This window comes from Nannobrachium achirus (assembly GCF_963921795.1).
Source record: "Nannobrachium achirus genome assembly, chromosome: 15".
In the NCBI taxonomy this organism is placed as follows: domain Eukaryota; kingdom Metazoa; phylum Chordata; class Actinopteri; order Myctophiformes; family Myctophidae; genus Nannobrachium; species Nannobrachium achirus.
In genome coordinates, this window is record NC_137822.1 from 38911904 (window position 1) to 38983992 (window position 72089).

At 42.8% G+C, this 72089-nt stretch overlaps 2 protein-coding genes across 4 annotated transcripts in view; both read right to left on the reverse strand.

The window, feature by feature from the left end:
• Positions 1-2591: 2591 nt before the first annotated feature.
• LOC308298963 (2-oxoglutarate dehydrogenase complex component E1-like) lies at positions 2592-46470 on the reverse strand (the record flags this gene model as incomplete). Its single annotated transcript, XM_080742675.1, has 22 exons — positions 2592-2712; positions 3476-3630; positions 4428-4591; positions 4916-4988; positions 5231-5359; positions 6146-6217; positions 6696-6874; positions 9215-9342; positions 10553-10703; positions 11971-12099; positions 12767-12869; positions 13215-13367; positions 15264-15443; positions 16992-17120; positions 18120-18299; positions 18988-19078; positions 19772-19918; positions 21541-21698; positions 23941-24056; positions 31062-31149; positions 31583-31774; positions 46174-46470. 22 exons carry the CDS (start codon positions 46468-46470, stop codon positions 2592-2594), a joined length of 3135 nt encoding a protein of 1044 aa, XP_080598801.1.
• Positions 46471-59891: 13421 nt separating this feature from the next.
• Positions 59892-72089, reverse strand: part of LOC308299334 (calcium/calmodulin-dependent protein kinase type II subunit beta-like) — a gene marked incomplete at both ends in the record, with an annotated part of 92783 nt that continues 80585 nt past the window's right edge. For 2 of the 3 annotated variants that reach the window (XM_080743095.1, XM_080743094.1), the window contains 5 exons: positions 59892-60127; positions 62570-62664; positions 66172-66247; positions 67257-67305; positions 69897-69935. In XM_080743095.1, coding sequence (XP_080599221.1) covers positions 59892-60127; positions 62570-62664; positions 66172-66247; positions 67257-67305; positions 69897-69935 — 495 coding nt within the window. The remainder of the gene's footprint in view (positions 60128-62569; positions 62665-66171; positions 66248-67256; positions 67306-69896; positions 69936-72089) is intronic. The other variant, XM_080743096.1, reaches the window with a different exon arrangement.

Sequence of the window (72089 nt, forward strand, 5' to 3'; positions counted from 1 at the left end):
TCATTTGTCCCAAAGTCAATATCTCTCCTCAATGAAACCCTTGTAGAGGGCAGACGGAGGCCTAGGAGGTTCTAGTGTTTTTGAGCGGTGCTAACCGCTCCTATAGACCGTTTTTTTACCAAAACTATGATGTCACAAATGATGATGACATGAGTTCGCTAGACCAATGAAACACTTCAATTCTGTTGATCTGTCCATGATGTCATAGTCACAGAGGCACTCGATTGGTTCACCCTGATTTAGAACGCGTTTAGGCCGCGTAAAATACGAGGTCAATAAGGTCACTTATCATTACACTATAACACTCTTAAAAGCTACAATCCGCAGCTTGGTAAACTAACTGATGAGAAATGACAATAAAGACTTATATAGTCTGAGCAGACCTCTAGACTGACATCATACACAACAAAAAGAATATTGCCATGCATGCCTATCAACACTGATTTGCGCAGAAATTAGTTTGCACCGCTCACTTCGCACGGGTGCGATTTATTTATTTATTATTATATGGGATATGGTTGTATAGGTATCTGTCACTGAGCACCTCACTTACTGTTGTTCTGTATGTATTGTACTTTTGTATTCCTTGTATGCTGCTGGATGTCCGTGTGTCCAAGACAAATTTCTCCTTAGGGAGACTGAATAAAATTAACCTTGAACCTTATATTAGTAAAAATCTGCATGCGTTCATGTAATGTTGCAGTCCGCCACCTTACGGTTAGGCCTGGCCTTGTGGTAGGTGGCTACTAATATACCAGGGGTTTTCAATCCTTTTTGACTGAGGTCACCCCTGAATTACACTGTTAATCTTTAGAATCTTACATTACATTACACAACGTATATGCACATCTTTCTACATGAGATACACTAGGCTATGTCACAGAGAAATAACCATTTCCAACTGAACAGACTGAAAATACCTTAAACTGCCACCTACGGTCGCAATGAGCCCACTATGAAACAACACAACTCAACAGTTTCACATGAACAGAGCAGACCACCAGCTACAGACCAGTCAGTCAGACCAGTTTAACTCCAAAAGCAGCAAATACAAACACAAGACAATAAGCCAGCAGTAACCAGCAGTAACCAGTAAGCCCACTAATGCATTAAAACTGCTCTTACCTTAAGATGAACTTAATGACAACAGGCATGATGATTAATCCATCAGTGGATAGAATTATTATTATTATAATTATTATTACCCCAAGTAAAAAACTGTCTGACACACTTTTACACCCTGAAAAAAGGCACCCTGCTACTAATTAACAATAATACATTGCACCTGTGCTGACCTACTGAACCGTGGAATAAACCATTTGTCAAGTCAGGGGGGGGATACAAGTGTGCAGAATATAATACCTTATGAAAGCCATCATTTTGTACCAATATGCATTATAGTTTGTTCACAGTAATTTAATAACAGAATAATCAACACAGATAGTCATAGAGACAATGGTGAATTTATTGTAAGAAGTAGATGTTGTCATCTGCCCATTTGTCAATTTGGTCAAAAGAAATTGGTTGAACAGAACTCATATTTCGGGACCATCGCTCCATTGTTTAATGGTGTGTAATGCAGGCTGCCACCCTATGATTGTGGTCATGTGATCCAAGATGGCCGCGGTGTGAATAAGGTCAATAGACGCCTCTGTTGCAATGAAATAGCATTCAGTTTGGCAGTGTGACTCTGCACTTGTGAAGAACAACAGATTACCTGCGCAAGCATGACACAGAATCTGAGATCACGAACACTCCCAGAGAAGAGCATAAGATACAGACAGATATTACATGAACATAACATTGAACCTTTCAATGCAATGAGTTAAGATACCACATAATCATCAGCATCCACAATCTACAGAATCATCATGCATTAACTCTTTAACCACCAGAGTTAAAACATCGTCCAGTCTCCCCTTGCCAGCGATTTCGAGCGTTTTTTTTACTAACCTTCGAAGATCCACTGATATATTCATTTTTTTCCAATGCGCATGTAAACAGAGGAGGTGAGGTTGGAAATCACACATCGCTCTTCTCTCCACCAGAAAAAGAACATTATATCCGGTCGTACTTCAAGTTTTCAATCGCTAGTTTAAAGTCCTCTTTTCAATTATCATGATATGCGTTTAATAGATTATGGTCCCATAATTATATATATTATATTTTTAAATAATGATAAAGTAGGGTATTTTTCTAGGAGCTTCTATTGGTTCTACCAAGTGAAGACCCGCCCTGGCTGCGGTTGCAGCCAATGGCAGTCGTTTCCGGTTGCTTTTCAGGACCGGAAGTTTCCAAGATGTTGGATTTGAATGCGCCGAAAAAGTGGCTTAAAAAACGGTCTATAGAAACCAATGTGGTCAAGTGACGGTCCCCTTCATTCATATTTCTGGGGTGAGACCCCTAGAGCCACTGAACAAAAACATGGAAGCACAAAAATCACTTATCAGCCCCAGTAGGACAAAGTCATGCTCCATCGCACAACAAGGTTGCACGGCACTAACAAGCTCACAGCGCAACGCGTCCACGACACGCTGTGAGCCGCCTTAGCGAATCGGGCGCCACCTCCGTCGAGGAGGGACGCGGTTGGTTTACGGTTTTCCAGAGAAGGCTTCCAGGTTGAATGCGGTGTCCATGAATCGCTGCAGCTCCAGCAGGTGAGTCTGCTTGTTGCCGGTGGCCGGAGCGGCGGCGGGCTCCCGCCCAGCATACCTGCACAAACACCACATACACACACACACACCAATTAGCCGAAATAGAGTAACGAAGTCATGACATCATTCACTCATCCCCCGGTTCGCGGAAGTAATTTCTCTATGGAGATAACATTGAATCATCTTAAAATCGTCTCATATAAGCATTGTGGTCCAAAAACAGACAAAGGGTCTCCACAATATTTTCGGGGAGGTGGCTCTGTATGGTTTATGATAGTCAGTTACTAATATTTGATACAGACTGTATCTGGTGAAAATATAACTAATTCGGCGACAGTAACATTAGTGGTTTCCCACCATCAGTTGATTCTTCATATCCATATGAGTCAAACCGCTCAGATCATTTGTTTTTGTTTGGAACACAGTTCTTATATGACATATATAGATATGAAATAAGTCTATGGGAATTCAGAATGGGGGGGGGGGGGGGGGAACGGGAACCAGGTAGGATGCGTAAATGACGTCAAACCTCGTAGCTCTATGCAATTCCAATGGTGAAAGCTGTGTTGTTTCACCCGGGGAAGGAATGGCGGAGAATGACGTAACATTGGCTCATACATCCACAATTGGCTCATACTAGGACATGGTTGATTATGGTGAGTCAGATTTATGTTTTTATGGCATATGTTCATTTCATGATCAATACAAATATCAATCAATCAATCAATCAATCAAAGTAAAATAACAAAACGGGGACAAAAAGACTGCTTCTTCCACCAGAGTAGAGGAAACAACACACAGACCAAGGGGGCGGAGCTTACCACACAGGGCGTGTCTGTGCGGTGGTGGTGCGGAGGCGGGGCTTGACGTAGTCATAGTAACCCTGGTTCTTGTGTTCCTCCTGACACCAGAGCAGCTCGGCGCGGGGGAAGCGCTCTGCCTCCACTCTGAGCAGGTCAAAGGGGAACGGAGAGAGCTGCATGGCGGGACAGACATTCAGTGGTGTAAAGCAGAGGTTCTCTACCTGTGGGTCGGGACCCCCAATGGGGGGTCCCCAAATTATTTTGGGCGGTCCCCAGATGGTTAACTTCATGTGCAAAATTGTTTTCTCACTCAACAGTAAACAAATCAACATAAGGTTTAAGTGTATAGAGAGTATGTGCACATTTCTAAAGTGACAATTTAAGGACTTTTTGATACCTCTAAAGTGTCAACTTAAACATTTTGAATTCCGGACTTTTACTTTTAACAGATTCCTATATTGCAGTATTGATACTTTAACTTAAGTCAAATAGAGTGAGTGAGTACTTTTTCCACCACTGGAGACATTTACACAATATATCATTAAGACCGCCCCCCCCCCCCCGTCTGAAAGGCAGTTTATTTCACTGCTTCCGTGTCTCGCTAGAACAGTAGATTTATCAATAGACAATAACTATTGATTGCATGGATTATTTCCTTCACAGAAACACACAATCATAGACACGGACACGTCATGTCTGTGAACGGTCGGGATATGGATAAAAAAATAGAAAAATGTTCAGTGACAACTTGAAAAGGTAAGGAAAATACGAAAGATAGCTGGCAGCGGTTAGTGGTGTATCAGCTGTAGATTCTGAACAGTACTTATAATGAAGATTCCCTGCCACGTAAGGGGGAAATGAATACATGAATATATAAACAAATACCCCGATGAAGAGCCTCGGCTCGATACGTCGTCAATAAGTTACACTGGAGCAAATGAGTGTGCAGGTTTATTGTTATGAATTTTACCTGTTCGATGCGAATGATAGCCACGCTGTCCTCCATGCCTCTGTTCTTGCGTTCGCGTGCCAGTTCATAGTAGACTTTGCCGGTGCAGAAGATCACTCTCTTCACCTGGTCTGCGTTGGTAGATGCAGACCCCATGTCTGGTATGATACGCTGGAAGTGGGTGCCTGAAGAACACCAATTATAACAAACTCATGTCGTCGGTATGAAGTGGTAACACTTTACACTAGTTGCGTCTTTTAGGCTTGTTTACATAGACCTGGCCGCTAGTTTCTCTGGCAAAATCTCAAAAGCTCGACGTCCCATTAGTCTGACAGTGGTTAGGTAACCCTAACCACCGTCAGACGTGGGACATTGGAAAACGCTGCGCTCCCGTTTCTCTTGCAAAAGAAAATGAAGAAAATGAAGCAGCAGAAAAGGGCAATGGCGCTGCCCTGCAGAAGGGCCAAGAATAAGGTGAATAGAGGGTTTAAAAAAGAAGAAATAATCACCTGGTAGCATGTCATCAAAGCTGGACTTGGCCTCTGGGTGACGCAAAAGAGACTTTGGAGTGAATACAATCAGCTGGGGAGAGAGAGAGTCTACTCAGTGAAGAAAGGTAATCAACGAACATTCTTCATCATAGTTTTAGTCAACGAAATCAACACTGGTTTGAATGAATTTAGGTGTGTGTGTGTGTGTGTGTGTGTGTGTGTGTGTGTGTGTGTGTGTGTGTGTGTGCGTGTGCGTGTGTGTGTGTGTGTGTGCGAGTGTGTGTGTGTGTGTGTGTGTGTGTGTGTGTGTGTGTGTGTGTGTGTGAGACCCACTGGCTTCCTGAAGGGCTTGAGGATCTGCCTGCGGAGCACATGGAAGAGGTTTGCGGGTGTGGAGCAGTTGACCACGATCCAGTTACAGTCGTACAGCTGGCGCATGGCGAACTCCTCGTTCGGCACTTTCTGGTGGCACAGTTAAAGGGTTGAAAGTGATTTGCTAAATGTTAAAGGAGCATTCCGAACGAGTGCTTTTCTCGTGTTATATCCCAGAACAATCGGTACAATTAAATGTATTTGTTTTTTAATCTCAAGTCCACGGCAGGTCCGACCACGAATGGTATTTTACGCAAAATTGTTTATTTGTATCGCTCAACAATTCCTTTTTCTTGTATACTGTACATCTATCCTTCATAATGGTGGTGATGTATCCCCAGAGTGATGTCAATAATGGGCTGCTGTAAAAAGGCTAACGGCCGCTAGATCCCACCCCCTCCGGTCTGAACTAACTCGCTAGAAATGGATTATTCTTTTTTCCGCCTCTACGACATGGTTAATGGATAGAATAACATCAGATATGGGAAGAAAAGCACTGTTCTAGAATTCTCCTTTAATTAACAGTTTGTTCAGTAAACAGTAACCCTTCAGTAACCCTTTCTGCCCAGCTCTTTTACTGAACAGAAAATACTACATTTTCAAGTTGAGATACCGATTTTATCCATTCGGGAAAGAGAACTCATACAGGATACAGGATGAAACAAGTGACAGGAAACAAAAAACAAGCAGAATGAGCAGAACATTGGAATTAAATTAAATTAAAACACTTGTGTAAGCTGGTAAATGGATTCTCTGTCCTGACTGGACAAAATTGTTGACCCACCAACAAATATATTATTTTAAAATGTGCTAAAGAGCTGGAGAGAAATAACAACTGAACAATAACAATGTGTTTGTATTTAACCAGGGACTCACAGGGAAAACATCTGGGTCGTCGTTGCACATCTGCAGAAACCTCTCCGGACGCGCCGATGAGTGCTCCGGACCCTGAGAGCGAGGTGAAGAGTTACAACCATAGTTCGGTGGTCGGAGACAGTATGGACAGGCCTTTAAGTTAAGGCATAAGAGCTGGTACTTAAGACAATCAAAAGACAGTCCTCAGACTCCTTGCTAAATAAAAAGTTCAAGACTGGTAAAACAGGACTGGCGGAAGTTAGGAAGTGTGAAAGCCACTCTGCCACTCAAAGTGAGTACTGACCAATTACAGCATGTCTTTTCCGGGACATACATTCAATTAAAAGGAGCTTTATTGGAATGAGGAGACAAACGTTTACATTGCCAAAGCAAGTGCCTCTGGGAAAGAGGGAGTCCTGCATCTGATTGGCCTACCGAACGTCCCCTTCTGTGACACACAAGGAAGCGTCCTTCAGAATTCAGGAAGCTTGCCTTAACAAATGCCAGTCCTCTTTTTACCAACGCCCCAGAGCCAGAGAAGGTGTCTACCTTTCTATGTCTATGTTCCTACCATTCCCTCCATGCCGTGGGGCAGCAGCAGCACGATGCCGTTCTGCCGGACCCACTTGGCCTGTCCCGGGCTGATGAACTGGTCTATGATGCACTGGGCCGTGTTGTGGAAGTCCCCGAACTGGGCCTCCCACAGCACCAGAGCGTTGGGGCTGGCCATGGCGAAGCCCAGCTCAAAACCTACAGTACGCACGCACGCACGCACACACACACGCACACACACACACACACACACACACACACACACACACACACACACACACACACACACACACACACACACACACACACACACACACACACACACACACACACGCACACACGCGCGCACACACACACACACACACACACACACACACACACACACACACACACACACACACAGACAGTATGGGTCAGGATAGAGAGGGTTAAACCAGTGGTTCTCAATCTTTTTAGCTCGAGACCCAAAAGAGAAATTGTACGTTTGCCCGGGATCCAAACTAGTGAAAAAAGCAGATATACTGTACAAGCTCACAACGTGGCACAGCTATTTTCACAACTTCTTAAACATTTGTTTTCTAATTTATGTAATTTCTTAAGATTTATATTTTATTTATTCATGACATGACTTAAAAATAATTTAATTCGTTTTTATTTATGAAACATTATGCTTTTTTGGGGGGGAATGTTTTTGCCCGGGACACAAACTAGTGAAAACAGCAGATCTACAATCTTGTAGATCGGCTATTTTCACAACTTCTAACATTTGTTTTCTAATTTATGGAATGTCTTAAGATTTGAATTGTATTTATTCATGAAATGACTTAGACAAATCATTTAATTCATTTTTTTTTTCATGAAAAATGTTGCTTTTTTGGGAATGTTTTTGGGAAATGTTTGGAAAATATCAAAATGTTGACCTGAAAAACGTTGAGAACCACTGGTGCTCAAACTCGCATGGGAAAACATCCAGGTCAAATTCATCAGAGTGAGGTTGTTGTGTGCAGCATGGTTTCTCAAAGTGTGTGCTGTATGTGGCACCCTAGGATACCATGACGCAAGTCCAGGTATGCCTCAGAATACTTTACTTATACTATTTGCCATTTATCAATATCACTTCAGTTTAACCACTTATACCAGGGGTGGGCAACTTTGATGAAGGAGAGGGCCACTATATTTTCACACTCACTGCAGAGGGCCACAATGCATAATACAAAAATAGCCGATCTACAAGCTCTACAAGATCTGCTATTTTTTTAATTGGAATCCTGAATTATTTTTATCTATTTCTTTAATTGGAATCCTGTACATTTTATTTAATTTCAAATGCAGTATGTAGGCCTACTTATGTTAACTTTATGAACTTAACTACAAATGTATTGGACATAAAAAAGACATGACTAGCAGGTCATGTTTGCATGTTTGGAACTGTAACAACTGAAATCAATATCTCAGTATTCAGATATGAACCTGCGGGCCGCATTAAGTGAAGGTGAGGGCCGCATGTGGCCCCCGGGCCGCCAGTTGCCCATGTATGACTTATACTTAGTAAAACGTATCTGAGTTGCACTGTACTTGGTGCGATCTTTTTCAGCCTACAGCACACCAAGTCTCTTCACCAAAAAATAGCAGATCTACAAGCTCACATGTCAAGTTGTGACCCGTTGTGAGCTTGTAGATCAGCTATTGTTGGTGAGTGTTCCCCCCAGAATAGGGATGCAAGAGGTTAAACGCCAAGTATAAAAGTTTTCTACGATCTGTCCTGATGTAAACAGATATTCTCTCAAGTTTCCCTGATGACATATCTGACTGTATCTTAGGCAGAAACCTGGGAAAAATGTACATATTTGACATAAATGTAAGGTTACTGTAAAGACAATGTAATTCAGGGGTGCCATGGTTGAAAAGGTTATTTACAGTGGTGACCTGAGGCCCAAAGTGTTTGAGAACCACTGCTGTGCAGCTATACTTACCCAGGACTCCGTACTCAGACAGAGAGCTGTTGGTACTGACCCAGTACTCTGTACTCAGACAGAGAGATGTTGGTACTACTGACCCAGTACTCTGTACTCAGACAGAGAGATGTTGGTACTACTGACCCAGTACTCTGTACTCAGACAGAGAGATGTTGGTACTACTGACCCAGGACTCTGTACTCAGACAGAGAGCTGTTGGTACTGACCCAGTACTCTGTACTCAGACAGAGAGCTGTTGGTACTGACCCAGTACTCTGTACTCAGACAGAGAGATGTTGTACTGACCCAGGACTCTGTACTCAGACAGAGAGATGTTGTACTGACCCAGGACTCTGTACTCAGACAGAGAGATGTTGGTACTGACCCAGTACTCCGTACTCAGACAGAGAGCTGTTGGTACTGACCCAGTACTCCGTACTCAGACAGAGAGATGTTGTACTGACCCAGTACTCTGTACTCAGACAGAGAGATGTTGTACTGACCCAGTACTCTGTACTCAGACAGAGAGCTGTTGGTACTGACCCAGTACTCTGTACTCAGACAGAGAGATGTTGGTACTGACCCAGTACTCCGTACTCAGACAGAGAGCTGTTGCACACGGTGTAAGGAGCCTGGTTGGAGGAGATGTGGTTCATGGGGACGCAGACCCGCTTGTCCACGTTCTGGTCATGGAGGACATGGTGGCGGTGGCTGTGGAGGAAGACATTATATTACGTTATTATGATTGGTATGAACATGACAGTATAACCATGGTCTGATTCCTTGGCAGAACACCTGTACCACAAGCCTGTGCATAACTCAATGATACATCGCCCCTGTCAACTCATGTATTAAAGCACAACCATCACCACCTTTAAGTATTGCCTTTTAAATATTGCCTCTGACACCTTTATTTCATATTACTGATCGATCCCGAATTCCACCGCACTGTGGAGACAAACACTGACAAATGGGAAAACACTCCACATTATGGCAACGAGGGAGGGAGTGGAATGTTTTGTCGCTGTATCTCTTATCTCCATATTTTTACTTGTTGTGTCTAAATTAACGCCCTACTTGATCATAAGTAGGGGTCGGCAACCTTTGTGACATGACGTGTCATGTATTTATTTTCATCAGTTTGCCATATCATAAGATTAATTATGAAACCACATCAAAATGAAAATATTCCAACAGATGTTTGATTGTCCATATACATATAATAAACTTTTTATACTGGATTTTCTTCCATAGCATGTAATGATCATTAGACCCCACTATCTCTCAGGCTCCCTCCCCACAGCCCCCAGTCACAATTCAGAGTTTGCATGAAAGGTTGCCTGCAACCTGCACTACAGCATCACACAAAAGCATCAAAAGTAGCAGGTCTGCGACGCTACTTTGGATGCTTTTGAATTTGAACGCAGAAAAAAAAAGCAACAGTTTTGAACATAATTTCCACCCGACAGAGACAAAGTATAGTAATACAAAAGGTGTGTGTGTGTGTGTGTGTGTGTGTGTGTGTGTGTGTGTGTGTGTGTGTGTGTGTGTGTGTGTGTGTGTGTGCGTGCGTGCGTGCGTGTGTGCGCGTGTGTGTGCGTGCGTGCGTGTGCGTAGGTTCAGGGTTTTTAAAGTGGGTGACGGGGCACCCTTTTTTGGACACTTAAAAAAACATTTAGTATCATTTTAAACTTGAAGTAAAAACATATTTTCAGTCAGTTCTAACCAAAGTGGCTATTATCTCAACGTTTTCCTCGCAACATAATCACTAAAATATGCTATAAATAGAAGGTGCTGGGAGTGAAAATTATGAATATAATGTAGGGGTGCCTCGGATGAAAAAAAAAAAAATCTTTATGGGGTGCCCCGAGCCAAAAAGGTTTGGGAACCCCTGGTGTAGGTGTAGGAGTGCTCATCCAACCTGAAGGTTCCTCTCTCCACGTCCTGTCCGCTGAGGCGCACGTGGATGCCCTCCTTGAGCAGCGAGCCGAAGGCCATGTACTCTCCTAGGGCCCAGTCACACAGCCTCTGTTCCACCATGGAGGCACGGCCCTTCAGGATGCGACTCAGACCTGACACATACAGTTACAGTATACATACTAGGGCATTCACGAATAGTGATTTTTAGTATTCTAATTATTCAACCTCAAAGTATTCGAATAGTCGAATATTCGACAGGACTCGCCAAACTGTCAAATATTAATTAAGCAAGAGGCGAACATTGTGAAAATAGCCGATCTACATGCTCACAACGCCTCGCGTTGCGAGGCGTTGTGAGCATGTAGATCTGCTATTTTCACAATATTTATCTGGGAAACCGAGTCACATTAAATGTAATACCTACTATTCCAAGTGCTTGTCAGGGTGGGGGTCCCCAGTTCAAATATGTTTATTTTGGGGGTCATGGCCTAAAAAGGTGCATTGACAACTCATTCTTATGACTTCCTATCTAGCCTTATAAGCTTTATAAACTATATATTTTTTTAAAGAGAAAACAATACAAAAATAAAAAAAAAGCGAATATTCGACTTCGGTGAACAATGTCGAATAGTGACTTTGATATTCGAATATTCAAATATTTGGTGAATGCCCTAATACAGTGTTTCTCAAATGGGGGTACGCGGAGGTACTGCAGGGGGTACTTGAGAGAACATGGAAAATGGAAACATTTATTTTACTGTTAAGTTTAATGATAAAACATTGACAAATGTATGTGAACGTGCTGCTCTGTATACGTAGCTTTAAACCAAATTAAGTACAAATGTTACTGTTACTGAATAGAAAACAGGCTACTTACTTTTATTTTCAACATTGACATAAAAACTGGACTTTTGATATCAGTATTTTCTAGTCAAAATATTGTCGATTAGAGCAGTGTTTCTCAAACTACCAAATTTCAAGGTATCCCCTTAACTCTGACAAATGGAACCAAATGAACCCTAACGGGTTAATTTGGTTCCATTTGTACACTGTCAGAGTTACAGAGTTGTGTGGCTCACTGAATTAAAGGGGGTACTTGGATTCAGCAATCAGGAAAAGGGGGTACTGAAGCCCAAACAGTTTGAGAACCACTGCCCTAATATATACTGTATATATGAAGGCCATGTACTCTCCCAGAGCCAGTCACACTCTCAATTATTGTGACCAAAGAAAGATTTATGATGTTATTGCGATAATGAAAAAAATCCCCAACATCCATTATCCTGGGGCGGAACATTTGCCAAAAAATTGCAGAACTACAAGCTCACAAGAGCTTGTTGTGAGCTTGGATTACAATTGGAATTGTATTCAAAAGACTATGACTAAAACTCAAAATAACCATAATAGTGTGTACTGTACCTCCATGTATGGTGAAGTCCTCCACGGGGACAGAGGAGGCGATGTGTCCGATTGCACAGAGGTCTTCTTCACTGATGCCTGTGGAAGGGCAGCTCATGGTCTGGGGCTGGCCATCTAGCGTGAAGAAACCTACACACACACGCACACACAGATGTTTTCTTTTATATATTTTTGGCTTTTTCTTCCTTTATTGATAATATTACAGTGAAGATAGGACAGGAAACAGGGTGAGAGAGAGATGGGGAGTAACACGCAGCAAAGGTTGTCAGGATCCAGATTCAAAGCCTAGATGTGGTATATGTATGCACCTGGACCACTAGGCCAGCGGGCGCTCCCAACACACAGATGTTAATCAAAGTAATTGAGTCTGTGACACCATTGTACAACCAAAAAGAGGGCTTAAGTGGCACTTAAGCCCTCTTTTATACTTTGGTTGTGACAATTTAACCAATTATTTAAAAACAAATCTATTCTCGTTGTTTTGTGCCGATTTGCAGATATAAAAATACATATACGCACGCACGCACACACGCACGCATGCATGCACACACACACGCACATGCACACACGCACACACACACACACACACACACACACACACACACACACACACACACACACACACACACACACACACACACACACACACACACACACTCACACACACACACACACACACACACACACACACACACACACACACACACTTATTCATGTCCACATAAACAGAGGTACAAAAAGAAAGGACATTTTACGCTGCCAAAGCAGTCAGACAATAGGAGAACAGCGCCCTCACCTGGCCAGGGTGAGTCCAGCCAGTGTTTGATGTGGAGTATCTTCTCGTCTTTGGAGTGTTTGAAAGCCTCCTCACAGATCCTGTCGTACTTGGCAACCTCCTCCTGAAAGATGAGACAATATGTGACATATGTGAGACTGGCGGTTACCATGGCAGCAAAACTGTGTAGTATCAGTGATGTCAGCATGCAGACGGTCAGACAGACATTTCCTAAATTAATAGTTATAAATGGACCCGTTCAGATCTATAAGGGTGCATTTGGTTATCTCCATCATTTAGCTGGGGACCACCTGGAACCCCCTCAAGGACCACTGGTGGTAAATGATAGTATTCCTCTGTGAGATTGGGTGCCTTGGAGGAGTTTGTGTTTGTTTTATAAGTACAGTAGTTGTATTACTACCACTTTCTTTCTTACATGAATAACGTCAGAGAGCTGATCGTATCTCACCTCATATTCCTGTCTGGTGACGACGCCTTCGGCGATGAGTTTCTCGGCGAACGTTTGCAGAACACATTTCTGCTTCTTGATCTGCTTGTACATGAGAGGCTGAGTGAACATGGGCTCATCCATCTCGTTGTGGCCGTTACGCCTGTAGCACACCTGCACACGCACATGCACATAAAGTGAGTACATGAGTACTTGTACACATGAGTACAAGTATGGTGTCACATGGACATCAGAAACGTGGTCCCCAAACAGTGGGTCGGGACCCATTTGTGGGTCACGGACACATCTTTTATGGGTGCCTTTATATTTTTTGTTAACTACATTTTGTTTTTAATTAGTATTAATTTCAAAACATTTTCAAAAAACAATCCCCAAAAAAAGCTACATTTTGACAGATTGAGCAATAATTTCATGAAGGAATAACATTAAAATCTAAGAAATTACATAAATTAGATTTTTTTTAAAGAAGTAGTGAAAATAGCCGATCTACAAGCTCACAATGCGGCACGAAGCGACACATTGCGAGCTTGTAGATCTGCTGTTCTCGCTATGGCCTGGGGCCTGTCTAATTTCTCTTTTGGGTCATGAGCTAAAAGGTTTGGGAACCACTGCTCTACGGGGAACTACAGTACCACGAGTCCCAGACAAGGTCAGAGAGAGAAGGATGAGGCTGGCAGGGCACTGTGTCAGGCACCCAGACCTAGAGGCAAGCAAAAGTACACATGGGAGCCAACCCAGGACAAACTGACTCTATGGGAGCCAACCCAGGACAAACTGACACTAAGGGCGGATTCACACTGCAATCCGATTGATTAGAACTGTTACTGAAAACAGTTGCCTGGTCCCCGCTGACCAGCATTCACATTGGCCAAAATTCTCCTGTGCCTGGACTCCCTGGAGTACACTTCATTCAACTGTAATGGTATTCATGTGCCTCCCAGGGGCGCTTGTTGACCATGGGGCTTTGGGAGATATAAAATGTCATGTCACAGAAGAAGAGTATCTTGACAGAATTTAGAGCGAATATAAAGTTTTAAAGTGTTCCTGACGTTATCTTGAGTTGTAACAATAACAGAACAACAATACACAACCAAAGCAGTGTGTGCTGACTGTCTTTGAAACATCACAACGTAAGGCCATCTGTAATCATAGCACCACAGTAACGTCACTGGCGCATCCTTGGTATCTTAATAGTGACGTCGCCGATCAATCCTTGTTATTTTCATCCCAGCAGAAGCGACACCACTTCCTTGTTCATGGAACGGTAGCTTCACATTGCAGCGCACCGTTCTTGAGGACGCATCAAGCGGACTCGAGACTACCTCCGGAGATGGTCTCGAGGCTGCCTTTCTGAGGAGAACCGGAGGCTTCACACTGTCAAAACATCTGCCAAGCAGTCTCGAGAACGCACCGGAGACCGCAGTGTGAATCCGCCATAAGGGAACCAAACTGACTCTATGAGAGCCAACCCAGGAAAACTGACTCTATGGGAACCAAGCCAGTTCCCAAACTTACACGTTTGCCCGGGATCCAAACTAGTGAAAATAGCCGATCTACAAGCTCACAACGCGTCACTTCGCGATACGTTGTGAGCTTGTAGATCGGCTATTTTCACTACTTCTAAAACAGTTGTTTTCTAATTTATGGAATTTCTTAGATTTGTCTTTGATCTCTTCATGAAATTATTCAAAACAAATCATTGAATTTAGTTTTTAATTCAATGTTTTTTTTTTATGTTTTGAAATAATAATAATTAAAAACTAAACGTAGGAAATGTTGTCTGCGGCCCACAAATGGGTCCTGATCCAGTGTTTGGGAACCAGTGGGCTAGACCACACTCTCGCATTGCTTTAGCATTATCGCATAACTGTACCTCTGTACATCTTTGTTTTATCTATTGTAAAAATAAAGTATTCATTCAATGAAACTAGCAGTGGATTCCCACCACTGCCGGAATCTTGGAAATTCCCATTATTATCATTTATCACATATACTGTACAGCATAGCACACAAAGTAATGAAATCTCCCATGAAAAAAAGAATGCTCACCAGGTCTACAACCACGTCTTTGTGGAAGGTGTTCCTCCACTCCGCCGCTACCTTGCACACGTACATCACGGCCTCGGGGTCGTCTGCGTTGACGTGGAAGATGGGGGCGTTGACCACGCGGGCCACGTCCGTAGGGTAGGGAGAGGAGCGAGCCATCCGGGGGTCCGTGGTGAAGCCGATCTGTGAGAGGAGTGGGACGCAACGTGGGGATGAAGAAGAGGAGAGTTATGGGAGATTTTCAAGTCAAACATCTAGGATCTATGCTGTGTTAAAAGCACAGACCAGTCTTAACCACTTTAAAGGACAACTCCGCCCTAAATTACATCTAGGCTCATTTTCCTACTTATTTTGATCCCAAATTACTGTCCATGGGGTCTATTAGGCAGAAATGCTCCTGTTGTCCAGTTTTCCCAGCAGCCCTCTATAGCTTAGAGTGGAGCCCATAAGCCAATTGCTTTTACACTATTTATGCGGTCAAGAGTTACTAGTTGTCACTACAGTACAGTCACTTTGATTGGCAGTCATGCCGATTGCTCACCCAAAAACATGATTTATGAGACTGTGGCAGCTGTTGTTGGACAACCAAGGCATGGATGTGTTTCTAATGACAACTAGTAACAAAAGAAAAAAAAACACTTTTGATCTCAACAAATAGTGTAAAAGCGATAGGCTTATAGGCTCCACTCTAAGCTATAAGGGCTGCAATCAACCAACCTTTATTTGTCACATCAGGGGCGTCAATTGGGTATGGCAGGGGTATGCAGCTGCCATACCCTGGGTCCAGGGGGGAAAATAAAAGTTACTTTTAAATATAAATACATGAATATCTCTTTGTCTATCTGTGCTGGTTATTATGTTGGTAAATTTACAGTAAAATAACTACAAATGCAAAATTTAACAAAATTGTGACTTTAACAAGGCATTATAATTATATTCTCCACACTTTTATAGTTGCACAGGTGCAATTCATGTGGCACGTTTACTAACATGCCAAGTTTAGCTGCACTTGAAAAACCGTTCCAGGCTGCCATATCCAGCCCAAGAAACCGTAGAAACCTGTCTTTTTTTTTCCTTTTTTTTCAGATATTGTGAAAATAGCCGATCTACATGCTCACAACGCCTCGCAGCACGAGGCGTTGTGAATATGTAGAACCATGTTATCCAAAATGTAATGCCTATTTTCCATGAGGACTCCCATCTTTGCCATACCCTAGCTTTTGCTGAACTGACGCCACTGTGTCACAAAAAAAAGGAAATTTCTAAAATGCAGTGAAATGTATACAGGTCAGCCCAATGGATAGTAATCAATAAAACAAGACAACAGGACTAGACGGGCGTGTTCACACCAAGAAGAAGATAAGATAATAGACATAATCAACCACTAAAACGTTACTTCATTTTCAGTCCACAGTTCATAAAAAAGTCCATTTAGGTGTCCATATAGATAAAGTCATGTCCATGTATGGAGGTGTGTGTGTGTGTGGGTGTGTGTGCGTGCGTACGTGCGTGCATGTGTGTGCGACTGCCCCTCCTCACACGCATACCTAAGCATGTGAAGAGTGGCCCAGTCTCTGGTGTCTTTCAAGGTCCAGTGTACAGTGTGTGTGTGTGTGTGTGTGTGTGTGTGTGTGTGTGTGTGTGTGCGTGCGCGTGTGCGTGTGCGTGTGTGTGTGCGTGCGTGCGTGCGTGTGTGTGACTGTGTGTGTGCGTGTGCATGCGTGCGTGCACCTGGTTGTTGACCACCACATGCACAGTGCCATGTGTTGTGTAGGAGGGCAGGTCAGACAGGTGGAAGGTCTCATAGACGATGCCCTGGCCCGAGAACGCTGCGTCACCGTGGATCAGCACCGACATCACCTGGAACATCACCACACAGAGAAACCCTTTAGACAGGCTTCCAGCAATCCAGCTATTGTCCTCTCCCCTATGCCAGAGCCAACAGGAGGCTCTCTCTCTGCATTGTGTGTTCTTGGGGGATTGCAGGCACTGAGAGGTCTCTATAGGACTATGTTTGCATCCTGCCTAGGGTCCTCCTACCGTAAGTCTCACCAGACTGTTCGTCTGTGTGGTGTGCATGCATCCGTCCTACAATGTAATATTCACACCTGTATTTACATTCTATAAATACAACATTGGTTTCAATCTATTAGTGAGTTATCAGACTGAACTGATAGTTAAGATACAAAATGGACCCTTTAGAGTGTGTTGAAAGTGAGGACCTGTCAAATAAACAATGTTTAACTGCTGTAATGAAGACACTGACAGGAGCATTTATGTGCAGCACCATCTGCTGGCCTCTAGATGGGGCACTTTCCTAACATTCCCATTCCGTGTGGCGTGATACTACATGATGTCAGGAAATTAAACATATTTATACACCCTATAGATATTGTAGCTGCTACAATGTAGCACAATAATAATGTATGTATTACAAGTATTGTGCAAGTACTCGCTTTTTACTGAAGTAAAAAAGTATCAATACCATATTGTAGAAACTCTCTGCTACAAGTACAATTCCAGTATTCAAAATTTGAAAATAGCAGATCTACAAGCTCACATATCTTCTAAATCCTTCTTCTAAATCAGTGGTTCTCAAACTTTATCATGTCAAGAACCCTCAAAATTACATGTATTTGGCCGGCAGACCCCTGATCTCAAAATATGTTGTTCCAGGGACCACCCAGAAGCAAATATTTGAGTTACAAATTTTAGCTTTCAAAAAGATAAAACAAGAAAATAGCAGATATATCTGCTATTTTTCAATGGTTAAAGCATTAAATAATTCTAGGCCTAAATGGGTCAAGAGGCGTCTGCTAAATGCCAATAGTAATGTGTAGATCGTAAATGATTCCATACCCTCTTTCCCTCTGTGTCTCCGCAGTAGAACTGCTCAGCCTTGGTCTTCCCCTGGACCACGGGGTCCACAGCCTCCAGGTGGGAGGGGTTGGCCACCAGGGACAGGGTGATGTTGCGGTCCGTGGCGCGGTTGATCCTCCTGTGGAACATCCCCAGGTGATACTTGACGTCACCAGAGCCCTGAGAGGGGGGAGAGAGGCCAAGAGCTTGTTATAGACCAGGTGTTCTCAAACCTTTTTAGGCCTGACCCCCAAAATAAACATATTTGAACTGGGGACCCCCACCCTGACTCGGTTCTACAGATAAATATTGTGGTTCTCCATCCGGCCGCATACCGGCCACTCTACCCCTGAGCCACTGCCGCCCCAAAGTGAGTGAGGCTCACAGTCACAAATGAATTCATTTAACACCAAAGAGTGCAGGGATGGCTCCAGGCAGGGACTCCTTGATGAAGGACTAGCCCCCCCCCCCCCCCCCCCCCTACCCACAAACACAATTGTGATGAAAAATGTTTATGGAATAAATATAAATGAATATGTGAAAGATAACTGACTGACTTCTATGTAAACCATACTACAGTATATGGACAGTTTGTTCTGCATGTCACTATGCTGGAAAGCGTCTTCAGCTTCACAAAAACCCTCTGCGAGAGAATAGCGTTTGTCATATTAGTATTATTCATTTTTGCTTGTTGCCAAAATTCATATGCCCCCGCTTTAAAAAAGCCAGCCCCCCCATAGCCCCCCCAGTCCCAATTCTCTGGAGAACTGAAAGAGCGTACAACTGAACACTGTCAGAGTTCAATGAACAGTGAGTACAGGGGAGGTACAGTACAGTAGGTTGTGACTTGTGAGAGCAGTGTTCAGACCTCATCCGCAGCCTCCAGCTTGGGGTCAAACTGACAGAAGATCTGGTCCAGCTCCTTGCGGATCACGTTGGCCAACACGTTCAGTCTGCCCCTGGAAACACACAGCAAGGCAGCGGTCAGGGACGTGCAGAGAATATTAGAGAGGCGGGGGCTGACATTTCTAAAAGGGCCTTTTGGTGAAAATATCGAAAATAGCCGACCTCCAAGCTCACAACACGTGTGAGTGAGCTTGGAGGTCTGCAATTTCTAGTGCTTGATACCACACTGCATATTCAAGTGCATACTGGAGATGCGGCGTAACGGCATGGCTTTCTACACAGAGAGAGCAATTCTTTCAACATAATATGCTGCATTCAAGTTCAGGAGAGTTTGGACTAGGCAATTCTCTTGAATGCTGCCTTCAGGTATGTCATAGAAAGAGGGCATTTGCATTTCTTTCACCATAGTAAAAACTGCATTCATGGCTCGGAGAGCAGGGGAAAGGGGCAGGGGCTCAAGCCCCCTTCGATGTTTTAGTTACCAGTTACTAAGTAACTACCGTACTGTGGAATTAAAAGTACAATATTTGTCTTGGAGATGTAGAGTGGAGTAAAAGCATACCACATTGGAAATACTATTCAACCAGTGGTCTTGGGACCACCAGTGGTCCTTGAGGAGGTTCCAGGTGGTCCCCAGCTAAATGATGGAGAGTTGGTAACCACATGAACACTTATAGATCTTTAACTTTTGAGAGCGTAAAATTATTGACACCAGCATGCAAAACGAGCATAAATGTTTTGAGTACCTGTGTGGCATGCCCATGATGATGCTCTCCACTCCACTCTGGCTGCACTGGTCGATGATGGTTTTCAGGGCCGGGATGAGCGACTCGCATCCCTCCAGGCCAAAGCGCTTCTCTGACGACCACTTCCTCTGAAGGAACTCCTCAAACCTGGACGAAAAAAACACACACAAGGATCTCTGCCTCAGAACCCTCGCTGGACTCTGATACACTGATTTAAAGGATCATTTAAGGTAAAGTCGACCCTTAAACCTAGGTTCTGTATTCTAGGAATACAATCGCCATCAGTAGTGTGTACTGTATGTCGGTTTGTTTACTGTTTTTTTTTTTTTTTAAGATTTGTTTTTGGGCTTTTATGCCTTTATTAGATATGACAGGCAGGAAATGGGGAGAGAGATGGGGAGTGACATGCGGCAAAGGTCGTCCGGCTCGGGAATCGAACTGGCGATGCCGTCAGGCATCAATGCCTATGTGGTATGCGCCTGGACCATTAGGCCAGCGGGCGCCCCGGTTTGTTTACTGTTGAGTGAGATTTCTTTTTGCACATTTAAGCCAATCATCTGGGAAGTACCCCCCAAAATAATTTGGCGACCCGTAGTTTGGGAACCACTGACTTAAGGAGTATTTTACGCCCAAAATTACGTATTTTCTATTAATAGAGGGTATGCATCATATGCCACTCATCTAGACTGTATGAGTGGCAAAAAATAGCACAGCATGAAGCATTGGAGTTTGGAAGCGCTCGTTGGGAAAGTCCTCCTGACTCCTCCTCACTCCTACTGACTCAGTAGGCGTTCCCGCATAACTTCAAGATACAATGATGTCACATGCATACCCCATGCATTACACAGTGTTGTCGCATTCCTGAGACAATAATTTGATAACCAGCGGAGTCTCCGGAATAGGAAACTTGGAGAGTCTCTCTCCATTTTGTCTGCCGGTCACCAAATTATTGGCTTAGGAATGTGACAAAAAGACTTCTTCCTCAAGCGATAAGGATCACGCTGAACAGTGAGCACTGACACTAGACCAGTCAGACCTGCTGGAGCGGATCATCCTGATTATGGTAAAGCCGTCCCTTAAACCTAGCTTCTGTATTCTGGTAATAGAGGGTATGCAAGTGACATCATCATCATACCCGGAAGTTATGCGGGAATGTATATATGTAATCATTTCCTGATCGCATCTTGATTTTTTAAACATGACGTCATGTGCCGCTATGCTCGATAACTACAGGCTAGCCTAAAGCTTATTGATACCGGGTACAATTTGTTATCGAGTTTGTAACAGGCTTGTGTTTCAAGCTCCATCCCTATTCCTGAGGCAATAATTTGAGGACCGGTCGGAGTCTCACTTAGGAGACACTTCGACCGGTGCTGGTCATCACTTAGGAATGTGACAAAACATAATAACCGATAAGGATCACCCTGAACCGAGAGCATTGACATTGGACCAGTCAGACCTGGCAGAGCGGATCATCCTGTCAAGCAGCGGTCTCTCTACTCCTACAGGAGACCTAAAATGATATACTTTGACTATTGAAAAATCTTGAAGATTCGTGCAAGTCTTTGAATATTTTGGTCGCGATTCTTTAAATGTCTTCTAAATCCTTCTAAGGTTTTCATTTTTTCACGATTTTCAAAAAAATAAAATAATAGCAGATATACAAGCTCACAGCGTATATCGGCTATTTTTCTAATAGCTAAAGCAGCATAAGATAATGGTTAAAGTGGTTAAAAGGTTCCTGGTCTAAATGGCCTAGCGGTTCGGACCTGGTGGAGCGGATCATGCGGTCCAGCAGCAGTCTCTTCTCCTGCAGGCTGAACTGCATCACCACGCCGGGGCTCTCGAACTTCTGCCGGATCCACTGGCGGTGCTCCAACTCGTTGATATAAATGAACTCCACTCCGATGTGCTGGCAGTACGCCGTCTACGGAGGAGGAGAGAAGAGCACACTTGTGAGCAATATGTTCTTTACCAGCTCAGTGGCCTTGTGGTTACAGTGTCCGTCCTGAGGCTGGGATACCTACTGACCGACTGATACCACGTCAGTGTTGTTTTTGACAGCAAATTTTGATTTAGTTTTAGTCATAGTCTTTTGAATAAAATGTCTTTTAGTTTTAGTCATACTTTAGTCAACTGAAAAGTATTAGTTTTAGTCTAATTTTGGTCGACTTAAATATCATACGATTTTAGTCGACTAAATCTGCAGTTGATTTAGTCAACTGAAATTTATTTTGGCAGGCCTTGATGGCATCGTAATGACTGATTTTACACTTGGTTGCGTGCTGAAAATAGCCGATCTACAAGCTCACAACGCGTCGCAGCGCGACGCGTTGTGAGCTTGTAGATCTGCTATTTTCAGCATGCAAAACCTGAGAGCAACCAAATATAAAATTACTCTCTTCTCCACTAGTCCCTCCCTAACGTTTTAGTCTAGTTTTTATTTTGTTGACGAAATTGTCAATATATTTAGTCTTAGTTTTAGTCATCACAGCTTAGTTTTTATTTCGTTTTTATTTAGTTTTCGTCAGTGAAAAAAACGCAGTCGACAAACATTTTTAGTCATAGTTTTAGTCGACGAAATCAACACTGTACCACGTGCCTTTTGCATTTCTGACTAATAAAGTATTTATTTATGACTTAAAGGAGTAGTTCACCTATCCTCGAAAGCCATCCCGAGCTACGTCATCACCAATGTGCTTCCTTTCTCGGTCTGGTGTCCTATCCCTCCCATCGAGCCTCTTTATTCGAATTTGGGTTTCTAATTTCCAATCAAAAGGCTGCATTTCGAGCGAACCCGCCTCACACCGCTCGAGCGGCTGCTACAGCTCTCGCATTTTGTAAACAAACATGGCGGACCCCATGTCCGACGCGAGTTCACAAATCGTAAAATGAAAGCTGCATTAAGCGAAGTTTTATCTGAAATCAACGGCATCTCATAACTTAAAAACGAACAACAGTTTGCACCTTTGGAATTTCTGTCTGGAAAAGACGTATTTGATGTTCTCCCGACGATGTTTTGATGCGCTGATGACTACTGACTGGACCTGTCAGTCAAAGTGAGTAACTACGTCATCGCGTAATGCGTTGTCTATGGAGAACTCCCAGACTCTCCGCTGGGAGAGTCTGGCTGTTGCGAGGCTATAGTTCACCCCCAAAAGGACTTTTTTTTTAGTTCAATAATATATTTTGTATTTGTCACATTACTAAGACAAAAATGTGATTATAGTAAATTTACCCCCATTGATTCCGGATGGGGACCCGATGCGTGGCCCTGGTTGGGGACCCAAATGAATGGCAGTGAATGGGGAAACCGTCAGGGTACTTTTTTTTATGTTAGGAATGCGACAAAAAAAACTAAAAATATTATTGAACTCAACTCTCCATGGCATGAGTGATCAATAGAAAAAAAAAGTCATTTTGGGGGTGAACTACTCCTTTATAGTCTAGTAGCCAGCCCATAGAGCCCCATTGTAGACCTGGACATTTTGAGTCCCCTAAAGTTTTATGTTAGAAATGTTGAGTATGGGTCCCCAGCATGTAAAAACCACCGGATGCTAACTTGTATATGTTGAGCAATTTTTATAATCAGCCGCTAGAGTTGGTGTCCCATTAACTTTACATTACAGGAAAAATAAGCAAAAAATTAATCTGCTTTAAGTAGCATATGAGGGGTCTAACTAGGGGTATTTTATGATTCTGAATCCATTGCAAGCATCCGTTTTGCACGAAAAACATTCCTTGGTGAAAAATCGGCCTTGGTTTAGTGATGAAAAGTGCAGAGTCATCACTTTCCACATGTTTCTGGGGTCCGTTTTAGCCCAAGGAATGTTTTTCATGCAAAACGGATGCTTGCAATGGATTCAGAATCATGAAATACCCCTAGTTAGACCCCTCATATGCTACTTAAAGCAGATTAATTTTTTGCTTATTTTTCCTGTAATGTAAAGTTAATGGGACACCAACTCTAGCGGCTGATTATGAAAATTGCTCAACATATACAAGTTAGCATCCGGTGGTTTTTACATGCTGGGGACCCATACTCAACATTTCTAACATAAAACTTTAGGGGACTCAAAATGTCCGGGTTCACATTCTGGCTACTAGACTATTAACATACATTATGACAAAAATGAATGAGTGAAGGAGGCGCAGTAAGTGTGTGGTACCTCTAGGCGGCGTATGACCTCCTTGAGGGGCAGAGCGCTCTCACTGCCCCCGATGAAGGTGGTGGTGGGCAGGCGGAACACCCTGTCCAGGTCCGCCTCCTCCAGGCCATAAACAGCTGCATGTAGCGGGGCAGTTAAGGAGAACAATACTTCAGTTCTGGAAAGAAGCACCAAAATTTGACAGAGTGTACCTCTTGGGTCATTCTTTAGAAAAATCACATTAGACACTTAATTTTCAAAATGGCCGCCAGTTTTAAAGATGGCCGCCTTTTCGGATATGTTTTACAGTACGCCAGCCAGTTAATATCGAATTTTCATAATATTAGAGTTGTTTTGTAGGTTTTAAAACATCCTGAGTTCATTTATTACACTTTTAAAGCAGCCAGAATAACCTTTCTGACTTTTGGTTGGGGCCTTTCCTCACCTGGGACCCCCCAGACAGACCCCTGAGCCTATTTCAGTAATCGCTCTGCTCCTGCTCCAGAACAATGTTAAATTAGATCTGAAGTATGCTCTGAAATCAAAAATGACTAGTAGCAAATAACAGAGGTCTTCCACGGGGGGTCCGGGACCCGGGGGGGGGGGGGGGGGTCCTCAGAGCTACTACAGGGGGCCTGCCAAATCTCGATGAGATCTTTTATTTTTTATTTTTTTATTTGAAACTTCGAATGTTTTTATGTATCCTGGTTTTATGTATTGTACTTTGATGGTTTATTAGTATTCTCCGTATTATTTATAATGTTTTTGTGTTAAACAGTTATGGTTGACAGCTGTTACTGCAGGGATTGCAATAATGAAGGTATTGCAACATTTCGCAGAACAACATTTCCATTTATTGCACTGCACTCACACTGACCACACACACACACACACACACACACACACACACACACACACACACACACACACACACACACACACACACACACACACACACACACACACACACACACACACACACACACACATCCTCTTATAGTGCCCATGGTCAATTACGCCCAAAGAGATTCACTACAATACAGTAATTTCAGACAGATATATTCGTCTTCATCATCATCATCTTCAATGTCCAACCTAATAGTGTTGACACAGTCTCCACCATAGCATAGAGTGAAAGTTATTTGAGCAGCTGCACCGTCCCTTACAACCTGCTTTGCAGACACATTTGATGAGCTCAAGTACTGCCTTTGGAGCAGGGAGAGCAAGAAACCTGACTGGAATATACCCTCCACTCTCTGAATTCCATCTATTTTCTTCGATTGGTGGGAGCACAGGGCAATTTGTCAGGTATGCTATATGTGACAGAGTTGGCACGGAGGTAATGTGGTAGCAGTGCAGCATGAGTTGGAGGTAGCATCTCACCTCCAAGTTCTTTGACAGAAATAGTTCCCATCTGAGTAATCCCAGGGTTGTTGGACCTTTTGAACTGTAAATATGGCATGCAAAATGTTCCGACTGCAATGTTGATGGAAGCTCACCATTTATAAGCTCAGGAGGAATGGCCAATGACCTTGCCAAGGTCCTTGAAGCAGTTAATGGCTTGGTCATCATCATCATCATCAAGTAGGCATTGACCCATGTCTTTTTGGTGATTCCAACAAATGTTCTTCCCCAGTCAGCACCTGAAAAACTATGTACGCAAAGGAACCCTTGACATTTGAAACATCCAATAACTTGAACTCACTCGAATATATAAATTTCCTTTTTTTGTACCGGAGGCAAGGACTTGATAAGGAATCTGGGTATCAGCCTCTTCATGTGTTTGCACCTCCACAAAATCATGTCCCTTGATGAAGGTATCGTATTATGATGCCTACTTTGTTATACCTGACAAATTGCCCTGAGCTTCCATCAATTGAAAAAAAAAGAATAGATGGAATTCAGAGAGTGGAAGGTATGTTCCCGTCAGGTTTCTTGCCCTAGCCGCTGCAAAGGCAGTACTTGAGGGACGGTGCAGCTGCTCGAACAATAACCTGCCTTGCACTCTCCTCCCTGCAAATGCTATAGTGGAAACTGTCAACACTATTAGGGAGGACATGTATAGTATTGAATTTCTTTGGGTACAATTGACCGTGAGCTCTTTAAAGGACAACTTTAGTTTTTTACAACAAGGGTTCATATTTTAGATTGTAATGAAAGAATATAAAAGATGAGTGTTAAAATGATTTCATTTACTTTTTTCTATTGTTTTAGAGATTCTTATTTCAGTGGTTGGGGGCATGCGTACAAGTGGCTAAATATGTCATTTTACACAGCATAAGCCCATTCCCAAGATACAACGCAACCTTTCATGGTTGGATGTGACTTATGGGGGCTAGAAGTGTTACTGTAAACAGCAATAAAGAAACTGCTGGCTTATTGTGTCTAAAAAGACATATTTAGCCACTTGTACTACGCATGCCCCACATTTTAGCACGGTAAACGCGATAAAACAATAGAACGAAGCAAATGAAAACATTTTAACACTCACCTTTTCTTTTCTCTAATTACAATCTAAAATATGAACCCTTGTTGTAAGAGGATAGGGTGCGGGTTTTGGGGTGACGATAACAAAGAGGTGTGTGTGTTGTGTTGTGTTGTGTTGTCAGTGTGAGTGCAGTGCAATAAATGGTTAAATAATAAATGTTAGACTGCGCGCCCAAAGTGAGAAGTTGCAATACCTTAATTCTTGCAATCCCTGCAGTAACACCTGTGAACCTGTCTGTCTAACACAAAAATGTTATAAATAATACTGAGAATACTAATAAAAACTGTTTCAAATATATATAAAAAAAAAAAAAAAAACTTCCCCATCAAGATTCGGCAGGCCCCCTGTAGTAACTCTGAGGACCCCCTAGGGGTCCCGGACCCCCTGTGGAAGACCCCTGGGTATTTGCTACTACTCATTTTTGCTTTCAGAGCCCAGTTACAACAACTTTAATGCTTCAGTTATGATCTAATTTAACATTGCTCTGGAGCAGGAGCAAAGCGATTACTGAGATAGGCTCAGGGGTCTGTTTGGGGGATCCCAGGTGAGGAAAGACCCCAACCAAAAGTCAGAAAGGTTATTCTGGCTGCTTTAAAAGTGTAATAAATGAACTCAGGATGTTTTAAAACCTACAAAACAACTCTAATATTATGAAAATCGTACATTAACTGGCTGGCGTACTGTTCAGAGGCAGCCATCTTGGAAACATGGCAGCCATTTTGATTTTTCAGTGTCTAACGTGTTTTATCATAGGAACAACCCCTAAGGAGTACTTGTGAAAAGTTTTAGGTTTCTTTCCACTTGTGAAGTATTTTAGTGCAAAAATGCATTTATCTGCCCCGCTACATGTGGGAGACATGGGGACATCAGTTTAGTAAAATGACAAATTAAACATTGGTCAAATTGTCAAATATTAGAGGAAGAAATTGTGAAAATATCAGATCTACATGATCGCAACGCGAGTCGTTGTGAGCATCTCAAACCTTTTTAGGCCGTGAGCCCCAAAATAAACATATTTGAACTGGGGACCCCCACCCTGACAAGCACTTGGAATTGTAGGTATTACATTTAATGTGACTCGGTTCCGCAGATAAATATAGTGAAAATAGCAGATCTACATGCTCACAACGCCTCGCAACGCAAGGCGTTGTGAGCATGTAGATCGGCTATTTTCATAATGTTCGCCTCTTGCTTTCTTAATATTTGACAGTTTGTCCAGTCCGGTCGAATATTCGACTATTCGAAAACTTTGAGGTAGAATAATTCGAATACTAAAAATCACTATTCGTGAATGCCCTAGTATATAGGTCAACCTACTGTCTGATGTGTTCTCTAAAGGACAGGAACATGTTGCACTGATGAGGGACCCACCGCCTTTGGACTTTAGACCAGGACAGATACAGTAGGTGGTCTGAGGCAAAATCACTCCACCTCCTAACAGTAAGACAGCAGCAATGCACCGTCGAACACTGAGCCATGAGCACGCCTCACTTTATGACCAACACACCCTGGAACACACCGCTGGGCACACGCACAGTGCGTGCTGTGCGTAGAAAATAAACAGCATGCACTGTGCGACGCACAGTGCATGTGTGCGTAGGGCACCACAAGTGCAAAAAATACAACGCTAAAAAAGAAGAGCCAAGCCGATCATCATCATGATAACTAATATGTATTTGCTCTGCCTAAATAATCACGGCATGCATGCGTGATGCCTGATATGCTATATCTGGAGAGATTAGACCCGCGCACACACGGCCACTTGAAGTTCAAGAGACAACCATGACAACCAGGCATACTTAATGAACTGGTGGGTGTGGCTACATAAAAACCTAATTTTAACTCTTTCTGTACTCTTTTTTGGAAAATATCTTCCTCCTAGTATAATCCTAAGGGGGGGGGGGGGGGGGGGGGGGGATCATGGCACTTCATCTTTAAGTACTTGAGTAAATGTACTTGACACACTTTCACCACGTGGCATATGAACACTATGGCGGCACTGTTTGTAAACCAGCTATGAATGAATGTTTACTCTGACTTCTCGCCAGCTGTTAAGATAATGATTTTACAGTGTAGATTGGGGAGATCAAATCCATGAGCCATGGTCTAATGCAGGGCTTCTCTTGATCTCAACACCACCACGAGCAGGCACGCCTCTAGGCACACGCACAGCACGCACTGTACGCATAGGGCAACATGCTGCCGAAGGGCACCAAAAAGATAACTATATTACCGGTATGTATTTGCATTCGTTTTTTGAGGCACTTGTCCTTTGGACAAGTACATTTCCCATTCACTTGTCCAGGCACAAAAGCCAATCCTGCAAACTTGGAAGACAATCAGGATTATGGGAAAATCGGACAGATATGCATGTTGATCAATGACTATAGAGATACTGTGTCTACCGATTTGCTTAATTTTTGGACAAAATATGTAGAGTACAGTCAAAAAATGTGTTTTGCCAATGTGAATGTGAAAAATGTAGGGCAAAGGTTCTGAACTTCAGGGAGTGTGTGTGCAGTTTGGCAGCGACCGGGCAAAAGGTGCCGGAGATTTGCTGGTAAACAGACAGACAGACGGACGGACCGACGGACCGACGGACGGGGTGCAAAACATTAGCCTTTCGGCCTGGCGGAAACAATAGCAAAAGGTCAGCTAACGACTCCCCTAGTATGCTTGGAGTGTCACGGAAAAAGTGAAACCAAGCACCACTTGTCCGACAGACAATACATTTTTAATGAACTTGTCCGTAAAGATGTATTACTTGTCCCGGACAACAGGACATGCCTTAATGTCATGCCCTGCATATACTGTATAAACCTGGGACATCACAGCTGTTCAGTTCAGTATAGAAGGGGTCTTCAACTGGGGGTCCTTAGAGTCACTACAGGAGGGCCGCCAAATCTTTGTGCGATATGACCATTAGTTTTTACATTAACCACTTGAACCTGTAGCATCCCTATTCTGTGTGGAACATTAGCCAAAAAGCTCACAACGCCTCACGCTGCGAGGCGTTGTGAGCTTGTAGATCTGCTATTTCTGGCAAAGAGGTGTACAGGGAGAAGAAGAGCTGACTAAGTATTGAAGTTTCAAGTGGTTGAATGTCTGAAAATACTCCAACATACACCGATAGTGCTGTCAAACAAGAAATCTATTAACATTTTTAATCTGCAACACAATTGTACACAATACTATATACTATATAGTGGGGGTCCCTGCTTCATCCCTCTCTCAGCAAAGGGGTCCTTGGCCTGAAAACATTGAAGCCCCCTGAAGTATTAAGGTCACTTGCTAAACACTGCTTCACATGTATTCTCTGAGAGCAACTCCCCCTCCATCACAACAACCAGTGACCTTTTGTCCAGCTGTCAGCCCTGAGTCGACCTCAATGCCACTGGGGCCAAAGCACAACTCACTGACCCCCCCCCCCCCCACCCCCCCACCCCCCCACCCCCACAACAACAACAACACCACCACAATGAACTGTAGAAACATCCTATTACATGCCTTAACAATCCGCTGCCTTTGACTGCATGAGCCCGTCCCTTTCACTATTGGCACACAATACTGTACACACACCATAACTCACACGTGCACACAAAACGCCCATGCGCTCTCAATACGTACACATGAAACGCACATGCTTTCCTGTTGGTTCTGAGCCTTGAACCTTCATAAAAGGTGTGATAAGAGCTGTCCAAAACAGACAGACAGTGTTGGGAGGTGGAAATGATGTGTGAAGTCGTGCATTTGCACCTGAACATTCCTATTCACAATGATAGTGCCAAACAAAGGTCTTTGAATGCTCTCACTTTGAACACATTTAAAGCTTCACTACACAAGGTTTAAAACTGCGGATCATAGTACTACACTTAAGCTGGCTTTAAGACCTGAAACGCAATTAGATTGTAACCACTTTAAACTTAAGGTCATTTTTTAGGCTTTTTTCATCTTTCCTGACCTCGGTTACATGAAAAAACTATGTCAGTGGTGCTCAAACTTTTTCATGTCAAGGACTCCCAAAATGTCCACCATCTGCTGTCTGGAAAACAAAACTTGCGATACCTCCGAGACAGAAAGGATACCTGCCACTGTTTAGATGCCTCAAAATACAATTATGTACTGCGCACATCGAAAAGCAACTGATTGTAAAAATAACTGTGATATGTCTTCTTTTATATTCCTGAACCGATTGTATGACAATGGTCACAATCATTCATAAATAGTGTTTGTTCATGAGCTGATCCAGCTGGCTCCATTCACCGCCATGTATTTCATCCAACTTCCGGTGCGAGTTTTGCCAGTGGCTAAATATGTCTTTTTAGACACAATAAGCCCATTCCCAAGATGCACCACAATCTTTCATGGGCAGATGTGACTTATGGGGGCTTATTGGGGTCTTACTGTAAATAGTAATAAAGAAATTGCCAGCTTATTGTGTCTAAAAATACAAATTTAGCCACTTGCACACACCGCTGAAATCAAAATAGCTAAAATCGCAAAAACAATAGAAAGCAGAAAAACATTTTAACACTCATCTTTTCTTTTCTCTGATTACAATCTAAAATATGAACCCTTGTTGTAAAAAGGTCCTTTGTCACCCCTCTGTACACAGACTACACACAGAGAGAGAAGAAAAAAAGGTGTTTCTCACCAAGGTTCTGGAAACTACAGGGAGCGTCATCAAAGTCCACACAGCTGATGTCCAGGGGGTCCAGCTTGGCCATGTGGTGTCCACGTACCTGAGCAGGCATGGGACCAAGTGAACATTTCATGTAGGGATGGGACCATAAGCGATATTATCGTTTATCGTGATAAAAAAACACTCACGATAATCGTATCGTGGAGATTTAATTTATCGTGATATCGTCCTCCGTCATGTACTGGGATCAATTCACCTTTTGTTTGCCAAGCTGCATATCCGGTACCACTTAAACACTCTATAATTGTTAAAAGGTACTTATATTATACATACTTGATACAGTCTTTTTTTCACTCTCTATCAAATGTCTTTGCCAAAGAAATAGCCATGCTCAGCCCCAGGATAATGGATGTTGGGGATATTTTGATTATCGCGATAATATCGTGATATATATATATATCTTTGGTCACAAAAATCGTGATATGAAATTTGTATCGTTCCCTTCCCTAGTGTCTGTATGGTAATTAGTTCACCTGGTAATTTCGTATGAGTAACTGTACGGCCATGTGATCCTCCACCAGCTTCTCCGCGTTGTGAGGTTGTGCCTGGTGGGCGGCGCTGGCGCTGGCGCCGACCAATCCCTGAGCGGCCACGCCCGGGCTCTGATAGGCTGCTGCCCCGTGCGGAGCCCCGGCGCTGGCGTTGCGGAAGAAAACGTCCCAAGACTGCAACGACAAGAATAGAAGTGACTTGATTAAAAACAATAATCCAATTCATTAGAGGACTCGTAAATTAACTACCGGTAATCGAAATGAATCCCATGTTTAATTGCATAACAATATTTCACCTGAGCAATGTTATCTCAATTAAAACGCATTTTGGTATAAACCAGTGAATTTTTTTTTTAAATCAAAATTTCCCAAGGCCTTTGGATTTTCAGTCCCAGTTTTGAGAGGCTGGACCTGGACTTTTTTTTAATGTTGTCCTTGGGGTCATTACTTTCACTTTTTCCTAAGTCCTCCTCCACCTGGGTGCGGAGACCGGAGAGATGCCATTGGTCTCCAAGCGGGAAGAGGAGGGGTGAAAGCAGTCAGAGCCAGCGTGCCATTAGATGACGTCCAAGGGGCGGTGCTTGTATGTGACGCACAAACTGCATAAACACATCGTCTGTTAGCCTACGTTTTCCTGATGTTCCGGTTATGGATATAGAAAGTGAAACCTGACCAATCATGGAAATTGGCCCACTTATAGTCATATTATGACATCGACCTTTAGCTTCATAGATAGATAGATAGATAGAAAACTTTATTATAGTGTCACTCCTCAGACCATACAATTTAAAAACAAGCAGCATATTTCATATAATAGTTTGAGGACCACTCACTTGGAGTTTTGAGACACCTTTCAGTTGACATAAGTTAAAAAACGTACATTAAAGTACCAACATGTAAAAAACAGTTACACATTTAAAAACAAAAGAATCAGAGAATACAAAAAAAGAAATAAAAAAACAAATACACAGAAAATGCATAATAATAAACAGTGGGGCAGTTTATGAACCGGTACTGAGAAAAGCTAATCTTCTTTTTAAGATGAGATGGCAGGCTTTGGCACATTCGGTTACACAGTGTTTACCAGCTAAAATTATATTCAGTTTATTCTCATATCACGTCACACTTATTGATGGAATACTGGTCCCTCGTTGCCTTTTATGGTGATGATGACGTCATCACCCGATTGATGACGTCACACACACACACACACACACACACACACACACACACACACACACACACACACACACACACACACACACACACACACACACACACAGAGAGAGAGAGAGAGACGTAGATGTTCCCCTAATTTATAGAAAGATAAACAATCCAGACTATAGATAGTAAATCCATTGAGTTCAATGGGGGAGTGGTGCTAGCTCGAGGATTGGTCGAGCTTCACACGACAATTTGGCCATCTGGTTATCTGGACTAAATAGTAAGCAACCACACTTGCAATTTCCAATTGCATCTTTCTAGTTAGTGTGGCTGCCCTACTGGGAACCAGGCTATTGTTAGTACATTAATTTCATTGAAGGAGCCGTGCTAGAATACAAAAGGTGTTATTACACTATAAATAGTGAGTTGATTGTGTGATTCCAGTCCATCTTGCATCTTTATTACCCGGCTTGGTTGAATGCTTGATTCTGATAGGTCGAGCGCTGAAATCAGCTGTGAATTATAGGCGTATAATCAGTGTTCGAGTTATACTCCCAGAGCTATGGGGGCCCTACATGGGGGGGGGGTAGCGTCTCGCGTGCGCACAGCGCACGTGCGAAAATTGGCGGTTTTTCGCGGTTTTGATCGCGTTTTTATCGCATTTTATTCGGGTTTCCGCGGGGTTTTTTTTGCTAAACAATCGGGAACGGCACACTACACTTTCCCTTTGCCCCTTTCCACATGCACCAGCCAGCAAGATAGTCAGACAGCGAGGTAGGAGAGATTACAAAACAGCAGCATTACAAGTCTATCCGTGACACGCAAGGCAGCTGGCTAACGCAACTCAGCCCTTATCGCCACTAAAGCAGCAACGTGGCTGCTCCATCGCACAACACAAGTTACAACTGACAGTGCAAGAATGTTTATTTACCTGTTCGCTGTTGCCGCAGTCCCGTTTGACGCTTTTTCTTTTTCTCATATCCAGAAAGATAAACGTGCATTGTCAAAGCGAAAGTAAACACACACTAGCCTCTGAAAGGGGGGCGGGGCGGAAACTCCCAAAGAGTTCTTCTGGAGTCAAGAAATGTCTGCTTTTTCTTTTTGGCCAATGGGACAACGGCAAAGAGCCGTGAGAGCCAATCAGGGACACGAGTAAGTCTGGCTATGCGAGGTTTATCAGAGATGTCTCATTCAGGCTAAGATGGCAGTAGCCTCTGCCTAAAACCGCCACTGATGAGAGCCAGAGAGCGCAGGGGAGGGGAAAAAAAAAAAAAAAAAAAAAAACACTTGGGAAAAAAAGAGACCCCATAGGGGTTTTTGACTATGGGGTCCCAGACTTTATCTATGGGGGCTAAGCCCCCATTGGCCCCCACATAACTCGAACCCTGCGTATAATGACCGCTCCCCTCTATCATTCACCGCTGCCTAATCAACGGCTCAGAACACCTGCTGCATTCAGACTGCACTGCGTGAATTTAGTGCCGTATCCAACATGTCAGCCATGTAAACAAACACACAGCTTAATTTTCAACTAAACGTTGCTCTCAAGAATGTTATTCAAAACATTTGAGGCGAGAAATAGACGACGTAGTATCAGAAAATGGATTCTATTTGATCAGCACTTCCTTGTTTTCCAAGGGGACCGTGTTGCGCTGAGGGGGACGCCCAGCGCAACACTTTTGGAATACTTTCAGCCGTCTGTAAACAAGGAAATACTTTGTTTTGTTTTTAGTTTTGAGTCAAATTATTAATTCTATTTATTAGCCGGGTAATAAGTGCTATAATGTCTTGCTGCTTGGTCATTATGGCTTATATTGACACTTCAGGCTGATAATTATCAGCCTGTCGTGTCCATATAAGCCATAATGACCGCGTAACTCTGGCATACTTTTGCGTAGAAACGTGATTTCAACTTTAAAACACTGTAACTGTTGAAGCACCACCACCCCCTCTTTCCTCCTATTGGCTGAGCTTTAAACGGCCACAACTCCAGTTTGCAGCATGGTACCGTCTCGAAACTTGGTGTCTGGACTTAGACGGCCAATATGGACGAGCTGTTATTGTTGAAACCTCGCCCCCTCTTACAAGCCTGTTTGTTGTTTCCGCCCGCCCTGGCGGTCGCTTCTCGCCCTTAGGGCGTCTTACTGCTTGCGCCAGCAGAGCACACAAGTACTTGCTCAATGAGGGACCAGCATTCCTGGTGATGCCAGTGGTGATGTCACCGGCATCGCCAGTGGTGATGCCAGTGGTGATGCCAGTGGTGATGCCAGTGGTGAGTGCACCTCATGGCGCGCTCTGCTGAGTGCAGTTCTAGTAATTAGTGCGGTTGCCATAGGCAACACACTATTTTATTTGGTTGGAGAACTTTTCCCCAGCAAATTGAACCTGTTGTGTTTTGTAAGATTTCTGAGTAGATGTTACTTTTGGTCATGCTTCACCTGACATCACAATATATAATATAAATGGTAAGACGGAATTAATTTCCCAGCGGATTCCTTGTGACTCGCGTCACGGCAACCACACTTGCAATTTGACGTCAAGTTTATGCAGCAACCCCCATTGACTTGAATGGGAAAAGTAACGCCATTGAGTTGAATGGGAAAAGTAACCCCAGTAGCTGTGTTTCCATAAAGCCTCTTAATGCTAGGGATGGGTATCGTTAAGATTTTAGCGATTCCGATTCCGATTCCGATTCTGCTTATCGATTCGATTCCTTATCGATTCTCTTATCGATTCTCAGCCCCCTCGCCATGCTGGGGGCTGGTCAGAAATAGTGGCCAATAGTCTTTTCTACCTCCTCCACTCCTTTTCTTCTTTTTCTAGAGAGGTTTTGGGTTATTTTTATTACTGTTTTGGGTGCTTATTTCCCACACAACGGTGTAACAAGTAACTGTTTATTAGTTATTTTAGCACACAGTGCAAAACACAGCACGCATGCACACACACAGTCACTCACTCACACACACTACAACATTGGGTATTATTTTTGTAATGGTTTTCTACAGTTTTTTATTCCCCATATACAACGGTGTTAGTTTGCAACAATGAGCCTACAGACAGTTTCTAGTTCTCAAATAAATAGACTTTGTTGTGCCATCAAAGCGCGATTTATTTGAAAACAAAATTTAAATTCAACTTCCCTTCCAACCGGAGGTGGCAAGGTGACCATGTGATAATCAAACACCTTGTTTCAACATAGTGTATTCCCCAAAGTCAAATACATTATTGTTTTAATATAGCTCTGTGTGTATATATCTTAAAAAAAAAAAAAAAGTACCCTCAGCACCCCCCTTGCAGCGCCCCTGTAGCCTAACCAGGGGCAGAAACACCCTCAGCACCCCCCTTCCAGGCTGTTCCAGCGCCCCTGTAGCCTACTCTATGTCGGTTGAGAAGCTCGCCGAAGCTCGCGGAGCTGCTGCTGTACACAGCTAAAGCAGAAGCACTGTCTTCTACAGTTTGGATCAAAGGATTTACATACTTTTCTTTCTTGCACATGTGATTTATAGGGGAGCATTTAGCAACACAGAGCACATTGGACATGTAGCACGTTTTGTAGTAAGAACGTGGGAGGTGGCGGCAGGCAGGCTTGCAAAACAACTTTTTTGGGCACTCTAGCTCGGACACAGAACGGTGGGAGACTTGTCCGTTCATGCAGTGAGCTTGAGTAACAACTTAACTAGGAAAGCTGACGCCTCATTATAAAAACATGAACATTCTCGTGAAATATACAGCCAGACTTTAGAACACCTCTGTTTAGACAACATGTTGGCTGGGTCTAAACAAGGCAGCGCGTCGCGTGTGTGATGTCATCGCGCATATGCAGGAATAGATAGCAGAATCTTAATTAACATCCATTGTATAGCGTTAGCCCACAAAACAAACCGGTTGTTACACACGGAGTGACCCTTCGTCATCACACCATGTTGCGTGCCAAAAGAAAAGTGGCTGATCTACAAGCTCACAGCAGTGCTCATGTCTCGGATGTTATGAGGCAATGAGCCCTTCAAGCCCTTCAATCTTTCTAGTCATGTTTTGGGCCCGGACTTGCGGCAGCAGAGTAGGAGGCCACTGGTCCTCAGTCCCGGGGGCTTGACATGGATTGGCTAACTCATCATGACATCATCGGGGAATAACACAACACCCTCGTCGGTCCGTATATGAAGACCCCGCCGCCTTTTTTTACGCCTAAAGGATTCTGACGATGGGCCGGTCAATCAGAGGACACTGAAGAAGATACTGAAGAAGACACTGAAGAAGAGACTGAAGAAGATACTGAAGAAGAGGCTGAAGAAGACACTGAAGAAGAGTAACTCTTGCCACTGTGTGCGATCCATTTCCTACACATATTTGAGGGCCAGACAATCTCAAACCACCAACGTGACCTACCGCCTCCAGACGCCATGCAGAGGCAGAGACGCCACTGCTGGAAGTGGAAGTACATCGCTGCATACCTGGGTCTCCTCTTGTTACTAGGGGTCCTTTTGTTCCTAGGGTTCCTCCTGGGCATCTGGGTCCACAAGAGCTTTCGGCGAGACAACTCTATTGACAACACAAGTAAAGAGGGTGGCCACCCAGGAGTCGACCCCGGGGGAACGAAAAAGACCTCCCCGCCAGCTAATGCCAATCCAAAGAACTCCCCGCCAGCTAATGCCAACCCAATTGGCATAGATCCTGGGGCGTACCCCTATATCATTAACGAGACAAACAAATGCCCGGAGGGCGAGACGCCGCCGTTCCTCGTGCTGCTGATACTCACCGAGGCCGATCAGGTAGAGGCACGGGACGCCATACGGCAAACGTGGGGGAACGAGAGCCTGGTTCCGGGCCTAGGGCTCGTCCGGTTGTTCCTGCTGGGAGGGGCGAACGGAGGAGAGCAGGGACTCCGGCAACAGGAGGCCCTGAGGTCCGAGAGCCGGCAGCACCACGACATCCTTCAGCGGGACTTTCCCGATAAGTACCACAACCTGGCCATAAAGACCATGATGGGGATCAACTGGGTGGCCGTTAGGGTGCATCAAATTTCAATGCAAAAAAAATTCATCTCATTCCATCTAGAACTTTGTTCCACTGTCTATACAAATGATTTTAGCAAAGTTTGGGGGAAATTCATTCATAGTTAGAGGTGCAACGCAGCATGTCAAGTTTAGGGAAAAGTGATATTTCGGCTGCTTTTAGAGCTTTCATTTCTTGATAACATGACATGGCAATTTCTCAAAAATACAACAAATAGTTTGTGAGAAGGTGTTTTTGACAAGAGAAAAGGTGTTTAATCAAGAAGAAACATTTACATTTTCATTGAAAGTCACTGAAAAATGATTGAAAATATTGAAATATTGTCCTAGTTAAGTGATATTTCGGCTGCTTTTAGAGCTTTCATTTTTTGATAACATGACATGGCAATTTCTCAAAAATACAACAAATAGTTTGTGAGGAGGTGTTTCTGCCAAGAGAAAAGGTGTTTCATCAAGAAGAAACATTTACATTTTCATTGAAAGTCACTGAAAAATATTTAAATATTGTCCTAGTTATTCACTGTGTTCAGCTTGCACTTATAAGAGCGAATATTAGGCTGTTCACGGCGGTCATGCTCAACTGATTGCAGCACATTCTGAAGGTGTTGCTCACTCTGATGTGAGTTTGACCCCTCACTCGGCACAGTCATTCACAACATTGATGGCAGGCACATTCACCAAACCTGCCTGGAATGATGCACTGGTACCCCAATCCTCTACATTGAGAGGAAGAAATGCTGTATCGATTTGCAACTGGTGCATACCAAACCAGCAGTCTGGGTTGGCAAGGTCGGCTAACCTGGTGGCTGGTGAGAGGACTGGAAACTTTGGCTTACAGAAACCAGTGCCAAAGTGCTACTGTGGGGCTCGCATTGGGAGGTTATCTGGTTTGTGCTCCAAGATGGCATCCGCAAGTGCATGCTGCTGATCAGCTGGCATCTTGGTACTGAGGAGTGCCAGGGGCAGCATCTAGTGGTGCCTCCTGTGCTTTCATGGCTGATGTTGCAATGCCCTCGTCAACAGACGTACTCAGTTGTTTGAGGTAATTCCGTGAGGCATCTACTGCTGTTACAGGTCAGCCACCATGTTGCGTAGATGTGCGTAATGAAGTTGGCAAATGCCAGAATCTTCGGCACCTGCTGCCGTGTGGTGATGGTGCCCTGGGGATGCAAGATGTGCTGTTCCATCAAAGCCAGATAGAGAGTGTAGAGGAGCTTGCCCATCCAGCGCGCCTTGTGCACAGTCCAGATCGTTGGAAGTTTACTGGAGTCTACATCATCTGCACCCAGAGAAGACACAGCTGCACAAAGTCATGGTAGTCGCACTCACCTTGTCTGTAGTCTATCACTGCTGCAGCACACATGTTGAATTCAGCACTTAACTTGCCCAGGAACAATGGGCCACTGTAGTTGTGCAGCAGCAAGCTCCAGTTGTACTTTAGACACCTAAACAACCTCTGGTGAGGGTGAGACCAGTGAAGATGTGGCTGAGGAGCACCTCATCAATATGATGCCAGCACCCGGACAAGAGCAGTGGTCTACCAAGTGAGAGCTGGATGGCAATGCAGGCTGCTGTGAGATTACCTGTGTTTGATGAAGTAGTGTCGAATAACATATTGACAACCTGGTCGGCACAGCACCATCCCTGCAGTAGTTTGCATGTCAGCCAGGCGATCATCTCTACGCACGCCTTGTCTTTCCCCTTTGTGGATGGGGCACACTAGATGCTGCCCCTGGCACTCCTCAGCACCAGCTGATCAGCAGAATGCACTTGCGGATGCCATCTTGGAGCACAAACCAGTTAACATCCCCATGCGAGCCCCACAGTAGCACTTTGGCACTGGTTTCAGTAAGCCAAAGTTTCCAGTCCTCTCACCGGTCACCAGGTTAGCCGACCTTGCCAACCCAGACTGCTGGTTTCGGTATGCACCAGTTGCAAATCGATACAGCATTTCTTCCTCTCAATGTAGAGGATTGGGGTACCAGTGCATCATTCCAGGCAGGTGTGGTGAATGTGCCTGCCATCAATGTTGTGAATGACTGTGCCGAGCGAGTGTCAAACTCACATAAGACTTTGTGGCAGCAGCCAAGTGAGCAACACCTTCAGTATGTGCTGCAATCAGTTGAGCATGACCGCCGTGAACATCCCAATCTTCGCTCCTACAAGCGCAAGCTGAACACAGTGAATGACTAGGACAATATTTCAATATTTTCAAACATTTTTCAGTGACTTTCAATGAAAATGTAAATGTTTCTTCTTGATTAAACACCTTGTATCTTGGCAGAAACACCTCCTCACAAACTATTTGTTGTATTTTTTGGAAATTGCCATGTCATGTTATCAAGAAATGAGAGTTCTAAAAGCAGCCGAAATGTCACTTAACTAGGACAATATTTAAATATTTTCAATCATTTTTCAGTGACTTTCAATGAAAATGTAAATGTTTCTTCTTGATTTAACACCTTTTCTCTTGTCAGAAACACCTTCTCACAAACTATTTGTTGTATTTTGGAGAAATTGCCATGTCATGTTATCAAGAAATGAAAGCTCTAAAAGTAGCCGAAATATCAATTTTCCCTAAACTTGACATGCTGCGTTGCACCTCTAACTATGAATGAATTTCCCCCAAACTTTGCTAAAATCATTTGTATAGACAGTGGAACAAAGTTCTAGATGGAATGAAATGAAATTTTGACGTTACATTTTTTGCATTGAAATTTGATGCACCCTAGTGGCCGTGCATTGCCCGCGGGCCAGCTACGTCATGAAGACCGACAGCGACGTGCTGGTCAACACGGAATACCTCGTCCGCGAGCTGCTGAGGCCCGAGCTGAAACCCAGGACGAGATACTTTACGGGCAACGTCCTGAGGAACGCCCGCCCGATGCGAGATAGACGACACAAGTATTACATGCCCCGATGGGAGTACCCGGGCTGGACGTACCCTGACTTCGGCACAGGGATGGGCTACGTGTTCTCCGGAGACGTGGCAGCGGAGGTCTCCAGAGTCTCCCCGAAGGTTCCCCGCCTCCGCTTCGAGGACGTGTACGTGGGGGTCTGCCTGCAGAGGCTGGGGATCGAGCTCACCCCGCAGCCCCGCTCCCTGTTCCACCACTGGGGGTTGCGCTACTCCAGCTGCGCATACAGCAACATGGTCGCAGTCCACAGTTTCCATCCCGGTGGGCTGCTGGAGTACTGGCACCAAATGCAGCGTGACAAGCAGCACGCCAATTGCACGGCCGACGCCTAGGACAATGGCCTCTGCCCCCGCTTCACTAATGAATTTCATTTTTAATTAATTGCATTTTTATAGCGCTTTTCCAAATGCTCAAAGCGCTTTACAACTGCCCACTATGGTTTAGATCAGTGTGGTTCTCAGACATTTTTAGCCTGTTATATATTCACCACCAGGCCATCATCAGGGAAGTGGAGCGCGCGCATCCTCGGACCACAGCGACCGTCTGGTTGAACTGGAGTCCACGGTTGACTGCCCAGGTGAAAATGTTGGTCGACAAATGCAAAGATTTGGAAGGACGGTCGAGGAGATGCAACGTTTGTGTGTGGAATATCGCATTCTACATTCTGTAGAATGTAACTCTACAGAATTCATTGCACAACTATTAAAGGATGTTCTGAAACTAAATGACATTCCACTATTACTGGACAGCGCACACGGGAGTCGCCGACCTAAAGGCAATGGAACCTCGGCCCCTCATCATTAGGGTTCACTACATTCATGTTCGGAGCGAGATCCGCTGCTGTACAAGGGCAAGAAGTTCTTCATCTCACCCGACAACACTGCTGCTGTGGCCAAGAGGCGGGCGGCTTTCTCTGCCGTGAAATGTGAATTACATGCCTGGCGGACCGACGTTCAGTTTGGCCTAATGTCGAGTTCCGTGCCACCTTAGGGGCAACGCGCTGCGACACGTTGTGAGCTTGGAGGCCTGCTATTTTCGGTGCTTGATACCACACTGAACCAAGCATAATCACTTGAGTCAATACTGGAGATGTGGAGTACGCCATGTATTTCTACACAGAGAGGGCAATTCTTTCAACATAAGACGCTGCAAGTTCAGGAGAGTTTGGACAAGGCAATTCTCTTGAATGCTGCCTTCAGGTATGGCATGGAAAGAGGGCATTTGCGTTTCTTTCACCAAAAACTGCATTCATGTTCTGCACTTTTTACAGCCAAGTAAAAGGGGCAGGTAGGCTATGGGTGCCACCGTAGAGCCCGAGTATGCTTAGTAATATTGAGCTGCTGCATTTTTGTCCAGTGATATAATTTGTACTCAGTCATAGTAGGATGTTGGCTTGAACCTTGTCTACTTTTATTATTTTATGTGTTTTTTCTTTTCATTATTATTATTATTTTTTAATAGCAAGTGCCAAATGGGACCCTAATAAATAGGCTGACCTAATTTTATGTTGCCCTCTCCTCTGTCACACACAGGATATGAACCATGTTCAAGGAATAGTTGAATCCTGAGCTGTTGTTGATATATTGCTATTTTTTTGTTGTTTATTTATTATTTTTCTTTTCTCTTTTTTCTTTCTCTCTCTTTTTTTTAACATTATGTTAGTATTGTCTCCACCAGGCTGAGTGGCTGAAGGCCAGAGCCTAAGTGGTGGAAGAAATATTCAAATGCTTTACTCAAGTAAAAGTATCAGTGCTGCAATGTAGAAATAATACTAAAAGTCCGGAATTCAAAGTGTACTTGAGTAAAAGTGCAAAAGTACTGGCATCGAATTGTGCTTAAAGCACCAAGTAGAAATTGTTTGAAAATAGCAGATCTACAAGCTCACTACGCGTCACAGCACGACGCATTGTGAGCAGTAATACAAGTACACACACAAACACGTATGCACGCGCGCACACGCACGCACACACACGCACACACACACACCTACATATTGATCGGGTGTGTTTGTATAACCCTTATCCCAGTTCTTTTTGAACAAGCGTCCGCTCCACACAGAGATGATCATACATCTTAATGAGCCCTGAGGAAGCAACAGAGGAGAAGCAGGGACCCCCAGGGGTCCCGTTGGGGGTTCCAGGAGGTTCCCAGCTAAACGTATGATAGTTAGAAAATAGCAGATCTACAATAGCAGATCTACAAATAGCAGATCTACAAGCTCACAACGCGCCGCACGCAGCGCGACACGTTGTGAGCTTGTAGATCAGCTATTTTCAGCACACAACCAAGTGTAAAATCAGTCATTACGATGCCATCAAGGCCTGCCAAAATACATTTCATTTTAGTAAATCAACTGTAAATGTAGTCGACTCAAATTAGACTAAAACTAATACTTTTCAGGTGATGCACCACAATCTTTCATGGGCAGATGTGACTTATGGGGGCTGGTGTAAATAGTAACAAAGAAATTGATGGCGTTTTGTGTCTAAAAATACATATTTAGCCACTTGTACGGATGCCCCCAACCACTGAAATCAAAATACTAAAATCGCTAAAACAGTAAATTAAAACAATTTAACACTCATCTTTTCTTTTCTCTAATTACAATCTAAAATTTGAACCCTTGTAAAAAAAACAAAGTTGTCCTTTAACTTGATTATGCTTAGTTCAGTGTGGTATATCAAGTACAGAAGATAGCCGACCTCCAAGCTCACAACGCGTTGCGCTGCGGCGCGTTCACAATAGAACCCTGTTATACAACAAGTAATGCCTCAACTCTTAGTGCTCGTCAGGGTGGGGGGTGGGGGTCCCCAGTTAAAATATGATTATTTTGCGAGTCGCGGCATGAAAAGGTTGAGAACCACTGGTCTAATGCAAGAGCTGCCAAACATTTTCAGGCCGCATCCCTCAATAAAATTTGAACTGCAAGGGACCCACCAAATTAATCATATTTGAACTGGGTACACAGTTTGTTTACTGTTGAGTGAGAAAACAATGTTTGCACATTAAGCTACTCATCTTCCCCCAAATACATTGGGGAGCCCCCTAACCTTAACCCTAATCCCGAGCCCACCATTGGTCCAATGCATTATATCAAACAACACACATGATCACATGTGATTTGCACTCAATACTCTCAATACCCTAAATACCTGTCCTGCATATATGACTAACTAGACCAGGTCAACCTGGTTGTGCCAGACCCCCTGTCTGTCATCATCATTTATGACATCATGCCTTTTGTAGGCATGTCATCATCATGTCATCATCATATATACCCTTTATATAGAAAACCCGGACAGACCGACATTTGCTTATGTAGGCCTACCCATTTCATGGGTCTGGCAAACACCTCCAAAAATGTGCGACACCTAACAGCCTAAAGTGTTCTAATATGTCTGTTTCACTGGCCTTCTTTTACTTTCTCTGCATCTCTCTCTCTCTCTCTCTCTCTCTAATCTTATCAGTATAATTAAATATTAGCTGACAACAACATTGAAAGTGTGTGTGTGTGTGTGTGTGTGTGTGTGTGTGTGTGTGTGTGTGTGTGTGTGTGTGTGTGTGTGTGTGTGTGTGTGTGTGTGTGTGTGTGTGTGTGTGTGTGTGTGTGTGTGTGTGTGTACATTGCATGTATCTCCCTGCCAGCCACACACCTGTGAGTATACTACAGTAACTTATTAAAGTTTGGGCTGAATGAATGCACTTAAAAAAAGTGTTCCAAATATTATGAACAAATAGAGTGAATCTGTGAGCTTGTAGAGCAGCTAATTTCCGTCTCACTATGTAACTTTTGTATGTTAGTATGTTAATACAACATAACTTATAGAGTATGTTAATACAATGTGGGTGGTTGTATTTTGTTTCCCTGCTCTTCTATTGAAACATTTAGATGGTGTCAATGGTCATGTCTCACCTATAGACACAGGATCTGACACCAATTTCACCAATCTGACCCGATGTTCAAGATTCAATTTATCCCCTGAGCAAGCAAGCGGGCTCTATTAGCTCAATGGTAAAAAAAAAGAAAAGAAAAAAGAAAAAGGTTCAAATCTGGGTTATAAGAGGAAAGTTACAAAGTGCAGCTTTAAAGCTATACTGTGTAAGTTGCTCAACTAGTGGTCAGTAGCTCTATAGCAAAGCGCGGTCGCGTCTGCGTCTTTCGGCCGTTTTTCGCCGAGATCTATCTTTACAGGGGTCCCTGGTTCCTGTGCGTTCAGGCATTCCGGATAAACGGACTCTTTCACCCGAGTATATGCTGTTGTTTTGTTGAGGCAAGCTACTTCCTGAGAAGTCAGCAAGATGCGCTGTGATTGGCCGGCAGTGTATAACCCTCGCTGTGATTGGCCGGTAGTGTATGATGACGTAATTTTTGTGAAAAAAAATTACGGACCCCGGCGAGGATCACAGAAAACATATAAAGAGAAGGCTTTAGAAGCTGAAAATAACGGAGTGGGTGTTCTAAAACTTTAGCGATTTAACAGTTAGGACAATTTTAAGATTTGTTTTATAAAAAAAGTTACATGGTATAACTTTAAGTGGTTGATCAGACTAACAGATTAATTAGTTAAAAAAAACGATGGGGCACCTGCTGCCCTAGCGGTCCAGGCACATACCACATACATAGGCTCTCGTGTCTGACAGCGTGTCGCGGGTTCGAACCCCGATCCCGACGACCTTTGCTGCGTGTCACTACCGACCTCTCTCTCACCATTTCCTGTCAGTCTACTGTCCTATCAATAAAGGCATAATAGCCCCAAAAACAATTCAATCCTTTTTTGTATATAAACACACACACACACACACACACACACACACACACACACACACACACACACACACACACACACACACACACACTAGGGCATTCACCAAATATTCGAATATTCGAATATCAAAGTCACTATTCGACATTGTTCACCGAAGTCAAATATTCGCTCATTTAAATTTGTTTACTGTTTTCTCTTTAAAAAATATATAGTCTAGTTTATAAAGCTAAATAGGAAGTCATAAGAATGAGTTTCAATGCCCCTGGTGGATGAATTTGTTAATGCTCTATACCAGGGGTTCTGAAACTTTTTTAGGCCGTGACCCCCAAAATAAACATATTTGAACTGGGGACCCCCACCCTGACAAGCACTTGGAATTGTAGGTTTTACTTTTAATGTGACTCGGTTCTGCAGATAAATATTGTGAAAATAGCAGATCTACATGCTCACAACGCCTCGCAACGCGAGGCGTTGTGAGCATGTATATCTGCTATTTTCACAATGTTCGCCTCTTGCTGACTTAATATTTGCCAGTTTGGCCAGTCCTGTCGAATATTCGACTATTCGAATACTTTGAGGTCGAATAATTAGAATACTAAAAATCACTATTCGTGAATGCCCTAACACACACACACACACACACACACACACACACACACACACACACACACACACACACACACACACACACACACACACACACACGTGCCTACCTGGTGCACGTTCCCGGGGTCGTCCCGCCAGGCGTGGTACATCTCCTCCACGTAGTTGGAGCTGGCTCCGCTCAGGAAGGGCTCGGTGGCCACCGAGGCGTTGAGGCGCCGCAGCGGCGCGACGGGGGGCTGCATCATCAAGGTCCTGGGAGCCCCGCCCCCTGCCAGCGGCCGCGGCGGCGGCGCTAGCAGCGTCGCCCCCGCTGGGGTCCTGGGCGGTGAGGGCTGGGACAGCGGCGTCTGAGCGCGAGCTGTGACAGGCCGCAGCCTCACCACTGTAGTCCTTAGCCGGTGCATTGTCTCTCCTGAGTCACCGCCACTAGTCCAGTAGAGTCCAGTTAGAGTACCCAAACGCTCGCCCCCAAAAACACAAGTCGCCCTGAGGGAGGGGAGGGGAATACGGAGGTATTCACCTGGTATTCCTGAACGAAAACCTCTGTAAAACGATGCCTAAAACCTAAGCTTATTCTTGAAAGTATAATAGAATACTATGCTTAAAACCTAACCTTATTCCTAAACATATAACTTAGGTAAAACTATGCCTAAAACCTACCTTACTCCTAAATGTATAACCTCAGTAAAACTATGCCTAAAACCTAACCTTGTTTCTAAACGTATAACCTCAATAAAACTATGCCTAAAACCTAACCTTGTTTCTAAACGTATAACCTCAATAAAACTATGCCTAAAACCTAACCTTATTTCTAAACGCATAACCTCAGTAAAACTATGCCTAAAACCTAACCTTATTTCTAAACTTAACCTCAGTAAAACTATGCCTAAAAAAACCTGATCGTATTCCTAAACAATAAATATATAAACGGTACACATACAACTCTCCATTAAACGGTGCCAAAACCAAACATTATTCCCGAAACTTAACCTCTATAAAACTATGCCTAGACCCTGAACTTATTTCTAACCTTAACCTCAGTAAAAAAAAAAAAAGAAAAAAAAAACAATACATGGAAGTGCTGGTCTGCGGGAAAAAAACAATGGGTGGCCAGTGTGTTGTGGGGGTGAGCCCTCCGGTCAGCGGCGTCCAGTCTAGTCCACAGTCACAGCAGGCAGATGGAAGCACCCATAACCTGGTAGGAGGATCTTTCCAGGCTTCTTCTTGCTTTACACGTGTTTGGCTTGTTGTCCGTGTACTTGTGTTTCTGTATGGCAGCACACAGCAGGCTGGTGTATGCAGTAGGTCTATGCTACTATTGTAGACTGTTGTTCATTGTTTACTGTGCTTTTTTTGTCATGTCATTCCCCCTCGCCCCAGTACCCTTTGTATTGGTGTAGGCAACAGGACTGTACCTGGCTTACAGTACTCTACCTTACTATGTATCTGTACCTTGCAGTACTGTAACTTAATGTAGCCTGCTGTACCTTGATCTGTGTCTGTGACTGTACAGTACTACTGTACAGTAATGTTCATCTTACTCATCTGTGACCTTCAGTGCCACTGATGTGCCAGCTCTGGGCGACTGAATCCAACAAAACATGTCTTCTCACGCGGCTGTTCCTCCGTCGTCCACAGGGTGTCAGCCTTGCTCCCCCTCGTCATCCAGGAGTCTGTAGGCCTATAGTATAGGTGTAATAAAGTCATATTTAATGGTTAAAATGTAAACATAAATAAATAGTCATAAATAAATATAAAAAGAAACATTACAATTAGTGTTCCAATTCCAAAATGTTCTACTTATTTAACCCATTAAGACCTGGAATCACGTTAATTAGTTTATGCTTTAACTATTAAAATATAGCAGATCTACAAGCTCAGTGACAGCACTCGGTGCCGTCACTGTGCTGCAAGCTTGTAGATCTGCTATTTTTGGAGAAAGAAATATATAAAATATCCCTGATACATAGGCCTAATATTTATAATTAATTGGCAAAATTAGGGAGAAATGAGGGGGAGCAAAAAATGATTGCCTATTCTAAATAAAATGAAAAATAAAAACAATGGGAACCCAGTGGCCTACTAGAGCTGACATAGTGATGTATAGGCTACATGCGCGCCGCGCGTAATTACGCAGTAATCTATCCGTACCAGAACTTCTTCGATTTGCAGATGATCTATTAAACTCAAAACGATTTGCGATTGGCGAGCCACACCACGTCGAAGAATACATACAAGCTCGAGCCGGCACAAGCAGACAAGTCACTTCACTAACTCAGTGGTTTTCAAAGTGGACTTTGTGGGTTCCTACCGTTCCTTTATGGGGGTCTAAATGGACCCATACAAGTCTGTAACACTGACAGTGTACACATTGAACCAAATGGACCCGTTACAGCTGTCAGAGTTAAGGGGAAGACCTTGAAATGTACAAGTTTGAGAACAACTGCACCAATTCACTCCAACGCTCCAAAAATGTAAACAAGTCATTGTGCGAACTAGCTTGTATCTGTCCTGTGCTGTACTTTTTTCCTATAGCGATTAGCGAACTGCTAATAAAGTATTCAATCAATCAATACAAGTAGGCCTAGGCTAGGCCTACAACAACACTTACCGTGTGTGTGGTGACTGGTGAACAGTATTAACTCCCATTCATTCAGTCTTGTGATATGATATCTGTACACGCCGTGCAACTCTCAGTGCTCTGACTGTACAGTCCGTCCACACACCGTGTCATCACCTGTTTGGGAAGTTGTGGCAACTGAATGATCCATATGCGTCACGCTGCGTCACACGTAGCCTACACGTGTGTACACACACACACACACACACTGCACACACACACACACACACACACACACACACACACACACAAGTCGGCTGTTGCACCATCAGAGAGAGAGAGAGAGAGAGAGAGAGAGAGAGAGAGAGAGAGAGAGAGAGAGAGAGAGAGAGACTTGCACAGTATATCAGTGGTTCTCAAACTCTGTTTTTATTTCAAGGACTCCAGTTTAGTATGCAATATATATACCTCCAGTAGGCCTACATTAAATATATTAATATTAAACTTTACTTTTACTTCCACTCCATTACATCTCAGAGACAAACCACGAGTTTCCAACGCCCCATAGTGCATTGCGCAGACGTCTGTACCGAGCTTCCGGCGCCGATTTACAAGCTCACAACGGGTTGCATCTGCAACGCGACGTGAGCTTGTATGTCTGCTGTTAAACCCGGAAGTTTGGTCCTGATAGTCTCCAGTAAACTCCTGCGGGAAACTTGTGGATAGGCTGCTTTTACTCCACTACGATTATTTAGTTACTATAGGTTGTTTCAAAACATATAGGCCTATTAGCCATTTGAAAAAGAGCTGGGAAACCCCCTTGTGTGCTCCAGCCTTGAAGGCCCCCATGAAAACAAGATCATGCATCTCCAAGGGCCTGGCCTATAATTTTTTAGGGCCCCCCAACCCTCCACTATAACCCCCCCCCCCTCCCGACTCGCACTACCCAGCTTAGATTTTGCCATGATGATCATCTGTGGGCAAAGAAAGCACCTGCAGACAACAGAGGAGCCCCCCCCCCCCCCCCCCCCCCCACACACACATTTGATTTTTAATTAACCTATACATCTAACTTTAGTAAATTGTTAATGACCAAGTGCCCCTAAGAGCCAAGGGCCCCTGGCAACGGCCCCACTGGCCCAATGGTTAATACAGCCCTGCCAAGGGCTTATTAGAAAGCAAAATAATCATAATAATTACCTCAAGGGCTCCTGGTGGTCCCCAGAGTAGACCCCACTTTTAGAGCCACTGGCTCATGTAGACGGTATGCGCGTGACATCATCATCATCATACCCGGCAGTTACGCGGGAACGCCTACTGAGTGGCAAAAAAATACTTTCTGGCCTTGACAGCCCATACATTGAAACAGAAAAGTCCTATCTGATTGCATTAAACGACGTTAAACAATGTTAAACTCACTTTGCCACTCGATTTGCCATTCACTTTATGCATGCACATACCCTCTATAGAATAGACCAGTGGTTCTCAACCTTTTTGGGCTTCAGTGACCCCTTTTCCTGATTGCTGAATCCAAGGTAGGCCTACCCCCAATTTAATCGACAACAATTTGATTCGAAAAGAATGACATCAAAAGTCCAGCAGTTTTTATGTCAATATGTTGAAAATAAAATTAAGTAGCCTGTTTTCTTTTTTTTCTTCTTTTTTTTTAACCCATTTTCACCCAGCGCCAATTGCCTAAAGTAATCCTGGACTCTGACTAGCTACCTCTGCTGCGCCTGGGGAGACAACAGACTGACCTCATGCTTCCTTCTATGCATGAGGAGCCCAAGTTGCTTCTTTTCACCTGACAGTGGGTATTTCCCCAGTTTGGACAGACATAGCACGTGGAAGGAACACGATATTCCAACCAGTTCCTTTCCCCTCCATCAAGCTTTACGGAGCAGCACGTTCAAATATATTTGTCACTGTTTTATCATTAAACATAACAGTAAAATAAACGTTTCCATTTTCACTCAAGTAGGCTACCCCCTGTAATACCTCTGCGTACCCCTAGGGGTACAAGTATCCCCATTTGAGAAACAATGGAATAGAACATGCTGTCATATCTATACTTGACTCTGTCTGACCTCACTTTATTGATGCAGAGTCAGTTGAACTTTGGCCCTGCAATGCAGAGGTGGAGGTATAGTATAGATGTGTCTGACTTTTACTCTCTCTTAAATCAACAAAAATACATAATTATGTCATCACCAACACTTTACCCGGTGGATTCTCAACCTGTGGGCCAGGACACCCAGAGGGGACCCAGCATGATTTTAAGGGGGTCCCCATGATGACAGTGAAGTGAACATTTAAAAGGAGTAGTTTAAACCCTTAAATGACTTGTTTTCCCCCTATCGATTATTCACCCCATGGCGAGTTCAATATGGGTTTTTTTCTCGCATTCCTAAGGCAATAATTTGATTATAATAAATGTACCCCCGTTGATTCTGGATGGAGACGCTCTCCTTCCGGAATCAATGGGGGTGAATCCGTTAAAACGACTTTTAAGACCTTTTTAATACCTAAAAAGACCATTCCTGTATCAAAAGTACAGAAGTAATCAACAAACTATACTATACATACTCAACATTGGCCAAAGTATAAGAAAGAAGCAAACATTGTGAAAATAGCTGATCTACAAGCTCACAGAGCCTCACAACGTGTTCGCTCACAATACTTATCTGTGGAACTGTGTTAAACTAAATGTAAATGCTTGTCAGCTGGTTTCCCACAGGCTGCCAGACTGATAGGGAAAAGTGACCATGCAATAACTCTTTGTACTCTGCACTGTCTTTGACTGATATTCTTACCCTGTCTTTATTGATTATCGAGTGTTTTTACTAGGTCTTTTTATCATTGTTTATGATCATGTATTATTGTATTGGCGCTTGCGAACGTTAGTTTTTCACATGTAGCCTATGTAGTTAAACAATGCGTCTAAGTGACAATAAAGTTAATCTGAATCTGGGGTCTCCCCAGTTCACGGCCTGAAAAGGTTCAGAACCACTGACCAATGATAAACAGCTCTCACACACACACACACACACACACACACACACACAGAGAGAGAGAGAGGTACAAGAATGCCTTGTAAAAAGGACAAACAATACAGTGCAGTCAGATAATTAGGAAAACAGGCAGTTACAAAGTGCATGTAGGGCAGAACACTGTTACATACAATACTGTTGGCATACTTGTCAAACGGCAGACAACAATCAGTATACTTGGATAAAGGAAACAACGCCTCCTCGAAATTGAGTGGCTTCCTATAATAGCTGATACAGAGCAGTTACCTTGCTAACTGTTTGGCCCTCCTTTTGGAGAGGCCGGCCATTTGAAGGTCCCTCACAACCAACTTGTGCACGTGCCCTACGCTACCAAAGATAAAAAACCTAAAGTTAGTAGTTTACATCTGTAGGCTATAGCTGTGAGATGGTCTGCTCTAGCTGATGAAATAAAGTTAAGAAGGCTTCCTCTAAGCTGTAATCAAAGGTACAGCCGACTGAAAAAAAACGACAATCAGACATCAGGGGTGTTAGCTGAAATGTTAGAGAACACAGAATCATCGTTACACAGGCTAAACATGCTCGGCTTCACAGTAGAATCCTTATAGCATGATGGAGGACCAGAAGATTGAAGCAATATTAGCAAAATTATCTTTTGATATCAAATCCACTATTCGGTGCCATGTACTGAATACAGGACACACACACACACACACACGCACACGCGCACACACACTACAGTTTTATCTTCATGAGACAAAGACAAAGAGTGATATAATTGTCAGGTGGACTGTGGTCTTTCATTTTATTAGTTTTCACATTGATAACATTTTTCACTTTGCTTTAACTGACAGCACTGAGAATAATAAATAACACATCGGAAGAATTATTGTCATTAAAAAAACAATAATAATAATAACTTGTTGTCCCCATTAAGAGCTTTATGTTACAGAAATTGAGCCACCAATCATTTCCTTTTCATTCGACCAATAGGAAACAAAATGCACAAAAAAAGAAATTGCTATATTTGCATACAAACAGCTCCAAAAAGACTTCATTCTTAACTTCGAAAAGCCATGTACAGTATAGGAGCAACAGTGTTAAATATCGTGTATTGCACACACATCATGCACAGTGAAAACACACTCACTCATATAGTTACTGTATTATGCTCAATCACATATGATTATTTTACAGCCTTTTTCCCAGTCCAAACTGCTTGTCTGCTTATCAGTGCTAGCACCATACAGTGTACGCATGTTAATGTTTACCTTGCACTGTCTGTCTGTCTGCCGCTCCCACAACTAACCCACATGGACAGCGTACGCGTGTTTGTTTGAGACAGACAGTTACAGTTGTACAGTTACCACTCAAAAGGTATGCAACATAATAATATCAACAGGATATTCTATTTTATATGAACGTTACACACACCATAGAATGCAAGGCCTGCTTACAATGTGAATGTTTACATGTGTGTTGGCGCCCTCTTGTGGATAGTTAAGGATATTGCAACGGAGCCCAACTTAAATTATATTCAAACTAAAAGATCTCTCTGCATATTATCTTATCTGGGGGTCTGACCTGACATGAACCCCCATTTCACTCTCTAATAATGGTTCTTTCCCGACCGTTCCGCGCCAACAAGGACCCTCAAATAAGCCATGGTCTCTGGCTATTGTGTGAAATTAAAAATTAAAAAAGAAAAGAAACGAAAATACCCGATTAACAAGCTCGCGAGCATCGTGAGCTTGTAGTAGATCTGCCACGCTTTGCTATAGTTTCCAAACATTTTTGAAAATGTTTGAACCATATCAAAAGCTCTCGACAGCAATGACATCTCAAAAGGTTGCCAACCGTCTTGAATGTAAGGTAGTGTACTGTAAGTGATTTATCTTGTATTTATTATTATTTTTATTTATTTTTACTTTTGTTAAACCAAAAAGTGTTTTGTGAAAAGGTCTATTCTGGCAGTAATCATTGCCATGCACATCTTTGTTGGGTTGCCAATTTCAATTATCAGGAAAGAGTCTTGTCCGATTTATCAGTGTCCATTTTTATACAGTGTTCCGATTGTGTCTGCTCATTTTTGTTGTGTCATCACTTCTCAATTTCACTTGTTTAATTCCAGTATCCTGCGTGAGTTCTCTCCCCTGATTGGTTGAAATTAGTATTCCGACCTGAAAACGCATTTTATGTTACTGAACAAACACTCTATAGCAATGATTACTGTCAGAATATACAGCTATTTATCGCTCAGCTTAACAACCACTTCTATACTATTGGTCCCCTGGCGCCACCTTGTGGTTGGCCCCCACTTTGAAAACCAGTGTGCTATAATGCTAATGCACACTGCAGGTTTTGGTCCAAGCCAGGGCCATATCTTCATCGGTCCCCATTTTAAATGTTCCAATAAATCATTTGAGCTTGAATTGTCTACTTTGCCGTTCAACTTTTCCAGAACCACTTAAAAAAACTGCGGTTCTTTAAAACTATTCAATAAAAAATGTCATGCTATAATCACGAAAACATACCGAAATATCAATAAAAAAAACTCTTTATGCTGTTACAGAGGTCGGAAAATAGTTAATAGTTGATAATACTAGCAGTTTCCCTGCGGTCAATAAAAAATTAAACTGGGTAACTTTAGCACAGTAAGCAACATGTCGATTATCATGCAACAGAATACCACCCACGATACTTTGTAGTTTAAGTCACCTCAATGTAGCTTTAGTTTTTTTTTTCTTTCTTTCTTTTTTTATGTAACGATGCATTACAATTAGTTTTAAACATATTTTATAATTCCTCATTTCAATACTTACTTGCAAGTGCTGACACAGAGAGTCAAGTAAGAACAACAGTATACGTTAACAATGTTTGGCATGCTAAGTGATGTCCATTGCAATTGCCTACACAGTAACATGTATTAATTGAATTATTTGAATTCATTCCTTCACGTAACTCTGAAAGGGTGGAAGTGTCCCATTGTTTCCATTTGTACACCTTTCGGTGTTAGGGAACCAAAAAACGTTTCAGAGTTAGATTTAGAGTTGTTCCGATACCATTTTCCGCCTCCCGATACCGATAATCAGTGTACCGCTCGATACCGAGTACCGACCCGATACCAATGCGCAATTTAAAAGACATATCTCGGAATAAATAACAATTCCATTCATAATTGTTAAAGTGCAGCCACGAGTTAGTAAAATAATCATGTAAATAGTACAGTAAGAGTATAAAAACAGTAGTGCAACATCAACCGAAGCATTCAAAACCTAAAAAATAAATGCTTACGATAAACGAAACATCATCATGTGATAAACTACGTGGTATCGGACTGGCATAGACTTTTATGTCGCTATCAGAAGCTTTTTCCGATAGCAGTTTATCGGTATCGGAACAACTCCAGTGAGGATTTGGCTGTGTAGGGTTCTGCCAAGTGTACACCACTCAATACGTTATGCAGCTATAGGTGCGGTGGTCGGCTAAAGCCCTTGTAAAAAATAAAAAAAGGTTAAGTATAAAAGAACAAACAATGTGCCACTGTGATATATGGTACTGTAGATCCATTTTAAACAGGCAGACTTATTCATGCAGAAAAACAGTCCTTGGTAAACACGCACAAGTCATGCTCAACTTTTAAATGGTGAAAAAAAAAACAGAAAAAAAAAGAGTCGACCATTAAAGATACTCTGCAATTTAAATAGAACAGACTGCAGTCGTCAAAACGCTATCTTCTAGTTAAGATACAGAAGTGCATTTCCATGAAATCAGAACCATGAATCTCTGAGTATTCATTATGATGTATACTCCGTTTATACAGCCTAACAGACCTACAAGCTCAGCTACAGTGTGAGCTTGCAGATCTGCTGCCGTGTTCTGCAGTCATCATAATAATGCCAGGAATCATCGTAATGCTATGACGAGTGAGAAAGTGCATTTTTCATAAAAATGTAAGGACGCCGAGTCTTCTTTGAACGGGAGGGAGGGGGAGATTTGTCAATAGGACGGCGTCGCCGGCTCGCCCCGGAAATAAGACGGTCTACGAGCTGACGGCCGCGTGAGCTTGTAGATCGGCTATTTTCGGCGAGCGGAGGAATATAATTGGTCAAGATGGAGATACCAGTTGTCTGGAGGAGATACCGTCAAGGCGTGAGTCAGTGATGGCGTGTGAGTTTGGAACACTGCAGAAGTTACTAAGTCAGGGGTCTTCAACGTTTTCAGGCCAAGGACCCCTTAGTTGAGAGAGAAATGAAGCAGGGACCCCCACAACCTTTTCAGAGATTCCATATAGTTTCATGATTTGACAGCATCAGTGTAATTTGGATTCATGTTAATGTGTGTTTTCAAATATCTAACCACTTGAACAGTCAATAATTAATAAACTTGACCTTTCACTCCGTACTTAGTCTGCTCTTTCTCCCCTCTACACCAAACCTCTTTGCCGAAAATAGCCGATCTACAAGTTCACAAGTGAGATTGTATATCTGCTATTTTTGGCTAAAGTTATCCGAATATGGACGCTATAGGGTTCAAGTGGTTAATATAAAAAGGGGGAGTTTCTACCACACAAAGATTTGGAGGACCCCCTGTTGAAGACCCTTGCACTAAGTACATTTAACCATGTGATACGTGGTTGAGTGGAGTTCCTCAGGGCTCTAAGCTAGTGTATATTCTGTTTTCTGTTATTGCAGGCAAAGCCCCATGTTATACTTAGAAACAATAGCTTTTAATACAGTTCTTTTACTTGTAATAAGATACAGATTTTTGTTGTGTTTTAGTCCACGTAGAGTAGGCGTTTTGCTAATTAATGACATGGTTGTGATTTCTTTATTAAACTTCCAATAAAGTATTCTATCTATCTAAAGGATTATTTCTACGTTGTGCTATTGCTACACTTACGTAAGTAAGTAAGGGGGGAACAAAAAAACGCCAATACTGACAGCAAACAGCAGTGTTCCTGACTCACACGAGATGTTGTCGGATTAAAAGTAGGTTACAGATAGTGTTGCAGAGTTGGTTTCACGGTTCGTATCTTTGCTCTCGGAGGAGCCAAACGGTGCAGAACATAATTCTATTGGGTCTTTATGTCCTACTGTTGAGGTTGTACTGACACACACAGAGAGAGAGAGAGAGACAGAGAGAGAGAGGGAAGAGCAAAAGTTATTTCTGCAAGCGGCCAAACCTTGATCTCCTCTTTTTCATCCACTGGTTCTCCTTTGTTTTGTTGTTGTTTGTTTTGTCTTTATTATTGGTTCTTGTTTTTTCCCATCATGTCTTTCATGTTATTCTAAGGGGCGTCGCTGTCCTGCAAAAAGAAAGGGAAAACGTTTGAAATAATCGTTGTTAGCGACTAGAAATGCCCAAAACCGAAATTCATCTGATGACGTGTGCTGTTCATCGTAACTGTCACGGTCTGGTGTAAACCTCATTATGTCCAAAACAGTTGTGTTAAATGTTACTGATTCAAATTCAAAAACATCAAAAGTAACAGATCCACAAGCTCAAAACATGTCACTTTGCGCCGCATTTCAAGCTTGGGGATCTAGTACTTTTCATGTTTTTGTGTATTTTATTGTTTTTGTTGTATTGTTGTTGATGTATTGACATATTATCTTGCTTATTGTATTGATGTATTTCCTGCTTATTGTAAATCGCTCTGAATGAAGAGCGTCTGCTAAAATGCCTTAAATTGTAAATTGTAAAAACTATGGAGATTCTGCCAGACAGTGACAATATAGTCTGTACCAGTGTTGAGCTAGTTACTAATAATGGTAATTAGTAATAACTAGTCCTTGCCCTTTCTAACATAGCGGTATGTGCTCTGAATTGTGTGCAGAGTTTGGGTTATGGGGTGTGCACAGTATATGAGGGATTGAATGTAGGAGTCTCAGAATTAATGTTGGAGAACCCAGGCTTATCAGTGATGTCAGTCATCTCCAAATTTGAGCACTGTTTCAGCATGCGGCTGTTACCATGGCATGTGCAGTACAGGCGGCGGTATCAGTGATGCCAGTTATCTTCAAATGTGCGCACTGTTTAGTATCAGTAATGTCAGCATGCGTATACAGTATATCAGATATCAGACATCGGACAGACAGACATTTGGTCGTTTATAGTGACCGTAGGTCGCAGTTTAGTATGAGAAATGGCACATCATCTCTCCGTCCGTGTATGGTTTTTTTCTCTCTGACATCACGCTCTGACATCACTGTGATGTCAGGGGAACCACACTAACAGAATCCCTTTTATGCCCTTATATGGAGATCCCTGATGTCATCAATATTAAGCCCATATATAACAGGACTTTATATGGGAATGCACATATATGGAGGAAGACAGCCCATATCTGTGTGGGCTGGTTCTACAGACAGGGATCTCCATACTGTATATGGGAATAAAAGGGATTGTATGTATGATGTCAGATGTCATAGACGTCATAGGACTTTCACATAACGAATAACTGAGTAAGCATTGGGCTCTCACAGCATATCTCCATATACAGTACATGGATATCCATATATGGGTACCAGGGGATCCGATATACATCACTGGCCAGATGGCCAAGACATGGTGCAACCTCGCCCTTTAGGGTGAGGTCGCTTTTTGCCCTTAGGTGTCTTACTGGTTAGTAGGATATTACAACACTTATTACTTGGTATCAAGTGTAACTAGTTACATTACAAGTTATGTTATTGTAGTACTTTGGCTACCCATAAGCTGTTGTGAAGGAGTGGGCGTATGCATACTGCTCCAGCTGTCTCTGCCTTTGGTCTTCCATTGTGCTGTCTCATTCTCTGCTATAACTGAACAAAATGTTCTGTTTATTATGAAGATTACGTTTATGACAGCTATTACAGTCACAGGCTATGAAACAAACTGTGATGACAGATGAAACAAGAATGGTGCTATATTTGTTTTTGGTTTCTATGAATAAACCATTTGAAAATGGAACCTTGGCAGATATTAATGTAGAATTCTCCTTTCGTGGAAATTACAGATGGAGCTTGCACAAAAATGAATTTCACCCACTTTGTTTTGTACACCTTTAAACCTGTGAAGTGACAGTAAAGCTGAAGTTGTGACTTCACTCTCACAACCCCTGGGTCACCGAAGAAGTTTTTCTTTTGAAAATCTTAGATTGTGTCATATAGGCCTACTGTAAGAACTGTGTTCCAAAAAATAAAACAAAATCAGCCTCACGACTCTGTCAGGCATGTGACTCCACTCTGTGTCGCTTTTTGATATCGAGTTACATTTGATAAGGTTCTGTATTCGGAGAAGGGGGGAGGGGGACATACTCATTAGATAAAATAATTAGTACTGTTGCTTTTGGTACTTAAAGTATAACATTGCTGTCCGGCCGAATCCAGCTATCACCATTTTTCAGGGAAACCAGCTGTTTAAGTTTTTAGATTTGTTTTTATGTATACAAATCAGTGCTTTTGGAACTCCATTTAAGTCTGTTTGGTGGTTAAAAAAGAATAAAAAAAGAAAAAAAGAAAAACATTATACCAATGAAAAGTAGTAAAAAGCCATTCGGGGTGGAGTTAGCTGGTTTTGGCCAGACAGCAGAGATATGTTGATGCCAATACTTTTGTAATTTACTGTACTCAGGTCAATTTTGATTGCCAGACTTTCACTGGTAACAGAGTGTAAAAAATATGAGTACTTTTTCCCACCACTGTACTGGTGTGTAGACTGTGTACAACAGGGTTCCCCAATTAGTTTTCCCCAAGGGCCGAATTATGTCTAGGGTACCAAGCAGAGGGCCACAACATTGCAGGGGGTGACGGTGGCGTTCCCACTACTCCAGCGACAATTCAGATATCGTCGTTGTCAGGTGAAAATCTTGTATGTCCAAAACCGTTTGTTTTGCATTTATCATTTTAAAAATGATTTAAACTAGTGAAAACAGCCGATCTACAAGCACACAACACCTCGCATCGCGAGGCGTTGTGTGCTTGTAGATCTGCTGTTTTCACTACTTTTGTGCGACGGCCTTATATGATGAAGCAGGGCTTTACTTTTACACATTTTTACAAATTTGGAGATACAAGGTTTCCACCTGACAACGACGATATACTAGTGTTGTTGCTGCTCTTATACCACCATTATTACTGGGGTTGGTGGGGGCCAGACAGTAGCCCCCCGCGGGCCGCAAATGGCCCGCGGGCCGCCTATTGGGGAACCCTGGTGTACAACAATGGCCTCAGTGCGTGTTAACGCGGCGTACCGTACCGTAGCGTACCGTAGCTCATCCCTGCAGAGGCGAGGCGGGCGACCCGGAGCAGTGGAAGTGCACGGTCTGCCAGCGGCCGTCCCGGCGGTGCCACACCCTGGTCTCCTCCGACTGGTTGGAGCGCGGGCGGCCCTGGCCGTCCACGAACTGCGTCAGGCGGATGTAGGCGATGCAGGCGGCGTCCTCGCCCACCATGTGCACGTGAGGGTTCAGGATGGTGGTGTGGATGGGGCGGTTGTTTTTAGACAGGACTGACACACAAGGTAGAGCAGAGCAGAGCAGAGGAGAGGAGAGGAGAGTGTGTTCACTTTTTGGGGTAATATCAGTGGCAGGGGCGTCACACCAAATTCTGGGCCCTGGGAACAAGGATTCACTGCGGGCCCCCCATGAATGTTAACTATTGAAAAATAGCAGATATACAAGCTCACAGCGCGGCACCGAGTGCCGCGCTGCAAGCTTGTAGATCTGCTATTTTTGAAAAATTGTGAAAAAGTGTGCAAGAAACCCATGTTTCCATGTCAGTGATGCTCAAACTTTTTCATGTGAAGGACCCCCAAAATTATATGAATTTGGCCACGGACCCCCATCTCAAAATATTTAGTTCCAGGGACCCCCCCAGAGGCAAAATTTGAGTTACAAATGTCCGCTTAAAAAATACATATTCAAAGATTTGCACAAATTTTCACGACTTTTCAAAAATAGCAGATCTACAAGCTCGCAGCGCGGCACTCGGTGCCGCGCAGTGAGCTTGTATATCTGCTATTTTTCAACAGCTAAAGTTACTAGGGCCCCTCCACCTTGGGCCCTGGTAACTCAGTCCCACTTTCCTACCCCTTGTGACGCCCCTGATCAGTGGCGTCAGTTCAGTGCGTGCAAGACACCAGCCATGTTGCCATACCTTAGCAGCAGGCATGATGAATTTATTTGAAGACGTACATTTTTTTTCCCCCTGTAGCCGAAGTAAGCTGCCATACCTTGCCAAACCCAATTGACGCCTCTGGGTAATATTCAAAGAAGGGCTGGGACTCGATTTAAAATGTATAATTAATTAGATGCTTTGTAATTAATTATTTGAAAATTAATCGCATGTTTAATCGCATATAAATATTTGACCTGGCTAAAGAGATGGCCACAAAATACAAAAAAGTATTTGAAATACAAAATAAAAAATACTATGTGAAATGCTTACCGGGTTACTGTCACCAGGATATTATCTTGGTGACAGTATCCTTGTCAGAATTAAACCAAGTACTGTCCAAGTATTTTGATTTCTTCTTTCTTTTTTCTTTTTTTTCTTTTTTACTTTTTTGTGTTTTGTGCCCATCTCTGGACCTGAGAAGCAAGCAATTCTTTTTTTGTTTTAATTAAAACAAATATTGGTATAGGAGTGAATCAATGAGTGAGTTATTTAAATGTAAATTTCCCATCCACTGGGCCAAGCAAAGCGATCTGATCGGCTTCTTTTCCCATTGCGTGCACTGGGGTTTGTTGTCTGTTGGTTGGTGCACCGGTGCGATCAGTAAGCCCTGAAACTCGTCCAGTGAGAAAGGTTCCGCGGTTCAAAAACCTTTTGTAATCATCACAGTATTTATTTGTAATTAATTAATCAAAAATGAATCAGTTAAAGTCCCCGCCCTAATTCAAAGTAAATAATGTTTTCAAAAGTGCATGCGTATAAAAATACTTAAAGGTAGGGTAAGGGATTCATTTAATTCAAATAACAACAAAATGGGTCTATGTTAGTACTAGTTACTATAGAGTGTTTGGTCCATATTTGGACTTCAGCCTTATCCCCTGTGAGAACAAAAAAGCAGTTTCAGTTGCTCCACCAAAACTGTTGGGTGACAGGTTTTCCTCCAATCAGGACAGAGTGGGGCCTTCCTCCAATCATGGTCGAGTGGGGGCTGGCCTTACGCACACCAAGGCCCGCCCCCACTTCATCATGATTGGAGGAAGGCCCCCGCCTGTCACCTACATGAAAACTGAAACTGAAACTTAAGTGAAATCATTTACCCTACATTTAAGTTAATTAACCTCGACTACCAGGCTTTCTGGGGGAAAGCTTGGTGTTCGTTCACAACAGGTTGTTTGGTTTCCGCCTAATGCGCGGAAACCACTAGAAGAAGCGGCGTCGCTTTGTTTTGGTTCACCCCATTTGTTTCTCCAATCCCTATTAAAATGCTCGAGTAGCCTAGTGTAGTCTTGCCAGTCGCTAACAGTTGGACTAAAAGATGCATATACCAAACGAATTTTTCAAAAGCAAAACTACTCCGCATCAAGGAGTTTATTAGGTAGGCCCTAAAAGTATGTCCTTGAGCGCAGGGGAATATTTGGGGTTAAAACTGAATCCGGTTTGATCTTTCCGGCAAATTGTAGTCCTTTGAGTACTACAACATGACGTGTTGTGGTTTCCGCTCCAGAGCGGTTACAAGTCAGAAAAGTGAAGTGATCCCAGACTACCTTTAAGTATTCAAATTACAATGTAGGCAACATCAAAGAGAGGACCACACATTTATTTAGCAACATTGTACAACTAAAGGCTCATTTTTGCACTGCGGAAATAGTCGGACTACAAGCTCACAACGAGTCGTGAGCTTGTAGATTGGCAATTTTAAATATATATATTTACCACACTGAAAAACGAATTAAATTCAATACAAAACTCAAGTTAAAGTACCAAATTGTTGTCTTACGATTGTCAAAGTAGAATCTATGGAAGTCCATGCCCTCTACCAGGTTTCCCAGACCCTCCGGCTCAAATGATGTCAGACCTGGATCACAGATCTTCCTGAAAACAACCACACACACACACAGTACAGTACCGTCACCTCCACAAATACACTTGATACGCTGTGCAGAAGATGGGCTGAGAAAGATTCTTTTCAAGGGGGCACCTGTCAGCGGGCAGTGTTGGGTGGGAGGAGTAGGACGAAGGCCCTACGTCCTGGGTGCTCCTCACTGGCAGTGCCAGGTGAGTCAGTAGGATGCAATGGCAGTGACAACACAGAGATGTGTGTGGGGAGGAATTCATTGGAATAATGACTTCATTCGGGAGAAAAAGGGTATATAAAAATAATTACTCTAAATTGAAAAAAAAAGAAAAGAAAAGGGTCCATTCGGTTCCATTTGTACAATCTCACTTACAGTCCCATCAAACTGACAGTCCCTGGACCCCCAGTTTGAGAACTGCTGCTCTGAAGTAAGTGTGGAATACAGGTACAGTAGGTGTACACAAACGGACACAGAAGATTGCTGCATCGAAGCAGCGAATACTGGCAAAAAATATATATATACAGTATTTTCTGGACTATAAGGCGCACCTGACTATAAGGCGCACTGTCAATGAATGGTCTATTTTCAAACTGTTTTCATATATAAGGCGCACCTGACTATAAGGCGCACATAATAGACGCTACCGTTGCGTTATGCATCCAACAGATGGAGCTGTGCTAAAGGGAATGTCAATGTCAATGAATGATCCATATATAAGGCGCACTGGACTATAAGGCGCACTGTAGTTTTTTGAGAAAATTAAAGGCTTTTAAGTGCGCCTTATAGTCCGGAAAATACGGTACTAGCAGTTTGTAGATGTGAAATTAAGAAAGATTGAACAAGTGCATAGCCCATTTCTTACCTAAAATGTGGATTATTGTTTATAAAACAAGCTGCCAGAGACCAGCATGGCATGTAAATGGCAAATTTTTACACAGATTGTGCATTACATGCATCTATTCACGCACACATTCATACACCGATGGCAGAGGAAACCATGCAAGGCACCAACCTGCTCACCGGGAGCAACGGCCGAGGTTCAGAGTCTTGCTCAAGGACTCTTCGACACTAACTCTGGGGGAGCCCGGGAATTAAACTGGGAACACCCTCAGACAGGGACGTGCTGGCCATTGGGAAAAGCGGGACAACTCCCGAACGGCCGGTTCATTCCAGGCCGGCCATTAGGAAAATAAAATAAAATAAAATGTCGGCCTTCGTTCCATTTTGGGGGCTGGGCGGCCGACAAAGTAAATCGTCACTGTCGGGCAGAAACTTCGTATCTCCAAGTTTCAAATGTATACATTTTTTCGCAAAGCAAAGCGCTGCTTCATCATATAAGGCTGTTGCACAAAAGTGCGAGGCGTTGTGTGCTTGTAGAACGGCTGTTTTCACTAGTTTAAATTCATTTTTAAAATGATAAATACAAAACAAATTGTTTTGGACATACAAGGTTTCCACCCGACAACGCCGAAATAATAACTCATGTACAGTAATTGGCCCACTGGCTTGTCACTTGTCATGATCTGAAATGGCAAATCTTTCAGTAGCAGCAGTGCTATAGAGAGAGATCACGCAATGAAGGCCTCTCCAACTCTTTTTCCCGGGCTGAATCAGGGGCCCAGCACGTCCCTGCCCTCAGAGTTCTAAGACAGCAACTCCCATGAGCCACTGCCACCCATGTCTGTACTGTCAGCTCTGCTGACGGACACAGCTGCTACAGATTGATCCAACCAGAGCACAGAGCTCTCACTGGATCACCACTCGCTTATTGACCAGCGTGTCACTCATCAACCCCTTCTCACTCTGTCAGTCAGTACCGCCGCTAGGCATACGCACAGCATGCGCTGTGCGTGGGCCACCACGGTGCCGAGGGGCACCAAAATGAGTACCAAAAAAAAAAGTCAACCAACCCGACCTGAAATGTTTTGATATAAAAATAAACTTTTTTTTTTTTTCACCAGGTCTAACCCTGACCTCACAAGAACTATGCAGAGGGGGAGAGAGAGAGAGAGAGAGAGAAAGAGAGAGAGGAGGTTGAGATTTCCAGTCAAGCATTGCTACCAGGTAAGCCACTGAGGCAGCTGTCCAAACCTTAGATTTGAGTAGTATTTGAAGCTCCAATGCATGCCTTCTAGACAGTTTTTGTAGTCCTATAGTGACGCATTAGGGAGCAGGGACGTGCAGAGAATGGTAGAGAGGCAGAGAGGCAGGGGCTGAAATCTCTGAAAGGGCCTTTTGGAGAAAATATCGAAAATAGCAGACCTCCAAGCTCACTACGCGTCGCAGGCTATTTTCGGTGCTTGATACCAAGCTGAACTAAGCATAATCAAGTGAATACTGCAGTTGTGGCACAGGAAAGTTTGGACAAGGCAATTCTCTTGAATGCTGCCTTCAGTTATGGTTGGAAAGAGAACATTTGCATTTCCTTCACCATAGTAAAAGTTGCATTCATGGTCTGGAGAGGGCACTTTTTACAGACAGATAAAAGGGCAGGGGCTCAAGCCCCCCTTTGATGTCTATGTGTGCACGTGCCTGTTAGGGAGTGAAAATGACAGAGCGGCAATAATTGACGCCTGTCTGTGAGAATCAAATCAAAGAATCAAAGTTTGCATTGTACAGTTCTGTCGTAAAGGAAAACATATTGAAAATGTAACATACTGTCCTATGCCAGGGGTCTTCAACAGGGGGTCCAGGACCCCTAGAGTGTCCTTTGAGTAACTACAGAGGGGCTGCCAAATCTTTGTGTGATAGGATTTATTTTTCGACAAAATGTGTCCATTTATCTAAAAATACATATTTGACATTTAATAGAATAATTTACACAAACACCGGTGTTAGTGCGGTCAAACAAGTCTATGAAGCTATCTATGAAATCTATGAGAATCTTTAACCTGAAACACAATTGTATATTGTATGTAGCATGTAGCATGTAGCAGTAGTGTAAAGTAACATTTAACAGCATTTACTCAAGTACTGTAGCCCACTTGGGTACAATTTTTTAGGTATTTTTTACTTTAGCCTACTTGAGTATTTCACATTTTCAGTACCACTACATCTCAGAGGCAAATATTGTACTTTTACGGCTACTACAATAATTTGAAAACTTCAGTTACTTCCTAGATTCATTATTCATTATTACAAAACATACATTGCCCACTTCAGCCCTATTTCATCCATTTGAAAATAGCCGATCTACAAGCTCACGTTGCAATGGACTGAAAAACTTGGACTGAAAAACGCTGAAGACCCCTGTCACCCTTTATGCCAGTGTTTCTCAAAGTGGATTCCAGGGACTCTAAATTGACCCATACAAGTCTGTAACTCTGACAGTGTACAAATGGAACCAAATGAACCTGTTATATATGAATTGAAATATGAATGTTTCAGAAACACTGCCCTGTGCTGTTCTACAGTCAAATAAACGTAGACGGATGAAGCTTGTATACTGTAGCTCTTTAGGGGGGAAGACGACACAGCTGTTACGGATAATAATCATAAGTGCATTGTATTGTGTTGTACTCACGCGTACGCCTCAAAGTCGCCATTGTTGACAGCTTCAATCAGCTGCTCTGTGATTTTGATAATCTCCTGTTTGCGAGCTGTGGAGAAACACACGCTGTCAGAGAGAGACAGCGCTTCCATCTCACTCACACCCCCACACACTCACAAATGACTGACTGACTGCACTTCACACTACCAGGCACACTTCCACAGCAGCAAAACACACACATACACGCGTGCACACCATTGTTGCCATGTTTGCTTATAGTAAGTGACCTTTGGCTTATCTTTCTGTAGTTGTAGCTTGTGTTGCTTGTGTTAAATGGTGCATTTGTATAGCGCCTTTATCCAAGACGCTTTACAGAGATTGTGCATTACATTCACCCATTCACACACACATTCATACACCGATGGCGGAGGAAACCATGCAAGGCACCAACCTGCTCACCGGGAGCAACTAGGAGTCTTGCTCAAGACTCTTCAACACTAACTCTGGGGGAGCACGGGATAGAACCGGGAACCCTTCGGGAATCCTCCGTGTTCTAATGATGGTTTCTCTACCCCTGAGCCAATGCTAATTTGTTATGTTAATGTTATTTTGGTGGGGCTTGTTTCTTGAGTTTAGTTGCTTCTTTGGGCTTGTTTTCCAAAGTTGTTTAAACCAGCTGTTGTCAAACATTATCATGTCAAGGACAGATTTGTGTTGTTAAAAAGTATTACAGGTACAATATTTTTCAGAAAGCAGATCTAATATCCGATCTGCATTTAGTTTTTAATGTGTCCTATAGTGACTAGTCACTTCTTTGGGGCTTGTTTTCATATTACTGTACCTGGTTGCTTATTTCTCGCAAAATCTGGCAACACTAGTGTGCACGCACACTCACACACACACACACACACACGCAGACAGACACACACACACACACACACACTCTCTCTCTCTCTCTCTCTCGCTCTCTCTTTCCTAATCTGCAGATTAGTGAAACGCTGAGGTCTCATAATTCCATGAATCACTACTAGTCATGTGATCCTTCACCAGTGTCCTGCGAGGTTACTTTGTGCGTGCGTGTGTGCGTGCGTGTGTGTGTGCGTGTGTGTGGAACCAACCTTTCACATCTTCATCCTCAATAGTGGCGTTGCTACTGTCAGACGATCCCTACAGTGACACAGGGACATGTCAATTATTAAAACGCACGCACACACACGCACATACACGCACGCATACACGCAAGTACATAGACATAGTATACATATTCATGCATGCATAGATGCTTGATTTCATGTTGCATGCTTAACATTAAGCATCCAAAGTTGTTATTATTATTTAACACTACAACAGACCCACACTGCATATTATACAGCACTTAAAGCGCAATACACACTTGGAAAATCTCCTTACGACGACCAAACCTTTCTTTCCTCAAAGAAAGGGAAGTGCTATAAGTACACAACAGGGGTAGCAGCGGTTCAGGAGGTAGATCGGCCGCTTTGGAACCGGAAGCTCTCTAGTTTCCAGTTCGATCCCGGGCTCGATCCCCCAGAGATTTTCAGAGTATGTACAGTATATTGCACTTAAAGGTCAAGACCACTTTGTTTGGTAGAGGTTTGGGTTGTGTGATTATATCTTGCTATGATGTAACAACAAAGGTGGGCAAGAAATCTAAAACCATTTCTCCTTTTACTAGAATTTGATCATTTAAAATATGCTCCTCGTTGACTTATACATTGTACGGTGAAGAGGCTCAGGAGGAGCTCTTTCAGCCTGTGACTGAACTCAAACAATGCTGATTCAGACAGCATTTTTAAAAGAAATGTCAAATGTGTATAAAAAAAAAACACTACTCGGTTTGGTGATGTTCTATAACAGGGGTTTTCAAAGTGGGTGCCGGGACACCCTGGGGTGCCGTGACGGCATTCCAGGGGTGCCGCGAGATAATATTTGGAATTTATTTGGACATTTATTAAAAAAGTATTTAGCCTAATTTTAAACTTTTACAAAGTTATTTTCAGTCAGTTCTAACCAACACAGCTATTATCTCAATGTTTTATAAACATAATCGCTCAAATATGGCATAAATACAAGGTGCTAGGAGTGAAAATTATGAATATAATGTAGGAGTGCCTTGGATGAAAGAAAAATATTTACTGTATAGGGATGCCCTGGAACCCCTGTTCTATACTGTCAAAATCAGCTTTGTTTGTGTTCGGGCTAAAAGAGATATTTTTAATTATCAATTTCTAGCCAATGTAGAAATTATTTTAGATTTTTGCACACATGACATGTCGTTACATCATGCATGTCAAGTTTACAACAGACAGACAACCTAACAACCTAAGAAGAAGGTAGTGCTACTAGTTAGTGCACGCACATCCATGGTCCAGCTGCAAAACAAACAAAAGTATCATAAAAAAAGAACAGAGTCAGCACACTGGTCAACGCTTCAATCCTAGCATATCGTCGTTGTCGGGTGGAAACCTTGTATCTCCAAGTTTCACTTGCGCAAAGTAAAGCCCTGCTTCATCGTACAAGGCTGTTGCACAAAAGTAGTGAAAACAGCAGATCTAGATCGGCTGTTTTCACTATTTTAAATCCTTTTTAAAATTAAAAATGCAAAACAAACGGTTTTGGACATACAAGGTTTCCGACAACGACGATATCTTCATCAGGGCATACAGTATACTACTCGACCCAAACCTCTACCAAAGTGGTTTTGTCCTTTAAGTCTGTCACACGTTCACAGAAACCAACGGACGACAGTAGATCAACACATCTGAAGAAATACAGACGTTCTGGATAAAATACATCAAAAGAAGGCGGGGTCTAATAAGGGCGTGGCTCCCACATGTTGATGTTGTATCTTCCTGTAGTCGGTCTGTGATGTCAGTCATCTATGTCACAGTGGTTCTCAACCTGTGGGTCGGGACCCCCCAGGGGGGGATAGCTATTTTCAGCTATTATCAGCTATTTTCACAACATTTATCTGAGAAATCGAATCAAACTAAATGTAATGCCTCGACTCCTACAATTCCAAAAGCCTGTCAGGGTGGGGTGGGGGGGTCCCCATCCCGCCTACTACAAAGCCACACCGTTAAAATAGACCTTCTCCAAACAGCTTAAAGGAGTAGCACACCCCGAAAATGTTGTATTTTCTATTTTTGGGGGGTGAACTATTCCTTTAATCTACACAGAAATAAAGAAAGAGTGGACATAAAGATGGATAAATGACCGGGAGAAGATAATTGAGTAACTGAGACGAAAATCTGTATTTTAACATTTTGGATATAGATTTTTTTTTCTCTTTTTTCCATTTACCAGACTGTAAACCATAAACTAGAAGTTTTTAATCTGTTAAATTCTTAATGTACTCCCCCCTCATTTTGTTGAATTCGATTTTTTTTACTTAACTTAACTCGCTTAACTATATTAGGAATTATAAGACATAATACTTATGGAAAGTGGAAAAACAGTATATCTCCAACAGTTTGTGGAACAACAGTATAAGTCCGCACAAGCAATATTCAGCAGACAAAGGGAGCAGATAACATTAAAACAGACAATTGAATAAAATGAGGGGGGAGTGCATTAACAATTTAACTTATTAAAATGACTTTTGTGGTTTACAGTCTGGTAAATCAAAAAAATATCTATATTCAAAAGAATTCAAATATGGACTTGTGACATGGACTGTTATTCGTCTTAGGTACTCAATTATGGAAATGTTAGGTAGGTAGAACCGTAAAAGGTACCTTGACCACTGGTTTATGGATAACTGTAGTCTGTGGTTCCTACAGGGGTTAATGAGAAGTCAGACAGACAGACAGACAGACAGACAGACAAACAGACAAACATTTTGACAGCTAATTTTGATTTGAGTCATTAGTCATTTGAATAAAATATAGTTTAGTTTTAGTCACAATTAAACATCTCAAATGTTTTACTTTTAGTCTAGTTTTAGTCGACTAAATATAAGATTTTGGTCGACTAAATCAACAGTTGATTTCGATGCGTCATAAATGCCAGATTTTGCATGCTGAAAATAGCCGATCTACAAGCTCGCAAACACAACACTTGTAGATCGGCTATTTTCAGAGCACGACACCTGAAACATAAAATGACTAGTCTTGTTCGACTGGAGCTCTTCTCCACCAGTCCTTCCCTGACATTTTATTTGTCAATATATTTACTTTTATTTGGTCTTAGTTTTAGTCCACATATAGCTTAGTTTTTATTTTGTCTTTTTTTAATTTTCGTAGTAGTGGAAAAAACAAACAACAAACATTTTTCGCAACAGTTTTAGTTTACGAAATTAACACTGAATGGATGGACATTATAGTACAAAAACAGGACCAAAAAAGGACATAGTGTAATGAAAACGAGACACAGATATGGGTTTGAGATGACGTGATTATGAAGTTGTGGATGGTAGAATGGCAAAGGCAATTAGCAGAATACAGAAAGGCCTGTTGTAACCGTTAGAGTACAGTACACATTAGAAACACTTAACGGCGATGCTTGTGGAAGAGTCTCCACAGCAAAATCATTCCTGTGAGCTTTACCAAAAAAACAATCTTTCACAATCAACATTCCTATTAGTTCTTGTTATGGGACTCTGGGGTAAGACCTATAGCCGGTTGAGTGTCTAAATGGTAGGGATGGTAACGATATGAAAATTTCATATCACGATTATTGTGACCAAAGAAATCACGAGTTACGATATTATCGCGATAATCAAAATATCCCCAACATCCCTTATCCTGGGTCAGAACATTTGCCAAAAAAATAGCAGATCTACAAGCTCACAACATTGCAACGCAACGTGTTGTGAGCCTGTAGGTCGGCTATTTTTTGGCAAAGAGATGTCAAGTACGTATATTATAAGTTCATTTTACCAATAGAGGGTTTAAATGGTACCGGATATGCAGCTCGGCAAATAAAAGGTGAATTGATCCCAGTGCATGACGGAGGACGGTTTCACAATAAATTAAATCTCCACGATTGTCGTGAGTGTTTTTTTATCACGATAAACGACAATATCACTTATCGTGCCATCCCTACTAAACAGAGAATACCGGAATTTGGCGAAGGTAACCGAAAGGAAATTATATTGAGCCTCCGCGAATGTAAATCTGTTTACATTCTCTGTGCACCAAGTGTTGTGATTGGTTGAAAAAGATTGTTTCCGTGCGAAACATGGCAGTCCTGCCCCTATAGACACGCTCTGCACTAGGTTGGGACCTGGGAAATGCAAAGGCTTGGAACGAGGATGTGTATTATGGTATGCAGTGGATAGATTATGTCTTAACATCAAAGGTGACATTTTGCTCCAGGGGGTCCCTAGCAAAAGTAATATTCCAAAATAGCAGATCTACAAGCTCACAGCGCAGCAAATCAGCTGTTTTTTAAATCTTTGGTTACTATAAACAATGTTTGGAAATTGCTGAATAATTGTGATTATTATTTTTGCATGAATTTTCTCTTCCTGGGGGTCCCTGTCAAAAATCCTTTTCAGATGGGGGGTCCGTGGCCAAAGAGCTATCATTTTGGGGGTCCTTGACATGAGTTTGAGAACCACTGCTGTAGATCAGCTATTTCCGGCATGCGACACCACCGCGCAATTAAATATGTACGCATAATTAGGCATAACCCATGCATGCACAAACTTACATGCTCTCTCTCTCTCACACACTCTCTAAACGCTGTAGACAGATCCAGGGGTCATCAATGTGTCCACACACACTGACTAATGTGTCCGTGTCAAGTCTTGTGCTTGCTTATTTTGTATTTACACACCATTATAATGTTTTATTTGGTCATAAGATCCATTTACTGAATGTCAAGTTTCCAGGTTTTCTTCAGAATATGTTCGACACCGATTTACTATTTACTACGACACATTAGGAGACCAGGACAGTGGTTCTCTAATTTATTTTATTTTCAAG